We start from the raw sequence: 61,477 nt of genomic DNA, 5'->3' as shown, positions 1-61,477 counted from the left end.
AAAAAAAATTTTAAAAAAAAAAAAAAAAAAAAAAAAAAAACTAGAAAAAAAAAAATCAAGCTCAGAACTTCTTAGAGGATTTGTGTAGCCGTCAAAGGCACGGACAGCCTCAGGAACACAGAAAAGGTATTCATCATAGCGTTATTTGTTGAATTGAAAATTCGAAAAAGAGTAATGAAATCGAAAATCCAAAGGAAAACAACAACGATAAAACAGAGAGATAAAATTGGGGTTAGAAAAAATGAGGCTAAGTTGAATCTAGGGTTTTTCAGAGAGGATTGATGCAGCCTGAGAGACTCGAAGAGAAAGGGGATATTTATAGTAGAATGTTTCTGTACAAAACCCTAAAAATCCTCGTGCTGAAGAAAAATTTCTCCCAAATAATGATTTAAAAAAAAATAAAAAAAAGGATAGATAATGGGTTGGGCTTATATTCGTGAGAAAAACTAACCCTAAAGTGCATTTTTACCTAAATAAGGTTATAAATACCAACTTAAATTTTAATTTTTGTGTATTAATTAATATGACATGTGAGTTATCATTTTTTATATTAATAAGTGTTTAAAATATTGTTATAAATTAATAATAAAGAGATTATATCTATTAATGAAAAGATAACAATTCAAATGTCACATCAATTGATACACAAAAAGTTAAGATTTGAGTAGATGTCTCTATCATTACTATTTATCTCTTGTTCTTGATTAATGCTCTTTCAGTGATATAGTATTTGATTAAGAAATTATTAATCAAAAGTAAAAGGTAAAAATTAAGACTCGTACAATTTAAAAATATACATGTCTTTTTTTTTCCTATATTCGTTCGACCTACCAACTCATAACATAAAATTTTAAGAAACAATTACAGAAAATGATCAATTTTAAAATCCTTGTTTAAAGTATGTTTTTACTTTAATAATATTTTCAATGTTCATTTTATGGTTATTTATATAATATTATTTTAGATGTTTTTTTTTTGTGGGTGGCTATACATTTATATAATTAAAAAAAATTGTGATTAACATATAGTAAAAATGCTATTATGGGTTATTATGGGTTATTTTACGAACTTATGTGTAAAATGCAAATGTCACAATTTATGGATATTATTATTTTTTTATCCCCTACGTAATGGAATGAAAAAATTGTTGAACTTACTCTTAAAGTGCATGGATCTAAATTTTTATCCCTTACTCTTAATTAATACCATTTTGACTAATATATTTATTTGATTAAAAAAATATTGATTAAATGTAAAGAGTAAAAATCTAAACTCATACATTTGAATGAGTATTTGTCTCCTTATTGATGTCCCTTCATTAAGATAAAGTTTACAAATATTTAAAATTGAAAACATTATAATAATTACAACGTAAATTCCACAAGTCGATTAAATTATTATAATAATTTGTATAATTTGTTATTTCTAAAATTATTTCAAAACATAGTAATTTTTAGTAGTTGTTTTAAAATGGGCTTTCATACGTTTCCCACATTTCAATGGCTGGATTGATTTCTTGGGAGATATGTCTACTTCACAGCAAATAGAGTATGTAGTAAGATTTTTTCATCGTAAATTCATATTCGATGAGGATCTCTTTTTTTACTGCAATTCTTATGCACTAGTATAATTATATAACCAAGCAGAGCAACGGAGCGTGTAATATATAACATGTTAGCGCATCTCTAATAAAGTGTTATAATTAGTGTGCCAATAAAAAATTTAATTTTGAATGGAAAAAAATTCTCTAATACAGTGTCATTTACTATAATAGAGTGTTATAATTAGTGTGTCAATAAAAAATTTAATTTTAAATGGGAAAACATTCTCTAATACAGTATCTTTTACTGTGGTAAATTTATCATATACTGTATTTAGTGGGTATATCACCTTTTACTGTTCAACTTTCAAAGTTTAATTAAAGGTCTGTTTAATTCCCTGATTTAAATTTTTAATTCAAGTTAAGACATGACTTTATGTAATGACTTTTTACTGTAACAAAAAAAATTAAATATAATTATTTTTAAAAAAATTTTATTGTAACAAAACTCAAATTCTAAGAGGGCGTTTGGTAGAGGGATTCGTTCCCTGATTCGAATCATGATTCGTGGTTCGCTACAGTATTTTCTCTCACAAAAAATACACATAAATAAAAAATAATTCGAATCACATGATTTGAATCCTCCAACTAAACGAACTCTAAATTTTACTATTAAACTCTGTAAAGTTCTCGATTTGTCAAAAGCAATTATTGCTGTTCGCAGACTACTATTCATACTCTACTTATTTTACTCTCCTCTGTTAACGAAAAGGAAGAAAAAAATTTAGATGCCTTTTGAGTTTAAAATTTGAGTTTTATTACAATAAAAAATTATTAAAAATAATCACATTTAATTTTTTAATTACAGTAAAAAATTTTCATATAAAATCACATCTTAATTTGAATTAACAGTCACATCTTTTCTGACCATAAATGGCCCGTTTAGTTCGTCGATTTGAGTTTTTAATTCGAGTTGATATGTGACTTTATGTAAGAGCTTTTTACTGTAGTAAAAAAAATTAGATGTGATTATTTATGAAAACTTTTTACTGTAACAAAATTCGAATTATAAATTCAAATTGATGAAATGAACGGGACCTAAAATATATTTATTAATTTTTGTACAAAAAGAATAATAAAATTGTGTTATAGCATTTAAAACGGCAGTAGTGCATTGTCGCATAAAATGCCAATGCCAAATATACCATTTTGACCATTTTTTGTGGCAAATTTATCATTAGCATTGGTAAATGTATTAGAGATGGTCTTATTATGTTATTATTCAGTTGCACGTTTCAATTTTTTTTTTTTTTTTTTTTTGTGTGCGAATTTCAATTGATGCCAAAAATCTTGTTACCACCACTCTTATACAAAACTGGAAGTGTTCAGTTTAGTTTTTTTTTTTTTTTTTTTTTTTTTTTTTTTTTTTTTTTTTTTGAGTCCCGGGTTTCAATTGATGCCAAAAATCTTATTACCACCACTCTTATACAAATCCTAAATCTAGAGGTGAAGAATTCGAACTTTACACCTTATGTGAGAATTAACTATAAAATTACCGTTAGGTTACGTCTCCAACCACTTATATAAATCCTCATTACTTTTAATCAATATCAGTTTTTTCTTTTTCTTTTTGAGAAAAATTAATTTCAATTTTTTTTTTAATATTTCAAGGAAAATAATCAAGTCAATTTTGGATTTTACAGCTACAATTAGCCTTGTGCACCAACACTTCACAAGCTGGAACTTTCCAGTGACCAGAGAATAGAGGAGTATGGTGAACCTTATATCAGCTTCATTTGACAAATAGATAGAGAAAGAAATGCCAAGTGTTGCTAGCATTTCTCATAGATAAAATTACGGAGGAGTATGGTGAACCTTATATCAGCTTCATTTGACAAATAGATAGAGAGAAATGCCAAGTGTTGCCAGCATTTCTCATAGATAAAATTACATAGTACGTACAACACATTCATTCATTTAAAGTTTTGGATCCGCTATACTTCTATCCAGATGACGTAGACACTGCCAAGCTGGCTAAAGATGAAGCAAATTTTCTACTACGAAACTGATTAAAGATGGAAGCAAAATTTGTCAACCTATTGCGGCTAAAATATTTTTTTTTTTTGAAAAAAAAAAGGGAAAAAAAAAAAGAAAGAAAAATACGAGCTAAAGAAAATGGGGTTAGGAAAGAAGAAAACAAGGGAACAAAGCAAAAGAAAACTGGGGGATACATTAAAAAGGAGACGTTGACAATATTGTCCATCTTTTCCTTGTGTCACTGAAAAATGCTACTCACAGAACAATCATCATGAACACGCCAAATCGTTTCACCCAACAAGTTAGCTACTGTAAGAACCGTTAACTGAGGAAAGTAGTTCTTCTCCATAACGGGAATGGTGTTGGTTACAATCACTTCCTGAAACAGGCCACTCGAAAGCCTCTCAATCGCCGGAGGGCTGCCACAAAGAAGTTTAAGGAACCATCAAGGAAAACAATAAACTCACTCGGGATGAGTTGTAAATCCAGATATTCTGAGTTAGAATCCCACTAGAAAGATCGCGGGATTTTCGGCAAACATGGCATGTGACTGTCTCATAAAAAAAATTTAAAAAAAAAATCTGGAGAACACGCTACAAAAACATAGCGAATACCTCAACACTGGATGGGTACAGCATGCATACACTTCCCTTGCCCCTTCTTGGTGTAGAAGTTCTGCACCCTTTGCAATTGTCCCTACAATCATAAGCAAGCAACATTCAGGAAATTAATTATATCAAATGTGTTCTCATTATAAGCATGAAAATGAAAAACCACTCAATATTTCACCGAATGAAATATTTTTCCAAATTGGAGTTAAATAAGCAAAACCACACCAAGGAGTGGTCCAAAAAAGAGACCACAATAGATTTTTAGCAGGTACTGGATCTTAACAGCATAGCATATATATTATAGGTTGTGTCACTGAAATCTCACCAAAGAAGATGTGAAAGAACATAATTGGAAGCGCATAATGGGGAAACAATGATAATATTTACAAACCACCGACCAAAAACCTTGAGCTATTAAACAACATATACTAAACAGTAAACAGAAGTTCAGTTTTGGTTACTTTTTGTTATTTCATGTCAATTTTCCCTGTGTGGAAAGAATGCTTTCAATATGTATCATGAATAAAAATGTACGTCTGGAGTCAAGAAAAGCTTCACTTACCAGCAGTATCAATCATGTCATCCACCATAACTGCAACTTTGCCTTTCACATCGCCAATCAGGTTCATCACCTGAAGAGATGAAGTGACATGGATTCTAGGTTGTGAAAAACTGTAGTTTTTTTTATAGACTACCAGAAACTAAGGATTCATGTTTTTTTCCATGAAATTGAAGATTTTCTACCAACTACTTTTTTTAAAACTTTTTTAAGTTCTGGTAGCTGCCATCAAGCAAGAATATGTGTTACTCAATGTAAGTAGGCTTGGAAGGCCCCCTTTAAAAAAAAAAAAAGACGAGGTTAATAGTAAAGTTTCGGTACAGAAATTACCTCAGCAACATTGTGTCCATGACGCCTTTTGTCTACAATGGCTAAAGGTGCATCAGATAATTTTTTTGCAAAAGCACGTGCTCTTGCGACTCCACCAACATCAGGGGAGACAACTACCAAATCTTCATAGCAAAGTTTCTTGCTGGCAAGATAATCAAGGATCACTTGCTAGAACAGACAGAACAACGTAAACATCAGTGGACATAAATGACACCAATGAAAATCAAGAACAGAAAACCACAAACATGTTATTACCTCACAATACACATGATCCACTGGGATATCAAAATAACCTAATGACTGCCCAGAATGAATGTCACAAGCAAGAACACGATTTGCACCTGCTTCTGTAATGAGGTTCGAAACCAGTTTGGCTGCAATTGATTCGCGCCCTTGGGTCTGGGAAAGAGTAAAAAAAAAGAATTCAAGTTTCGTAGAGAATTCTTATTCTCAGAACATACTTTGAATGCTCAAAATGCAAAGACAGATCAAACATTCGGTGAGCCAATTTGTGAATAACTTCAATGAATGAAAGGAAAATGATATCTGTCAAAAAAAAAAAAAGTCAAGACATTTACCCTGAGTAAATTTTAACTTGTAAGATGTAAAAAGTAGATAATAGTTTAAGTTAAACTGGGAATTTTACTTTCATGAAACTTACACAACTCCGATGCCTCAGCAATAACATTGCCCTAAATTAAAGCCAATTAACAATGCAATATACCATGAGAACATATATGACTATCTGACTGGTCCGGAAATTCATGAGTTTTTTTTTTTCAGACAACAAAATCAAATGATCGAAACAACGCTCCTTAATTCGATTTGATATCTTAATTTTACAAAGTATTTTATCCTGAACATGTTCACAAGAATAGAACACATAAAATTTACCTTTCTATCGGCTCGGGCATATCCAAAATATGGAATCACAGCAGTAATATTTTTCGCTGATGCCCTCCGACAAGCATCAATCATTATTTCTAGTTCCATGAGATTCTCATTCACAGGAGGAGAGGTTGGCTGTACTAGGAAGACATCGCATCCTCTCACACTCTCTTGCAACTGAACATAAATCTCACCATCAGCAAATCGCTTTATGTTGATCTTTCCAAGTTCCAAGCCCATGTACCAAGCAATTTCCTAGGGTAAAATAGCTGAATGTTAGTACATACCTGCACAAGGATTTAAGAGTTTGAAGAGATTATCTGTTCTTAAGAACATATACTTAAGACTTTAGATGAATAATACGTGTTCGGGAGTAAAAGACAATCGCCAAAAGAAAAAAAGGGTCTAAACTAACAAGCTTTATTACTATTACTCTTATCAAAACCAAAGGAGCAAAATTCAGTTGCTCAAAACTTGAAAAGAAGGATGCACTTTCGATGTTAAATTACTAGTGCAAAAATGGTTCTCACTTCTCAGATTTAATTTTCACTTGAACTTTTACTATAGATAACTCATCAAACTAAGAAAACTCATTCAGAAACATTTAATATAAGGATCAGTCTTTGCCACCAGATAAAGATCTAAAATCACATAAAAAAATCTAATCATTTTCAAAAAGAAGCATAACGAAACATCATGAACAAGAAACTATTCTTCAACAAAAGAACTGAAGTTACTGAACCATCACCATGGAAAGTTTAAAAACTTGAAAGAGAAAAAGTAATTCTTAATAATCAACATAATTATCTCAGCTGGAAGCTTGTATAATCAATAATCGTTAACATAATTATCTCAGTCCTAGCAAGAGTCACGTAGCCAATAAATATAGTTAATCCTTTTAATTACCTGCGTGAGAGCAGGATTAGCTGTGCCTGAAAATAATTTAATCTTGGCGTTGTTGTTTCTGTTCGTTGCTTTTTCCACCCGAGCTGATTCCAAGAACTTGGGAAGTGTCCTTTCGTTAAGGATAGGAATTGTCGGCTTCCCATTCCCATATTTGGTTGATTCTGATATATCACACCTCTAACATAATTTCCCACAAACAAAACAATCTCAATACAGCACATATATATATATATATGTACACATATATACATACGGATACATATATATGCATATGTATATGCTTTAACCTTGTTTGATGGATAAAAAAACAAAATGCCGGGAAAAAAACCCTAAAGTAATTATTTTTAGCTCGTTTTCGGTGCTAAATCCCAAGGGAAAAATATTAAAAAGAAAATTTGAAAAGCAAAGAGAAGAACAAGGACGAAGCGCAGAAATGCGTGAGGGTTCGAGGGTTCTTACGACGCCGTTTTTCGCATAAGTGCGAGGGCGAGAGTCGGTGGTGTGGAACAGAGTTCTGCGGCAGAGAGAGAAACGCGATGGAGATGGAAGAGACAACGACGAAGACGGCGATGATGCCGCCGCCACCGCCGCCGCCGATGATGACGCCGGAGGAGAGGGCATAACCAGCGACGCAGCCATGCCTAGGGTTTTGGGCCCAAGTTTTGCAGAGAGAAAGAGAGTAGAGAGAGAATGCGAAGCAGCTCTCTTTTATTTATCAATGGCGGGGGAGTCTCTCAGTTTTTCCACGACGTTCGAAATTTCCGGTTTTTTGTATCCCTACTTTTTTGACCCGGGAACTCTATTTATATATTCTCAACAAAAAAAAAAAAAAATATATATATATATATATAAATATATATTTTTAGTGTTTTTTTTTTTATATATATATATATATATATATATATATGGTCTTCTTAGTTTTGTTAGTTTAGGTTGATAGAGGTGAATTTATGCGAAAAAAATAATGAAAAAAGAATTAAAGTTTTTATAAGAGAATATATTGTAAAAAAAATTTAAATTGTGATTTTAATTAATAAAATAAAGGAGACTATAATCAGAAGTTTTAAAAGGAAAATTATTTTGATGAATTTTGTTACAGTTATTGTGGAATATTTTCTAGATAATTTATGTTTTTAATAATATAAAATAATAACTTCAGGTTTTATAAAAAAAAAAAAAAATTTAATATCTTGAACTCAATTTTTAAGACATTTTATTCTTGGACGTGCTTCATTGAAAACTAAAAAATATTTTAAAACTTTACAAAAAAAACATTTTAAACAAGTAAAAGACTCAAAATTGCAGTCAATAAAAAAAAAGATTTGCAGATCTTCAACCCATTTCAAAAAAAATACATATATTTAATGCATTTTTAAATGTTTCGTTATTTTTTTCCTTAAGTATGTAGTTTTTAATTAAATAAGTAGAATGGTAAAATAGACATTTTATATCTTAAAAATAAGTCTTAACTACTAAAAAAATACTTTTTCTAAAAGATGAAAGTATTATTTTAGTATTATTAAAACTATTTTCGAGGTATTTTGTTATAACAAATGTATCAAAATGTTTTTATCACTAAAAATTTTAAATACCAAGAAAAAATGAATACGGTGCCGTCCAATTGTTGAAGTGGGATGGGCGTCTTCGCCTTTATCTTGGGAGATGTGGGACCCACGCGAATCTTACTAGTAAGTGAGGCGTGGAACACGAATGTGGACATTGATTTGAGTTGGAATTCCTAGTACCTTTTTCACACCCTTTATTCACACGTGGCAAGTCCTAATCCTTCCTTTTCCCATGTTTTGTAATTATTAAAATTATAATTATAATATATGTGAAAGATGGAGAAAAGGATTGGAGGAATTTATTGGAAGGAAGAAATTGTGGTCTCTTTTTGGATAAGTTGGCTTGGATTTTGTTCTTAAAAAATGACTTTATTCCTATGTCACTAATTTGGAATCTAATATTTTCACTTCCATATATGGAATATTTGTGTATGGTTGGAAACAATATGATATGAGAGATTCCTAATCCAAAATGTGTGAATTGGGTTGCCTTTCATGTCTTGACGAGTCACTTTAGTCATTTACTCAAAAAGAAAAAACTCATTTTAGTAGTGAAATTCGTTATTTTCTAGTTAAGAATTCATAGAATTGGAAATATATTTTATGATTAAAGGAATTAAATTCCAAAACCAAGAAAGTATTTACTTCCTGAAAAATTTAAATTTATTGAGATAGATTTCATGCTTATTAGAAGACGCAAAATTTCAAGGATTTCTATTTTAAACGGAAGTCTATCTTTATCATAATCTCTTATTATAGTAGAGATTAGAGATAAACACTACAATCAATACATTGAATACAACCACTATATGTCATTACAAATATCTTACAAAAGTATGATCTTCCGTAATATTTTACTCTCTATTTAATATGAATACCAATACATTGAATACAACCACTATATGTCATTACAAATATCTTACAAAAGGGTCCTTATTGTCTATTCTACATAGTATGATCTTCCGTAATATTTTACTCTCTATTTAATATGAATAGTTATTTATTTCAATTCATATCTTTTATAAATTTGTTTCAATGTATGTACTAAATAATTCGTAATAAAGCTTGTATCTTTTGAGCAAAGATTTTCAAATATATTTTTATTTGCTACAGATATAAATAAAATAATTAGATTAAGAATTATGGTTTATTATTGAGGTTATTTTAATCAATTTAAACAATAACAGTAAAAGTAATTGTATAAAAGCAACCCATGTCATATTTTATAAATTCATTGTTTAATAGTAGCTTTTAAAACTTTAGTCGGCAAGAACATGGTTTACTAAATACTCTGACATGTTATAGATTTCTTAAAGATCTAAAAATAACCTCAAAAAATCGTATCAAATCAAAAGAATCATAATGAAAACTCTTTTTCTCTTTTCTAACATGAAATTCTGGAGTAGTAAACACTCCCCAAAAACAACATTAAAAACATAAAAATGCTAATCAAGAGGAAAATGCCAACGACTTGGAATGCTAATTAGATGGAGTTTAGTGCGTATCCCTTACTAATTGAACTTTGAACATGTATGGACATGTTAATTACGTTTAACGCTTATATCCCTTACAAAGCGAACATGTGTAATTATTTATCTATAAGTCCGTTTTCTAAATTCTAACGCCAAGAAAAACAAAAACAAAACAAAACAGAAAACAAAAAACGAGAATCCGATAATCAAGGGTGGAAGTATTTAACCTGAGTTAGTTGAGTTCTACACGTGAATAAGGGCTAACGATTCGCACAACGACAAAGCAAAACAATGTGATAGATATGATACACGTTATGCATTACTTTTCAATTAAGATTGGAACTCTTATGACATCGACAAGATAATGATTCCTAATCCTAAAAACATAACTTTAAAATATTTGAACACTTTTTGGGCTAGTTTATTAAGAAGAAGAAAAAAAAAAAAAACTAAAGAAAAATAGGATTGCCATTAGGCTATATTCTTGGGACTTTTTTCTTTTCTCTTTTAGAATCTCTAATATATATCAAGTGACTTGAAAAAACAAGATATTTTTCTATTAGACACTGAAAAAATAAATTATTGAAAAAGCTTTATTTTTAACCGTCAATTTGTATCAGAAACTGTATATTCTGCATATATTTCTAATTAATATTATGTGATTTTGATCAATTCTAACGATCGGAAACTAACTAATAGAAATAGAAAGGTCATAACAAAGAAAGACCCAAATTAAAAAAAATAATAACTATAACTTTGCATCATTTAGTTCCCCACCTAGACTGTACACATTTCATTGCTTCCTATTTCCTTCCCTTGTTACTACGCACAAAAATAAATTTTAGCATTGGCTTAACAATTTGACATTTTATTAAGAGATATTATTTGCAGATCATGATCCCTGATTATACTAGATTGGTATATTGAAAACCTTGACCGTGATTATACTGGATTGCATGATTGGCATTAACATACGTGGAGTTGCTATATTTAACTAATGGTTGACTATAGATTGATGTACAACAAAATACGAGCTGCAAACGATGGTTACTAATTTCCTTTATTTGTATTGTTTTCCTAGTTTTCGTCATGTATTCTGTATATATGTTATTGTAACGATCATAAAGATGTGTAATTACTAATTATTATTCTTCTAGTTCATAGAAAATTTTCATGGTATCGGAGCAGGAAAATGAGCGGTGAACCGGAGGAAAGCACAACCACGATCAAGAAGACGACCACCACTGCGAATGCACTTCACTACCACCTTGGGAATTCAGATAGACCAGGAGATCAGTTGGTGACACACCTACTTAAAGGGACGAATTACTCAACATGGAGGAGAGCGGTGACCAATGCCTTGGTGTCGAAACACAAGATGGTTTTCGTGGATGGAAGACTCCCAAAGCAGGAGATCCTAATGAAGAAAACTGGATAACATGCAACTCAATGGTAATGTCTTGGATCTTTAACTCCTTAATGAAGAATTGCATGATAGCGTTATCTACCGTGATACTGCACAAGAAATGTGGAGAGAATTGGAGGAACGCTTCTCGTAAGGGAGCGGACCGATGATTCAAAAGATCAAGGTGGAGATTACCAACACCCGTCAAGGTGACATGACAATCTCGACGTACTATGCAAAGATGAAGAGCTTGTGGGAACAACTCGGCACATTCTCCAAGCCTCACAAATCTGGATGTAGCGGTTGCACTTGCGACATCGCGGCGAAAGAAAAGGAAGAAGAAAAGCTACACCAATTCGTGATGGGCTTGAATGAAGCATATGGTGTTGTTCGGTCAAACTTGCTGTGCAAGGGCCCCTTGCCGAATCTACCAAACGCTTATTCTCTACTTGCTTCCGAAGAAGTCACTATAGGAAAGCCTTCCATCAGCGAGCTAGCTGCTTTCAAGGCTAGCGTGGATACACCGAGAGGAAAAGAGCCAAATAGGAGGCCACACTGTGTGATCATTGCAAGAAGGTGGGACACACCAAAGAGAATTGTTTCGAGATCGTTGGTTACCCGGCGAATTGGCAAAGCAGAAGGAAAGATAAGCCTTCCGCACATGCAGCCACTGCTAAAGGGAAAGAAACAACTCAAGTGCAGACTAGTCAACAGGGCACTCATACAACTAGTCTCACGCAAGAGCAAATTGATCAACTTCTATCTCTTGTTTCAAAGGAAAAGCAGCCTGCCGTGAACTTCATTGGTAACACTACTCGAAACACTTGGATAATTGATAGTGGGGCATCTGACCGCATTGTGTCATATGCAATATTGATGAAAAATTGTGAAAAACCAACTATACCAATAAAGGTTTCACTCCCAGATGGAAAAGACGCAAAAGTTGAATTCATTGGTACAGTAGAGTTAAATAATAATATAAACCTACAGAAGGTTTTATTCTTGCCTGGATTTCATTGCAATTTAATCTCTGTTAGTAGATTGACAAGGGGTTATAATTGCTCAGTTACCTTCACTTTAACTAATTGTGTTGTGCAGGACCTTACCTCCAAGAAGATGACTGAGATAGGTAGATTAAGAGGGGCGCCCTACTATTTCAATTCCAATGATGAAGCACGAGCTAATGCGGTGAAGTCCAGTCAAAAAGTCGAGATACTACATCAGAGATTAGGGCATGCGTCGTTTTCTAGCTTGGGAAATGTTTTCCATTCTAGTTTCAAATTCAATAAGGATATAAATCCATGTGGTGTATGTCATAGAGCAAAACATATTCAAGGCTCTTTTTCCATCGGTAATAATAAATCAAGAATCATTTTTGAATTAGCACATGTTGATACATGGGGACCCTACAACATCAAGACACATACTGGGCATTCTTATTTTCTTATCCTTGTTGACGATTATTCAAGAGCAACTTGGTTGTATTTGATGAAGAGCAAAAATGAGGCACCAAAAATGTTTGAGCACTTGCTTGAAGTAGCACGGGCTCTAATGAAGCACGAGCTAATGACTGCATGCCCCCACACACCGCAACAAAACGGTGTAGTTGAAAGGAAACATAGACATTTGCTTGAAGTAGCACGGGCTCTAAGGTTCCAATCCAACATTCCCCTACGTTATTGGGGGGAGTGTGTAATGACCGCAGCCTACCTTATCAAAATCCTACCGACAGCAAGCTTAGAAGGGAAATCCCCTTATGAAGTACTTTTCGGCAGGAAGCCATCTTATGATCATCTCCGCGTCTTTGGATGTCTATGTTATGTCTACAACAAGCCGAAGCCACTTGATAAATTTGAATCAAGGTCGATACGTTGTGCTTTTCTTAGGTATATTCCCGGGAAGAAAGGATACAAAATTCTAGATCTTGAAACAAATAAGATCGGTGAGTCTCGTGATGTTATTTTTTACGAGGAACATTTCCCATTTCGGAATGATGCAACTGTCAGAGATAAGGATATTGTGCCAGACTCTTCAAGTTTGTCATTTCAAAATTCACAAAGTCACCCCCTTGATGATGATCCAAACGAAGGAGATGACGTGATTGAAAATGTGCCTACTGATGCTCACGTTGATTATGAGCAAGTGCAAGCGGAACCCGAAGTCGTACAACAAGACCACATTGGAGAACATGCTGAAGAATGAGCCATTGAGACACGAGACCTCCCATCAAGAGAACGCAAGTTGCCAAAGTATTTACAGGATTATGTATTGAACTTATCACGTGAAGATGGTAGCCCCCCCTTTACGTCAGTCACCTATCTCAGGCCATACTTCTACTACACGAGGTAATTTCTTGATACTCACGTTTATCCAACACAACAAATTCCTCATGACACAGATATATCTCTTGTGGAACCCATGAGCTTTGAAGAAGCTTCACAAGATGCAAGGTGGCGGGAGGCAATGAATACAGAGCTGCATGCACTTCAAAATAATAGGACTTGGAGTTTAGTCCATCTTCCACAAGGAAAAAGGGCTATCGGATCAAAATGGGTTTACAAGATTAAATACAATCCAGATGGAACTATTGAACGATGCAAGGCCTGTCTCGTCGCTAAAGGATATAGTCAAGTGGAAGGGCACGACTACAATGAAACATTTGCGCCAGTAGCAAAATTTGCCACAGTTAAGTGCCTTCTCGCAGTTGCTGCTGCAAGAAAATGGGAACTGCACCAATTAGATGTTAATAATGCATTTCTAAATGGAGATTTAGATGAAGAAGTGTTTATGAAGGTGCGAGAAGGCTACCCAAAGCAAGAAAAGGGAATCGTTTGCAGACTCCACAAATCCCTGTATGGACTAAAGCAATCCTCAAGGCAATGGTTTGGCAAACTCTCTGAAGCTTTGTTAGCCTATGGTTTCAAAGTATCTCTGACAGTTCGCTTTTCACTTTATCCAAAGGTGACACTAAAATGGTTGTTCTGGTATATGTTGATGACCTCATTGTTGCAGGGAATAACAGTAGAAGAAGCAACCAATTCAAGAAATATCTTCATAGTTGTTTTCAAATCAAAGACCTTGGAACACTTCACTACTTCCTTGGTCTAGAAGTAATGAGAACAACTGAGGGTATTCATTCATGTCAAGGGAAATACACTCGAGACATTATTACTGAAACTGGGTTGAAAGACTCCAAGCACGTTGAAACACCTATTCCCCAGCACCATGGCTTGTCGAATGAAGATGGTGAACCTTTAGAGGATGCTCCGGCCTACTGTCGGTTAGTAGGGAGGCTATTGTACCTCACTCTTACTAGGCCCGACCTCACATATGATGTCCATCTCCTAAGTCAATTTATGCAAAAGCCGAGAAAGCCGCATATGGAAATGGCCAAGAGAGTAGTTCGCTATTTAGCCAAGGCACCAGATCAAGGGATTTTATATCCCACCAACAATAGCTTAGTCTTGAAGGCATATGGGGACGCTGACTGGGGAACATGTCCAACCTCCCGAAGATCAGTCACCGGTTTTGTAACATTTCTCGGGGTGGCGCCTCTAACGTGGCGCTCCAAAAAGCAGCCGACAGTCTCGTTATCCTCTGCAGAAGCGGAATATAGAGCCATGGCGAAGACTACCAAGGAAATCATCTGGCTTATTCACTTGCTCAAAGACATTTTTGTTGAGGTACCTAAGCCAGTCAACTTGTTATGTGATAATAAGTCTGCAATACATATTGCCACCAACCCAGTATTCCACGAGAGAACCAAGCATATAGAGTTAGATTGTCATTTCATCAGAGAAAAGGTTCAGCTCAAAGTAATCAATCTAGCCCATGTTACTTCTACCCAACAGTTAGCATATATTTTCACTAAACCCCTCGGAAGTGCTCAATTCCAAAAGCTCCTTCGTGACATAGGAGTAGAAAGCAGTACAACAAGAGCTTAAGGGAAGCCCTCGTATCTTCTCTGCATGTGCAAGCTATGTTGTGTCATGCACACCAGCTTGAGGGAGGCTATTGCAGATCATGATCCCTGATTATACTGGATTGGTATATTGCAAACCTTGACCCGTGATTATACTGGATTGCATGATTGGCATTAACATACGTGGAGTTGCTATATTTAACTAATGGTTGACTATAGATTGATGTACAGCAAAATACGAGCTGTAAACGATAGTTACTAATTTCCTTTATTTGTATTGTTTTCCTAGTTTTAGTCATGTATTATGTATATATGCTATTGTAACGATCATAAAGATGTGTAATTACCAATTATTATTCCTCTAGTTCAAAGAAAATTTTCAGATATCTAACACTAAATTCTATATATCTTTTGAGGTTTTTGATACGGTTATTTTAGGAGAACCAACTTACACATAACACATATAGAAGCGAAAAACATATCATAACATTAATGCAACGTAGCTTTTCGATTGAAGGAATAGGATTGGGTTCTTTGTCTTGTGATGGTTCCTGCGCGGGACGTAGGCTAGACTCTTCAACGTAATAGACGAGAGACAAAACATTTAAAAAACCATAGACGTTGGAAAGATATAAGATCAAGAAATTTAGTTATCACATACTACTATTATACCTCTTCAATATAAGTGTTACATTAAGGCCTTGTTCATTTTGACTCAAGTCACATTGTTACAGTGTTTTCTCTCACAAAAATTTAAATTCAACCTTTTTACTACAGTATTTTTCTCTCACATACATAACTCAAGTCATGACTGAGTTATGCAAATAAACATACTCTAAATGAACGTCATGTTATGCTTTTTGTTTCTATATGTTATGGTGGAAATATGATCATACGGGGAGGATTATAGCAATGCGCTAATTTTTTAGATAAGAATTACATGAGTACTTTTAGGGGAAGGAATTTAAACTCTATATCTTATGGTACACTTGCATATGGAATTACTGTTAGACTATGCATGCAAGCACAGTTACATGAATTTATTATAAGTTGACCGCATACCACAATAAAATATAAAAAACCTCAAATTGTCTTGACATGTGAAAGCACAAATTGAATGACCAAAAACTGCCACACGAAATTCTTTTTGCAACTCTTTCCAAGTATGAAGATGATAAAGCCAATAGAGATAAGGATTTTCCTCAAAAAAATAAAATAAAATAAAATAATAAAATAAAAAACGATAAGGCTGATCTGATTCATCCGACTCACTCTAATAAAGATAATTCAATCCTTTTGTATTGAAGCAGTTACACACGCCAATATTCCTACCCAAAAATCTACTAGGGGAGATAATTTTGCACTAAGTCGAATTTGACATTAAGTATTATATTGTTATGTGATTTTTTTTTGCCTAAATACAATTTTGATTGCACTAAAGATGCTCTAATGCTACTTTCACTCTAGCTCTCATGGAAACCACTGTCGTTCTCTGGTGACCAAGATTAACGACATTCACTTTTTGGTTAAGAATTTTTTTTTTCTTTTTTTTTTTTACTCAAAATATCAATATCAAATTATTAGTTTGAAGCAAGCCTAAAACATTTTGCCATAACTCTGCGTTTCATTTGAATTTGTGGTTCAAAGCACTTAAACCTGTTTACCAAACGGGCACCAAATCATTGGAACCAAGCCTCGAAAATATCTTTCAAACACGGATTCCTTTGAACTTTTTTATTCTAGTTCAAGTGGCTCAAAATGTTGCACTGCCACACCCATAGATCTTACCAAATTAACATTGGCAATGACAGTATTGACACTATTATAGCTTGATCTTGGCACAAATAGCTGCGAGCCAATACATGTTTTGTCAATATTTTGTATTTTATACACTCTTCTTTCCATGATCTAATCCTAAGCTTCAGGTGACCGAAAAATCAAAAGTAAGGACATAGAATGCAATGGATTCACAAATGTTTCTTCATCTCTTTGGCCCATAAAAATAAAAAATAAAAATAAAAATAAAGGTGAGATGAGATACCATTTTGGATTGCGCTCGACAGTTTATGTACGGCGGGATAGCTAAATCCAACCATATGAAACTGCAATCTTTCTCTATGGATGGAGAATACATTTTCACGACAGCGGTCACAGAATCATCAAACTCAGATCTTCAGAGACTTAACGGCTTATTCCAGCTTAGAAGTTTCATTCGTCGGTACATTTTCCTGAGGAAAAATATGGTGTCAGAATAAGAAGACATCTCGAGAGAAAATTGATGGAATAGTGCTCAAGTCACTAATTTGTTTACCATATTTTAGATACCAAATAATCTGGAAATTGACTTGTGAGGATTCTTTTTTAACCAATTATGTGTCGACAAGATTGATAAACAAGTCGATACCCGTACAATAAATTTTTCCTCACTGCCACATCAAAGTGAGGAAAAAATCCATCATTTTGATGTGAACAAGTATAAACTCTTCAAAGAAAACGGAATTGCACAATTTCACAACAAAAGCTTACAGAAAGAGACTGAATATAACCTCTGCGGGCAGATGAGATTGAGCGAGGGAACTAAGCTGGCTGCTTTCCATGTTGACGAGTAATTGGATTACAGTTTGCAGATGAGGAACACTGCAAATGTTTGTGTAGTTCAAGTAAGACAACAGAGCCAGAAGGAAAGAATTCCATAGCAGAGATAATAGCAAAATGCACATGAGATATCCTCAAGAAGATGCTCACTCATCAATATAAGATCATCTCTGATGTGAATGCCAAACCAGTGCTATTATTGGCACTAAAAAGTGCGAAAATGGAAATATTTGATATGTTATTCAATTTGAGGTCCAATGCACAATGTTATATCCACATTTTGTCATAAGTATTAAGCTTTTGAACTTGTAAAAGTAAACTGTTAGTTTTAAAACAATTTGAAACTGATAACGTTGTAATAATCAAATATAAAATTGAATAAATCAACCAATCAAATACCAAAATTTGGCATATGCTATACTTGGTACTAAATTTGGCACTAGGTATAGCACATGACAAATTTAGCACGAAAAATAGCAGATAGATTTTCCTAGCATTGGCACAATAATTTGACATTGCACTGGAGATACTATAATCATGATAACATGTAATGTTCCTCTTTCAAATTAGAATGGTTTGAGTAATACATTGATGTATGAAGCTGCAGGCTAGATAAGAGAAAGTAAATCACAACCTTTGCAGACCACTTTCCATGTGTGCATCCAGGGATGAAATCACGCGAGGCATCTGCTCTAACAACTTCACAAACAGAGGAAAAGTGGGATTACAAATCAAATTTAGCTGAACATCAGGTTTCAAATATTTGTGAATGTGCAACACATACCTGCCCAGTATTCTTAATTGTAGGTGATTTTGCCAAGAGGATCTTTGGAAGCTTCATCAATTGGGCCTGCATAAAATATACAAATCTAAAAGAGTTAGTTATGCAAAAACTGTGGTCTGATGGTCTTTCAAAACTACATCATGAAATTTGTTAACTTATTTAAGCAACATCCACGTTACCTCACATACAAAGATTAGAAGTAAGACAGGGACAAGAAATAATAAGGTTTCAGCTATCAACATCATAAGAGCGTAATGACTCAAGGCCTCACATAAAGAAATTTGATAATTTAAGCATCTAGCCAAAGATGAAAGAAAAAGCACACATAACAATCTGTTAGAATGACTACCCGACATAGTAAAATTGGAAAAATTCCTTTTTCATTTTTGCTGACCATTCTTTGTAAAAAGTGGTTGTTCTTGGTCATTCTTTAGTCGTTTTGCAAATAAAAATTTTTGAAAAGTTATTCTACTAACAAAGTTTTCTTATTAAGTCATTTTTACAAATAGCTCCATAAAATACTTAACTGGGAAGTTAGTTACACTATGCAGCCTTGCGAGAAGTTATGAAAAAGCCTACTAGTTCTAAATCCACGGACTGAACTGAGTAATTTACCTTTCAGTTTCTCTTCCGACACTCCATGAGAACTTCAATGGAGTTAAACTATAACCAAAAAAAAAAAAAAAAAACCCCGCAAAACTTCCTAACATGAATTCAGTTTTCCATCCCATCGTAAGAAACACTAGTATATACACATTCTGTATCAGTTTCCTACATCAGATAACAGTTATCAAGTACTTTTCCATAGACAACAGAAACTGTGAAAATTGCATCTTTTTCACACATAACATTAAAACTCCATGATTACTTTGTTTCTTTGTAACATTATTGTCAATTTCACATTTCCATCTTTGAATTACTGTCAAAAGTCAAACCCATGTATTGTTTCCATCAAAAAAATCTCCCGCAATCAGCACAATCAAAAACCCAACTGAAAAAACGGCATTTCCACCACATACAAACTAAACCCATTTAAGAACAGTTCCTAAAGAATAATTATCGGCTACTAACGAATTAAATTCTAGAGAGAGAGAGAGAGAGAGAGAGAGAACCTGGGAAGGAGATGATTGTTGCATGAGATGGAGGAGATTGGAGGTGGATTGGATGGCTTGGGAGATCTGATCGGTCACCATGGTTTTGGCCGTGTTCTCTCTGCTGCTCCCACCCGTGCCTGTGCTCGCCATTCTTCTTCAGGATCAGGTTTTTCTTCTCTCTTCTCCGATGTTGTTTTTTTTTTTTTTTTTTTTTTTTTTTTTTAAGCAAGCTGGTAGATGTGTTTAACGACATTCATTCATTTTCATTTGGTTTTTCAGGAGTTGTTGTCGTTTTTCCTAATAACATCATCATGGTCTTTGCTGTCGTTTTTCTAATGGAAAATTGGAAATTCCTGTTGTTGTTGTTGCTCCTTTTATCACGGGTCATTAGGATTAGTGACAATTTATACCGTTTCACTTATTCAAATTTTTAGTTTTAAGTTTTTATAATAAAAAGTTTTTAAAAAATATCACATTTTAATTTGAATTGAAAACTCAAATCTGTAAAATAAACGAGGCCAATTCTGAATTCTAAATTTTAACAGAACTAAACACATTCCTATCATATAATAATTAAAAGGGTAATTAGTACACATAGCCTCAAAACTTTTCAATTAGTGAAAGATTGGTTCTTGGTTTTTTTTTATATAGTAATTATAAGTTCCTGACTAAGTGACAAATTTAATTTAATAGATAATTAGGTCTCGTTTATTTCACCGATTTAAGTTTTCAATTTTAGATTTTTACAGTAAAAATTTTTTAAAAAATATCACATATAATCACATCTCAACTCAAATTAAAAATTTAAATTCACAAAATAAACAAGACTTTAATTTATCACTTCTCCAGCCATAGTAGTAAGGTTGTGATAAAAAAATTCGGGGGTGTTAGGTGATCCTTTTTAAAAGTTTTAAATGTAAAAACGGTGACCGTCTCGATTAACAGCAAAAAGTCTTCCCCGTGTACAGTGGGGCTTTGACACTCAGGTACTTCCAATAATTTTCATCTTATGACTTATCCCTCGATTGGTTTGCTTCTCTCTGTTTTTTTTTTAGTGATTTATCTAACAAAAAATTTTCTATAGAATTGCCATGTGACTAACTCTTACACTTATTTTTTTTATCTTTATTTTTTTGAATTTTTTACATTTTAATTTTATGTTTTTTTAAAATATTTGTTTCTCACTTTACTTTTATAAGAGGCTTTTAACATGTGTTCTTAATTTATTTTATAATTAGTTAAATTACCTTTTTAAATGTGTTTTTACTTCATTTGGTCAAATGATATATTTACACATATTTTTTAGAAAAAATATAAAAAATTTTAAATAATTATATAAATAAATTTTTTATTATTTAATAAACAATAAATTTTTTAGATATTTTCCAATATGAGAATACGTGTCCGCACGTTACAAAACCAGTGTCCTAAAAAAGTGAGGCACATGTGCGAGCAGTCTCACAAAATATTTCATGAGCTGGTAATAGTGATTCCAATTGCCGGGGGCATTGGGTTACTTCAGTCATTTCAATTGTAAACTATGAATGAAGGAAATAAAGAGTTTGTAATCAGAAATTGTTCCTGTTACTATTATTCTTAGACTTTAGACGGAACATTTTTTATTTTATCGATTAAAGTTTTTAATTTTAATTTTATTATAATTAAAAAATTATATAAAAATCATATTTAATTTTTTTATTACAATTAAAAATTTTCATATAAAATCATATCTCAACTCAAATTGAAAATTCGAATCGGCGAACTGAACGATACCTTATTCTTAAGGATTTAAATAAAACTTGTTAGAAATTGATCCTTATATTAATTTAATAATGGAGAAGGGAGAGAAATTTGTTGAACTCTAAATTTTTATCTCTTATTTTTTATTTATATATTTTTAACTAATATATATTTAACTAAAAAAATATTAATAAGAATAAAAAATAAAAATCTAAAACTTATTTATTTTTAAAGGATATTTATCTCATTTTTTATGGCCGGCACAAATAGTTTGCCTTTCTTTTCCCCGTTCCTTTTCTAACAAAGAAAACCCAAATGTGTTATTTTTTATTTTATTAGAGAAAACCCAAATGTTATTCTATACACACGGATATTTTAGATTTGAGAACATCAAATCTTACAAAGACAATTATCTATTCTTAAAACACCTTTTAAGGATGAGGGAGAAGAGACATTAGACATAGGATTTCTTTTTAGAAAAGAAAACTAATTAATATGTTCAATATTTGGAGGTGTAGAAGTAATTAGTTAAGGATTTCTAAGAAAAGAATCTCCAAGTTTAAAGCTAATTAATTAATGATCCTAATAATAAGGGGCCGATTTAAGGGGGACCTTGATATCTTGCCCTTGAGCCGGCATTGTGGGTGTCTTATCATATGATTTGTCATCAGCACACATAACAACACACTGAAATAACGTTAACAGAAAACTGAAATAACATAACAGAAATATAACCGAAATCATAAAACACAAACAAGAGAAGACCTGGTCGTTGCCCGTCTGTCATTTACCAACCACATGCAAAATTTAGGCAAACCCCACCAAAATCCAAGCATTTCCATTCCCAAATATCGCCCTAAACTTGGATCTTTCATTTCAAAAACCCCCCAAAACAACAAAAATATCTTTACCAGTTTGGAAAAGTTAGAAGAACCAACCAAAAGTTTGTGGCTTAAGGAACAAAAAATAACCATTCCTCGTAATAGATTAGAAGTGTAGAGAAAATGTTGCATAACCTCTAAGAGTTCCCAACTTATTTGGTTCTCTCTCTCCTCAATATAACACCTTCATCATTCACATTCTCCTCCTTAGACTCCCCTATAGGCAGCCTTGGGTCCATCCAAGGTGGCAGCTTCACAAAAATGCAGGCCTCAGGCTGCTTCCTCTTCTTCCTAGTATCTTGTTTTTCTCTCTTTTCTTCCTTCTCCACGGCTCTTACCGATGCTGAGGCATCGTCCATTGTCCGTCGCCAGCTGCTGACTCTCCATCAGCATGGAGATTTGCCAGATGACTACGAATATAAAGTTGATTTGGGGAACTTGACATTTTCGAATTCCAGGCTCAAACGGGCATACATTGCGCTTCAAGCGTGGAAGAAAGCTATCTACTCGGACCCACTTAACATAACAGGAGGTTGGGTTGGCACTGATGTTTGTTCCTATAATGGAGTTTTCTGTGCTCCTGCTCTTGACGAACCAACACTAGAAGTTGTTGCCGGTATTGACATCAACCACGGTGACATCGCCGGGTATCTTCCAGTCGAGTTAGGCCTGTTGACAGAAATTGCTTTGTTTCACATCAACTCAAACAGATTCTGTGGGGTCATTCCAGAGAGTTTCTCTAGGCTTACACTTCTCCACGAGCTTGATGTGAGCAACAACCGGTTTGTGGGCCCTTTCCCAAAAGTTGTTCTTTCAATTCCTAACCTCAAGTACCTTGATCTTAGGTACAATGACTTTGAGGGAATACTACCTCCGGAGCTCTTTAACAAGGATTTGGATGCTTTGTTCTTGAACAACAACCGCTTCACATCCACCATTCCTGAAAACCTGGGGAACTCTCCTGTCTCAGTTTTAGTCATTGCTAATAACCATTTCCATGGCTGCCTACCCAAGAGCATTGGCAAAATGGGGAACACTTTGAATGAGATTATCGTTTCCAACAATAATCTTGTTGGGTGTTTGCCAATGGAGATCGGCAACCTTGGAAATTTGACAGTTTTGGATATTAGCTCCAACTCATTCGGTGGGATTTTGCCCAAAACTTTCAAATCCCTTCACAAGGTGGAACAGTTGGTTCTTGCACAAAATACACTAACTGGGTTTGTTCAGGAGAGCATTTGCGAATTGCCTAGCTTGATGAACTTGACATTCTCCTACAACTACTTCAATGGAGAGGCCCAAGAATGTGAGCCGTCAAAGAATAAGAACATTGTATTGGATGACACAAGCAATTGCTTACCAGATAGGCCAAAGCAGAAGGCTGCAAAACAATGTAAAGTTGTTGTCAACAAGCCAGTTGATTGCAGCAAGGCAAAGTGTGGATGGCCGTCAAACCGACTACCCATGCCAACTCCCAAGACTTCGAAGCCGCATCCACTACCATCATACCCACCAAAACAGGCACCTCCAAAGCAAAAGCTATCACCAGAACCAATATCAGCTCCTCCAAAACCTCAAACACCAGAGAAACCAAAACCAGTAGCTCCAGAGCCAGTTTCAACTCCTCCAAAACCTCAAACACCAGAGAAACCAAAACCAGTAGCTCCAGAGCCAGTTTCAACTCCTCCAAAACCTCAGCCAAAACCGAAAACACCTGAGAAGCCAAAACCATTAACACCAGAACCAGTTTCAACTCCTCCTAAACCAATACCACATCCACCAAAACCTACTCCAGTTTCAACACCTCCAAAACCATCTCCAAAGCCAGTTCCTAGTGCTCCACAAACACCTGATTCACCACCAGATCCCACTGATGGATCTCCGGTGCCCGGACCAATGCGCCCACCCCCACCAACTGTTCATTCACCACCACCACTAGTGCACTCCCCACCACCACCTACACCCGATCCTTCCAACAGATCTCCTGTCGGCGGCCCAACTCGTCCACCACCACTAGTCCACTCTCCTACACCCCCTGTTCGGTCTTCACCACCACCTTTGGTTCATTATCCTCCACCCCCAATTCAGTCCTCACCACCACCTCTGGTTCATTCTCCTCCACCAAATGCTCATTACTCCTTCCCGCCACCCCCTGACCCCACTAACAGATCTCCAGTTCAAGGACCCATTCGACCACCACCACCTTCAACAATTCACTCTCCTCCGACCCCTATTCGCTCCCCACCTCCACCGCCACCAGTCCTTACCCCTCCACCACCACCAGTTCACTCTCCTCCTCCATCTCCGGTTTACTCACCACCACCACCACCACCTCCAGTTAACTCTCCCCCACCACCAGTTAACTCTCCACCTCCACCGGTCCAATCTCCACCACCACCTGTCTTCTCACCTCCACCACCTGTTTTCTCACCTCCACCACCAATCAACTCTCCCCCCCCGCCTGTCTACTCACCTCCACCACCACCAATTAGCTCTCCTCCGCCACCTGTCCACTCACCTCCACCACCTGTCTTCTCACCTCCCCCACCTGTTTTCTCCCCTCCCCCACCAATCAACTCTCCCCCCCCGCCTGTCTACTCACCTCCACCCCCACCAATTAGCTCTCCTCCGCCACCTGTCCACTCACCTCCACCGCCTGTTTTTTCACCTCCACCACCTATCCACTCACCACCACCTCCTATTTTTTCACCTCCACCACCTGTCTTCTCACCTCCACCGCCAGTTAACTCTCCACCTCCACCAGTCCAATCTCCACCACCACCTTCACCATCTCCCTCACCTCCTCCTGCATTCTCGCCGCCACCACCTCCTGTGGATGACCTAATCCTCCCACCAACCTTCGGATTCCAATACTCATCACCACCTCCACCAATGTTCCAGGGGTACTAGACGGAGTAGCATGATCACTAAACACTTTGTCTGGTTTGTTATTTAACCTTGTAAACAAGTTCAATCCTGCAACATACACCCACTTTTGTTAGTTCATAGTTTGTTGTTTACATAACATGGAAGTGTAAATCTCCTCCAATTCCTTTGATGCCACAAAGAACGCCACCGGCCAATATATTATACTTGCGAGTGTTTGACTTTGCGCTGACATTTCTTTTTATCATTTTTTTTTTTCTATCCACCTTTCACATAACAAGGATTACCATCCACATGTAATTCTAGATTAAAAAGTTACTTTTTCATATTAAAACTCTTTGTTATTGTGCGAACCTGCATTTTCTCTCAACTGGAATAAGACCAATTTGTTTACTATACAAACTGAATAAAACAACTTATTCATTGACCAGAAAGTTGAGCAAACTAACCCGAAGTATTCAATACGCTAGACAAATTTGTTTATGATTGATGCAGCTAAATTCTGGTTTTTTTTTTTTTCCCTAGGAAAATGCCTAAATTGATCGATGAAGTTGGAAAAGATCCAAAAACCTATTACTGATTCAAGCTACCAAGAAATGCTGAACAAGGCTAAATGCACATTTCACCTGTTCAATATAATATTATCAAAAACGTACCTTTACTTGGACACTTGCAAAATTGAGGAAATTTCTTACTGGCATCCAGATATACCGGGAATCAAAGTAATTCTGAGGATTTTACATAAAGTACACAAGGCTTACTTCTTGTAAACATTACCCTTAAAGATTTCCACCATGCGATAACAAGCTTACAATAAACAAGAACAAGGACTCAAATAATCACTCGCATAATTCAATCAAAGTGGCCAACACAAGTATTCTGGGATTGCCAATAAAAGGCTCAAAACTCAATCGTTTGTACATAGTAACATTCAGAAAAATAGAAAACGTGGAACCAATTGCTACAACATTTGCAAAGATGACCTCTTTTCATAACAAAGTCCACTCTACTCTACTCTGGAATTATAATCAAGTAGCCTAGTCTCTACATCGAACCAAAGGTCGATTTTTTTAAAAAAAAAATTTACATTTGCGCATAAAGCAACAAAATAATCAGCATTACTAGCAATTGCTCCAAACCTTACTAAGTGGAAGCAGCACCAGCAGCAGCCTTGATCGCTCTCTCCAATTCGGATTCAAGATCACTCGCCGCCTGATTTGCCGGCTTCTTCGGCTCTCTCTTTCCATTCTCTTCTTTAACATTCTTCCTGTTTCTCCACCTCTCAAACTCGCTAGAACTCTCGCCCAAAGGCATTTTAGACGCCGAATCCAACCGGAAATGTTTGCCACCAGCGGCGGAAACTCCAACCTTCATCTGCTCCAAGCTCTCCTTCATCTCCTTCATCTCCCTATTCTCTCTCTCTAAAACCTCCAAATCCCTACTCATCCAAAAACACATTCCCTTCAACAACTCCAATTCACTACTAGTCTCATCACTCTTTTTTTTCTTCTTCTCTTCCTTATCCTCCTCAACTCTCTCTATCCCAATCTTGTTCAACTTCAAGTAAGGCATTTTGTACCCCAAATCCGACGGCAAATTCACACCCCACCTCACATTCATCTTCACCCTTTTAGTCACTGGAAACACAGTCCTCGCCATCACAGCAATCCCAGACAAAATCCCCCCATCTTTCTCAGACCCATTTGAGCAAACCCCAAACCCCTCCTTAAAGCCGCCATTTTTACCACCGCAGGGCTCCAACTTGAGCTCCTGCCAAACGGACGACCCTTCCGGGACAAACCCATTTCCCGTCTCGAAATTCGACGTCGACCCAGAACCCGAATTGGCCCCAATTCCGGGTCCGGACCCGGAATCGGAAACCCTAGGGTTGGAGAAAGTGGTCTTCTTGAAGGAAAAGTTGCCGAATTGGGGGGTGAAGAGGAGAGAGAAAGTGGGGTTTGGAGAGGAAAATGAGAAGTGGGCAGTGAATATTAGAGGGGAGTGGTTTGGGGAGCCGAAGAGGCCGAGGCCGGATTTTAGAGAGAGAGAGAGAGGATTAGAGAGAGTTGGGGTGGCGGTGGGGGAATAGGAGAGTTTGAGAGAAGGGCCGGAAGCGAAGTTGGAGGAGAGAGAAAGAGAGAGGTGAGAGGAGTCGGAGATGGTGGAGGAGATGGAGGTGAGGAATGGGTGGTTGAATATGGAGATGGGGATTTTTGCTGTTACAACTGGTGAGGAGCTGATATGGTGGCGGTGGTGGTGATCGTGATTTTGAGAAATATTATTGTCGTCTTGGAGCTTCAAAGAGAGCTTCATCTTTCTGTTGTTTCAGTTCCGCCCCCTGTTCTTCTGTTCTGTGTGAAGGGAGTTATCCAACGGAAAGAGGAGAAACAAACAACGGCCTTTTTCTCAGCAAAAAAACAACGGCTTTTCTTAAATTTTTATTTATTATTATTTTGTTAATTTGCCTCGTGTGAAAAAATGCCAAATAACAAATTGTATGAAAAAATGCCAACAAAAAAGTTTTCTCTAACCAGCATTCCAAGGCCAGTTAAAGTTGGAATTGATCAAATTTCTGTAAGACTAATAAATCTTCTTTGAACCAAATGAAAAAAGATGTTTTGCTGGAGAGTACTTGGCCTAGTGGCGTCGAAGATTTGGGTGGGATGGTGTTATGGGGAGTTACGGATTTAATTCCGTGTTATATATATATATATATATATATATATAACTCTATCTAAAAGGGCATATTTTAAAATGAAGAAAGCTTATTTGTTAGTGTCTAAGAATCATTAGCTGAGAAATTACATGTAAAATCAATACCATAAAAGGAAAAGCACATCTAACAAAAATATCATCTCATCACATTGTCCCTCACAAGGATTGATAGTGTACAAAATTAGATCACGTTGGAAAACAACTTTGCTGATTCTTTTACAATGACTTGGTCTGTAATAAGTTTTGAGGGATCACTTAGGCCCCGTTCATTTCGCTGATTCGAGTTTAGAATTCGAGTTTTGCTACAGTAAAAAGCTCTCAGAAACAGTCACATCTAACTTTTTTGCTACAGTAAAAAGCTCTCACACAAAATCACATCTCAACTCGAATCAGCGAAGTAAACGGGCCCTTAAAAATTTAGAGATACGAGAGATATGCCCGTTCACTTCGCTGATTCGAGTTTGTAATTTGAGTTGAGATGTGATTTTATGTGAGAGCTTTTTACTGTAGTAAAAAAGTTAGATGTGATTATTTCTGAGAGCTTTTTACTGTAGCAAAAGTCGAATTCTAAACTCGAATCGGCGAAATGAACGGAAACACATGTATACTTTAGGATAAGTAGTGGATTGTTAAGCAATGTAACTTAAAATCATATTCGTATCTATCTCATAATTATTTTAAAATAAAATTTTGAGAACCTTTTATGGTGGAGCATGTGCTTTTGCTTCAGTATTGGAGAGTGTTCGTGAATTTTTTCTTATTTCAATGGGACTCAAATTCTTCTTTAAATAAGAAGCAATTACAACTACTACTCCAAATCTAAAGTTCTAAACTACCAACAACTGGATTACTTCAAAACTACTATTTGACCAATTCAAATGAAAATAAAACGGTCCTAGCAAAAATGAAAATAAAAATGGCATAAATAACTATAAAAAGACACGTTATAATTCATGTAATTCATTTCTTAGGTTTTGAAAGGTCCTTCAAAAGACGCGAGTATATGGAAGTATTGTTATGGGCAGTTAGAAAGCAGAAAAGTTTAATGAGAATTAGACAATTGATGTTTGGGAAAAAAAACAAAAAAAAAAAACAAAAACAAAAAAAACAAAAAACCTGAAAAGTACAGAGGGAAACGAGTTGTTAATGGGGCCAAATCCCGTGCGTATATGTACATTTATCAATAATAAACCTTCATTTTTTACTACTAATTATCAAGTCAAAAGGTATTTTACTTACTCCTCTGATTAGTACATGATGGACCATAAATATTCTCCTAAAGTTTTATACGGTTATTTTTTTATGGAATTTTATGCAGTAAACTTTATATTAATAATTCATATAATAAATTTCACATTGTTACATATTGAGCATTTTATTTGGCAAAAATGCAGTGTTGTCTATTTCCATTTGGAATGAAATGATTTTATTCCTATTTTTGTAGCGTGTGACTATAAAATAAAAAAAAACACTTACGCATTTGAAATACATTGAATTGGAGTCGAATTGATTTTCTTTTTTTGTAATTCTGTTAAAAGAATTTAGTTCTATTAATTGATGACCATATACAAGGTTCCAAGTGATTTATGAACTCACAGACATAGATTTTGCAACTTTGATCTTACAGTGAAATAAATTAAGCCTAATAATTATATGTAATTTAATTATGAGTTAATTAAATGAAATATTAATTATAGGAACCCTCTTACTGGCTCTAATATTTTTCAAATTGAGTTATGGATTATTTTTAAAAAATTTAATTTACCTTACTACGCTTAATCAATATTATATTTATTCTATTTCAAATTGGATTAATATTGGAATTTCAAAAAATTCAATTAATGGGACTACTATAAAGTTGTCCAATTGACATTTCAAGTAAGTGGCAAGACCCACCTCCAAACAGGGAGTAAGCAAATTTCGCTCTGTAGGTATTAGGAAAGGAAAAATGCTTAAAACACACTACTGTTATTAAGCATTATCACTAATAAAAAGTAAGTCATATTTATAGGTCTCTCACTATTAGTATCTTATAACATTACTTCGAAAGAAAAGTTTCCTAAGACTAGTTAAACCATACATGTATAAATAGATCCTTATGCCCCAATACTAAGTTAGATTTTAATTTTGTTTTTAGTAAATTTATCGCGCCCATAATTTAGCTAAATAGGCTCCTTATTCTAATTCAAAGGGAATTCTTGACGTGGATTGTGCTTTATCCCCTCGGCTTTTACTGACTTTTAGACTTGGACACTCCTGGGCAGGTGGTCTTCCCGGCTCCCTTTTGCTCTATGCTTGTTTCGACTTTTCAATGTCGAGTATCTTTTATTAAAAAAAAAAAAAGTTTTATCATGCAATGAAAATTAATTAGTGTTGGAATTTTAGACAGGTTGTCTATGACCGCCTGAAAAAATTGAACTTGTGCCCGTTACTTAAGCTCGCCCGCCTGAGAAATTCAGGCTACCCACCCGAACCCAACGGACCTCTTGAACGGGCTTCGAATAAGTCTTAGCTGCCCGAAGCCCGATCTGGAAGCCTGAGCTGCCTGAATTTTTTTAATATTTTATAATATTATATATAATATTGTTTATTAATTGTATTTCTATATAAATAATTATTAAGTTATTTATTGTAAAAATTATATAAAAACTATAATTAAGATTAAAATCAACACACACTTTTATCACAATCAATTCAAAAAATTGTGAGAGAGATTTGAGACAAAAGTGAGATAGATTAAGAGAGATTGAGAGAGAATGTGAGAAATTATGTGAAAGAAATGTTTGGAGGAGGAGGGTATTTATAGGGAAATTTTATGGGTAAAAAAATCAATTTTTTGTGTGAATTTTTGAATCCAACGGCTATTTTTACCTCGGTGGGTCAGGCAATTTGGGCGGGCAGGTCGGACAATTCGGGCAACGGTAAAAAAAAGAACCGTTGGGTGGGCTTTCGGGTGGGCTTTAAGGCGGCCTTCGGGCATGGAGGTTGAACGGACAGCGGGCGGGCATGGAGGTTGAACGGATAGCGGGCTTTCCTAACTGGATGGGCGGATAACGGGGATTGCCCGCCGAGCCTGAAAAAATTCAGACTCTGGCACTCTTGCCGCCCAAAGTTTTTTCAATTTCAACATTTCTTTTATATAAACACAAAAACGAATAACACACATAATTCACATGCAAATCGGCAACAAAAACCTTCAGAACCAGGTAATATTATGATCCTTAAATGAATCCGTGTGAAAAGAGGAAAAAAATTATGAGAAATACATTATGGTCTCATTAATTTCATCGATTTGAGTTTAAAATTCGAGTTTTATTACAGTAAAAAGCTCTCAGAAACAGTCACATCTAACTTTTTTATTACAGAAAAAAACTTTTACATAAAATTATATCTTAATTCAAATTAAAAACTCAAATCAACGAACTAAACATACTCCACATATTTTATGCCAAGTCACATGCTACATGCCAAGAGCCTCCGTCAAAAAAAAAAAAAAAAAAAAGCCAAAGAGCATGTTCTAAAGTGAGTGCCGAAGAAAATGTCCGTTAACCAGGATTTTAGGGCGATACATTCGAGGTTCAGAAACGACATGTCGTCACCTTGGACTGAATAAGCTAAACGTGAGATCTCAAACAGTGCTACTTATGACAAATTAAGTACCAGTACGGCAGTACCTGAGTACAGTGCTCTTTCCCCTGGGGCCCACTTCTGGCAGTATTTGTCTACACGTGGACGCACCGTCACTACATGGGATCTTATTTTAACTTTGGCCGTTTTGCTTCGTGGCAGAAATTTGAAGGCCATGGCCCCAGTAAAAGATATTTTGAGCGTTGTGCAAGATTTTTCCCTAAAAAAAATATTCAGATATAAAATCTAAATCTAAAAATCTAAAAAATAATATAAAAGACACAAATTCTAAAATATCTTTTAGTTCAAAATCTATCAACTATGAATTGCGTTGATAAAGTATAATGAATTTATCATGAAAAAACCACTAGCCAATCAAATTCATGAAAAAGGAGAGAGATTTCTATCAATCAAAATTCATGATAAATAAAGAACAAATAAATGATCCGTGCACAAAATTAAATAATTTAAGTAGAAGTCACACATTTAATCTATGTTATTTTGGACTGTATATTGACTCACAAACGTCTTAAATGGCTATAAATTAATTTTTATTTTGGAAGAAAAACAAATGATATGATCGTGAAAAAAAAAGAAGCTAAGTGATGGTGCAAAGTACAAACAAATGTTGTTTTCTATTTAGAATTTAGAATTTTGATTTTTAAATGGTAAAAATTTTAGTTGTTTAATATCAAAATAAGATTTTTGATTAATATTATATTGGTGAATAAGACGTCTCTTTTGAGAAATATCTTTCACGATAAATATTAACTTAATCTTACTACTATTGTTAGCGATCAATATTGACCTTTTTTTTCCCTGTGGATAAAAGAAAGGCCAACTCTCTCTCTCTCTCTCTCTCTTGAATGATAAAAAATCATCTTTTGAGACAATCATGAAGTTAATAATCACTTATATATATGAATAATATTTTAAGCACTAATTTAAATTTTAATTTTGTGTACTAATGTGATATATGAGTTGTTATTTTTATATTAATATATATTTAAAATATTATTATATTAATTAATGATAAGAAATTAAATTTATCAATAAAAAATAATAACTCACATATCACATTAATTAATATATTAAAATTAAGATTTAAATTAGTATCTTTAACATTACTTTATATACATAACCTTAGAAAACCCTACACTAATATCAAACGGAGACACGTGGTCAAACTTTAACAGCTATTTTATATTCATTTTCAAAAGAAAAACTCAAAAGAAAGAAGCAAAATTTTTTAGTAAGATATTATAAAAGACTTTATTCTATAAAAAGTTTTAAATAATCAAATTTACACCATATTTTTTTATTAAATTACTTTTTTGAATTCAATTTTTTTTTACATCTTCTAACTCTTTTAACTTTTTTTACTTTAAATTTGATTAAAATCAAATCAAATTAAAATAAAATATAGAACTAATAAAATTTAATACAAAATACAACGGTAGACTTTTTTTATATTTTATTACAGTAAAATCCTCTAAAGGGCAAAAAAGAAAAAAAAAGGGGTTACAAAAAGAAGAAACTTATGACATTTGAGGTTTTTTGCAACAAATTTTGCAGTCTTTTATTAATCACAGAGAGAGAGAGAGAGAGAGAGAGAGAGAGAGGAAGAGAGAGAAACAAACAACTGTCCAGAGCCATCAGCATTCAGCAGAGCGTCCATCAACTCTCTCTCTCTCTCTAACTTACTTGGCTTTCTCTCTGTGAGTGCCCCAAACTCTGTTTCTCCCTGTTTCATTATTTCCTCTTTCTGCTTTCTTCAACTTTTTATTTATATATTTATTATTTTTGTTGGTGTTTCTTCTTAGAGAGCCTTTTCTTCTTCTCCCATGGCGGCGGCTATAAGCGTTCCGGCTAGAATGTCGCTCCCCAAAGCCGAGAGGACCTCCGATTCTCTGGCCTCCTCCAAGAGCATCACTGATTTTCTCGCCTTCCAAACAAGATCCGCCGGGAATAAATTTTCTAGGAAAAACGGTTTCAGTATCAGATCGATGGCGATCGCCGAGGAGAGACACAAAGGCCAGCTCAACTCCTCCAATGGCCTTGTTGGTACCACTGTAAGTTTTCATTTTCATTTATTTTTGGTCTTTGTGTGATTTTGGTGGTGCTGATTTCGGACTGCAATTCTGGCACCTTGAAGTTATCGAAACTCTTTGGAATGTCGGGAAATCCTAAACCAATCATTGATTCATATGTCAAATTGTTGATTCTAGGACTTTTGGATTGTACCATAATGATTGTTTTATGTTAAAAAATTTGACTTGTTGGAAAACTCGGTGGTGATTTAGCATCTGTATTCAATGGTTAATGTTGATTAGAACTTTGCTGTTCCCAGTTTATAAAGGTTTAATCTTTTGTTTGCTTCTTACGGTTTTGAGCATTCTGTTCCATGTTTGGAGTTGTTTTATGCAGTCCAAATTTTTCAGGTTTTCTATGCGTTAATTTTCTTGGTTTGTCCGTTTTTGAAACATATTTCCTCTGTATTGTCATTGAAAAATTCCAGGGTAGAGTAGTGATGAGGATATGCATTATATTGTATTACTTTTTTTTTTTAAGGGAAGTTTTATGTGTTACTTCATAGAGGGAAGTTTTTGGAAGATACTAATTGTTTGAGGTAGGACTTCGAATGTAATATTGAATAAGTGTTGTTTCTTTGAAGTAAAATTGCAAATTGTATCTGATAATGAACTCGATATTAAAATGCCTCTTTGCCATAGAGATTATAGTGGTCAGATTTTTCGGTGGAAGAACTACGCTTGTGAGTGAGTGAGTGAGGCTATGATTGTGTCGATCCATGTTTTTGTTTTTAAAGGATCTTTATTTTTCTTTGCCAGGAGAAGCTGAACTCTTCGTTTGAGCAGCAGTCTAGCGATTACCCTCTGGGCCAGGCAAGAGTGACTGCGAACAGTCGGAGAAAAACTAAGATAGTATGCACTATCGGTCCCTCCACGAACACACGCGAGATGATTTGGAAGTTGGCAGAAGCTGGAATGAATGTGGCGCGTTTGAATATGTCACATGGGGACCACGCATCGCACCAGAAAACCATTGATCTTGTTAAAGAATACAACTCGCAGTTTGACGACAAGGTCGTGGCCATAATGTTGGACACCAAGGTTTGCTGTTGTCTTTCTCTTTCATTTTTGTCAGCCTCTATCGCCATGAGTCTAGTTGAGAAGCATAGGAACATAGTCCATTGACAATGCTGCATTGCATTAGAGTTTACAGTTTGTCCACATGATGTAGATCAAAATTGTGAAAACAATCATAAATGTGGTAACTGTTCTACAATTGCTCCTGTGGTTTCCTGAATTGCATTCAGATGAATCGAATAATTGCTTACAGTCTGAAGTTTATCTTATGATACTATTTCTCGATACTCCTTTTTACTTCACACACCTGTTAGAATTATCTTTCTTTATTCGCCATTTGTTTTTTAGATTAGATATTTAGTTACTGAATACTGCACTATTTGGATCATATAATGAATGCTCTAGCCACATCAATATCTCATCCTCTTTTCTTTCAATCAATGTTTTTTCTACATTCTTGTGTAGTTATAACCAATAGATGAGCTCTTCAAACTCTTCATGCAGGGTCCTGAGGTTAGAAGTGGAGATGTACCTCAACCATTACTGCTTAAGGAGGGACAAGAATTCAATTTCACAATCAAAAGAGGAGTCAGCACAGAAGACACCGTTAGTGTAAATTATGATGACTTTGTGAATGATGTGGAGGTTGGAGACATCCTGCTGGTTGATGGTAAACAATTGGTCCATGAATTATGCAATAATCCAATTCAGTGATTGTGCAATAATCCGATTGTTCCACTTCTCAAGCAAAGACAAAAGAAAAATTGTTTGACTGCATCTACTATATAGCCCTTAGAATACTGTAGTTGACTCTGTCAAAATTTAGTGATTTGTAAATGGCTTCATACTGCAACCTGAAGAATACCTAGTATTTTTACCTCTAATCTCTGAACTTTTATTTAACTAGATAAAAATACACTAATGTTCTTAACGGTTTTACTGAATTTATGACTCTTTTATCCTTTTATATGCTAGGTGGAATGATGTCTTTGGAAGTTCAGTCAAAGACAAATTATTTAGTTAAATGTGTAGTAGTTGATGGCGGAGAACTAAAATCAAGGCGCCATTTAAATGTCCGTGGCAAGAGTGCAAATCTACCTTCAATAACAGGTAACATGAAATGCTGATGGTGCTGATACAGAGTTTTAGCTTTCCATCCACTTTATCTTTTGCATATCGAAATGGATGTATAAACTCAGTATATGATCTTCTATGTCTGTCTTTTCTACAGATAAAGACTGGGAGGATATCAAGTTTGGAGTAGACAACCAAGTTGATTTCTACGCTGTCTCTTTTGTGAAAGATGCTAGAGTGGTTCATGAGCTGAAAGATTATCTTAAAAGTGAGTTTTTGGTTTATGTATTTGTTTATTTCAAAATGATGGCAAATTTATTCAATAATAGTCATTTTACTGTTTGTTTAGAACTGAATTTTTGCAAACCTCTTTTGCAGGTTGCAATGCGGACATTCATGTGACTGTAAAAATTGAAAGCGCAGACTCTATACCGAATATTCAGTCTATAATTTCAGCATCTGATGGGGTTAGTTTTTAGTGTTTCTTTATGAGGCACTTAATTATTACTCTTTACTAGTCAATGTTTCTACCCTCTCTCTCTCTCTCTCTCTCTCCCCCCTCATTTCAATTAAATAATAATAATAATAATAAATAAAAGTATTAAGAGGGGAAAAGAATTAACTAGAGGTTTAGTTCTCCAATGAATAAAAGAGTTCATACCTTTTATTTGTTACATTAACTGTAACCTCAGTATCCTATATTGTCTGTCTCTCTCTCTCTCTCATTTGCAAAAATGAATTAGTTTCTTTTCTTTGTAGGCTATGGTGGCTCGTGGGGACCTTGGAGCTGAACTTCCAATTGAGGATGTTCCTCTATTGCAGGTAATCAGGCAGTTTAGTTTTTTTTTATTATTTTATTATTATTATTTTTTATAATTTTTAATCTTGGCCACTTAATGCACTACTGAGGATGCAGCTGTTGACAAACTTCCTGACATGTATAATAATAAAATCTAAATATTTTAGATAACAAGACCAATTATGGTTTTGTAAAAATGCTTATCTGTGATCTCTATATCATAGCAATGATAGTTGGATTTTGAATTGATCTTATCCTATGTCATGAACAACATATAGATGACGAGTTAATATTTTCACATGATCACCTTAAATCTCCTTAAGACACTGACGTTAGAATTTTAAATTTGTCTCATATTTTTTTGAGGGTAATTTGGCTCATATTATGTCATAAGAAAAATCTGTTATAATATATGTAGGAGGAAATCATTAGAAGATGTCATAGGATGCAGAAACCAGTCATTGTAGCAACAAACATGCTGGAGAGCATGATCAGCCATCCTATGCCAACAAGGGCAGAAGTATCCGACATCGCGATCGCAGTACGAGAAGGCGCCGATGCAGTCATGCTTTCGGGAGAAACTGCTCATGGAAAGTAAGTTCACACTTGACCTGTGATACCTCCTTCTTCATTTCCACTTTATACTTCACTAGCAATTCTATGTATATTTTCATTTTTCAAGAGATGGGGTTATCTTTCAATTTGAGTTATTTTTTGATTGTCATTAGTTATTTATTTTCTATCTTTTTAATTGTACAAAAAGGTTTCCTTTGAAAGCTGTGAAAGTAATGCATACTGTAGCATTGAGGACTGAGTCAAGCCTACCAATTACCACTGCTCCTCCTGATCAGTTGAGTGCATACAAGGTATGCACATATTAATATGCACGTCAATTCCAAATAATCTTAATCAGAAAAAAAATTTGAAAATTATCACTACTGGTGTCTGGAATTGCTGCACGACATGCCTTTGGGCCGGTTACATCATGCTGGGCAAATATGCTCACCGAGCATTCTGATTCTGGTCTCTGTTTAAGCATTCTGATTCTTTTTTTTTTTTAACGCACGTCCACAGAGCCATATGGGAGAAATGTTTGCATTCCATTCCACAACAATGGCAAACACTCTTAATACTCCAATTATTGTTTTCACAAGAACAGGATCCATGGCTGTACTTTTAAGTCATTATCGACCTTCCTCAACAATCTTTGCCTTCACAAACGAGTAAGTATATGTTAGGAACAACTATATACGTATATAAATAAAAAGTCGAAAGAACTTTTTTTTTTTTTTTCTTGGGACAGTTGACAGTATAATTCAGTTCAGTCTTTAGAATTTTTAAACTCATCTAGAGGTTGTTTGCTTCCCCATGCTGATTGGACATAGAGGATCAACACTCACAATTCTCATTGTTGGTTTTTTCATGTGAGGATGAAATTGTTGTGCAAGTGCAAGGTCATTTTATCTGACAAGATGGTTTCATGGTTTTCAGAGAGAGGATTAAGCAAAGGCTGGTGCTTTATCACGGCGTCCTTCCAATATACATGGAGTTCTCAAATGATGCAGAAGAGACATTCTCAAGGGCACTCAAGCTATTGCTGGTTAGTGATTTCTCAAAGCTAGATCTACTCTTCTTTTTCTTTTTTTTTTTTCTTTTTTTTTTTTTATAATTATTTGCTTACATCACCATCTTATTTTGTTAAATGTTTACGAATTTCAGGATAGGGGTCACCTAAAAGAGGGAGAGCACGTTACCCTTGTCCAAAGTGGTGCACAACCGATTTGGCGTCAAGAATCTACTCATCACATTCAAGTGCGCAAGGTCCAGAGTTGATTTTGCACTCGACGAGTTTTTCTTTTTCCTATAAAGAAATTAGTTCGTTTTAGTCAAGTCTGTTTCATATTTTTTGGATTGTTTGAATAATTGTTTGCCAAGTTTGACCTATAAGATTACTCTGATAACGTTGAAAACCTCTTGATGTCTTTAGTGGAAGCTTTCTAATTTATAGAGATTATTTTTTTGTTGACATAGACGTCTCAACTTTGTGCCATAAAATTCTCAACATTTTCTTTTTTACGTTTTTTTAATCTGCTTTTTTTCTTCTTTTTTTGATAGCTAATGTGTATGATCCCCCACAATTTTCCCAGGTATTCTCCAAACCGTTTCTGAATACTGAGATAATTTCTAGTCAACATGACATGGTGTTTGAATATGCTTGTTATGGCATTGAACATATACTTGCAAGCTATGCTATCACATGACATGCATACTGGTAGCAACATATGTCATGCTATGACATACACTTAAATGGCATGTCATGTCGTGCGACCTTGGATGTTGCATGTGTGCTATTATTCAGATGCAAGGAGAAATATTGGCTAAAGTTAGTTTTCATCTTCACTATTCAATGTTAGCTACGCACTAGTTTCGTAGCTGTTCAAAATCTGGGTCAACCGGCACTGGTGGTGTTGGACACGAAACACCAATAGAAAGTGGCTTTGTAATATGGGGCTCACAGATGGAGCTGACTTTCTATTAGTTATGGTGTTAAGCAGTCAACATTGGTGGTGTCCCAAAGCATTTTACCAGAATTTAGCGTGTTAATGGCATGCAGATAGTGAAATTACATGGGCCTTTTAGGAACATAATTGTTTCCCAGTTAGTTTTCCTCTGTTTAAAGCCAAGAATCAAGCCATAGTTGAACATTGTTAGTTTATTGTGATTCTAGCTAGGATGGTATCTTTCCAAAACACTAGACATAAAACACACACACACGGAGATGTACATAACAAGCTGTTATACAAGCTTCAGGGAAAGGGTTACTTCTATTAACGTTGGAGAAAGTAATCTCTTACACAAATATGTGCAATGGAAGCACATGTTAATCCTATGGCAAGCAGAAGCAACAAATGAGAATGGGGTAGCAAGATGAAGACCTAAAGCAAAAGCTATCCATCTCTTCGAACACACTAACAAACACAACCCAGTTCACTGTGAACAAAAAATATGATTTTGTGTCAGGTGATATGTAGAAACAGAGAAATGGGTGCAAAGCGAAGTTGAGTGCAAATTGGGGGTGTTTCTCTTGTATCTTTTTCCCACTCTTCCCCCAACTATTTTCTTCGAACACCAAACTCTCCCCCATGTGTTTGTGCCTACCCCGTTTCTCTTATTTAAGTAGTAGGTTATTTTTTTGCTAGCATAGGCCTTAACATGTCTGGTCTTGTCTGGTTTTCCTCTTCATCAGGGTTTGCTGTTCTCGGGCTCACTCTCGTCGTCTTCGTCTCCGTTGTCGTTCTCTCCACATTTTCCTTCCAACTTGATACACTTGTACCACTTGGCACAGGCGATGTAGACAACCAAATCTATTGATGTCAAGGCTGCTAGGAGGAAGTAGAACCTGTCTAGGTGACCTTTGTTGAGATTTCCAGGGATCCATCCCGGCATGTGATCCTCAGTCGAGATCTTCATAACCATGCTCACTAGCAAACTGCTGACGTAGTTTCCAAGAGAAATAGATGTCATGCACAGGGCGCTTCCGAAGCTCTTCAATCCATCCGGTGCCTGAGCGTTGAAGAACTCAAGCTGGCCAACATACATGAACACTTCGGAAGCTCCTATGAATGCATACTGTGGGACTTGCCAAAAGATGCTCAAGGAGCTAGACCCTTCACAATGAGTGCAGTCCTTTCTGGCATACTCGAGCCTGTAGCATTCAACGATCCCGGCCGAAACCATCGCCATTACTGCTATGACAAGGCCGACTCCCATTCTTTGCAGCTCTGAAAGACCTCTAGGACTTGTTTTCCTTAGCCTTCCCACAAGTGGGTCGAGAATTCTCCGGTTGATGAAGATGAAGAGTGCCACACTAAGGATGTCAAAGCTGGACATGCTGGCTGGCGGGATTCGGAAGTTGGAAACAGTAGTTTTCATGGCGGAACCTTGCTCCACAAAAAGAGAAGCCATTTGGGTGAAGACCACAGAGTAGATAATGGTGCAGAGCCAAATTGGGAGTAGTCTCAGAATGCATTTAACCTCTTCAACTTGAGTGACGGAGCAGAGACGCCATGGATTACGGTGGCCCTGCTGCTGGACTTCCATTTCCCTGGATGAGATATAGGCTGCCCTGTCCAAGAACCTAGCAGACACATATAAATTAGGAATGGATTTAGTGGTTTGCTAGCCAAGTTAGTCCAAAATTTTAAAAGTTTCTATCCCATTTTTGCAGCTTAGTGGGATGAAAAATTTAGCATCTAATGCAAATATCAAACAAAATCCACAAAATTTAGACCGTGGAAGAATTGAGTTTGGATGAGTTCTATGCTTACTTGAAACCATGAGTGTGTAGAATCTTTCTGCTTCCATTGATGGATGACTCCTTCCCATCTTCCTCATACAAGTCATCCCCACTCGGTGGCATCTCAACTCTCCACTTCTTCGTTGCTGCAGCGATGACTTGGCAAAACCTCGAGAGGGGGTTGCCGCTCGGCTTGAAGTGACGGTACCTAAGAGTTCCAACAAGGAACAGGACTAATGCTGCAAATGCACTGGCTGCGGACACCCAGAACCCAAGTGCCCACATCCCCTCATCCTCAAAGTAGACCAAAATGGTGTTGGAGAAGAGGGAACCGAGGTTCAAAGCGAGGTAGAAGTAGCTGAAAAACGCCACCTTGGACCGCCCTTCCTTGAGGTCCACTTCGTCAAACTGATCAGCCCCAAATGTACAGATGCTAGGCTGATACCCTCCATATCCCAGGGCAACCAGATAGATTGCAAGGTAAAATAGTGCCATATTTAAGTTTGAATGTTTCCCACATTTGGTCTCTTGGTCTCCACATCCTTTAGGTTTAAGCAAGAAGAGATTTGTTGATAGTGAAAGTGATACAAGGCCCTGCAAAAGAAATGCAAATTAAGTATTACTATTACAAGAACGCATAATTAGAATACTAGTGAAATATATTCAAAATATATACACTTACTACAACAAAGATGGCCTGAAAGACTGCACAAGTTTTGAATCTTCCCCAGTAGGAGTCACTGAGGAAAGCGCCGAACAGAGAGAAAATGTAGACGGTTCCAGTCCACTTGCTTACGTTGTTAGCAGCGCTCGCGTTGTTTTGCTGCAGCACCCTTGTCAGGAACAGCACCAGATTCACGCCGACACCGAAGAATGCCAGCGTAACTAGGCCTTGGTTCACTGTTTGGTTCATGAAACGGGAAAGTTAGAATGTTTGCTTTATAAGTGGGCAGATTTAGAGCAAGTGAATGTTGAAAAGAATAATATATGTAACATATACTTCAAATGAATGATTACTAGAAATAACAGACTACAAACAATGCTTATTTTCTCAAAATTTCAAGCCAAAGTAGATCAAGTTTGACAGATTAATTAATGAATTCTGTTAAACTAAATTGGTTAAACCACTTAAGAGGATAATTTGTATTAGTTCAATTCTATTTTCTATTCTTGGAGAAAAATTGGAAAGAAAAACAAAAAAGTCCTAGCAGGTGAAATAATTAGCTAATAGCCAACATGGGATCTCTAGGATCTTAAAAACCGTTTTCAAATTTGCTTTCAAGGAAAAACTCCAAAAGCATTTAAAGGTACCAAGATCTTGAACAAAAGATCATGGCTATATTTTTACCCTATCAAGGAAAAACAAAATTGTCATGCTAATATTATTGATACTGTGATCTTGGCATGTGTTTTTTCTCTCGTTATAATTCAAATATGGCTTCAAGAGTTTCATTGTAACCAATCTTTACCAAACAAGTACCGTTTCAAACTTCGTAGCCAAAATTACAAAAAAAAAAAGTACCGTTTTAAACTTCAAAGGTATCTATCTACCTCTCCTAGTAGTGGAAAAAGAGCACCAAAAAAACTATGTTGCTTTTGTAGTAATAGAATTTTTAAAAATGTATTAGTCTGGACCCTTATCATTTATTCTTGATAAATATTCTTTTGTTAGTGTAATTATTTGACTAAAAAGATTATGAATTAAAAATAAAAAGTAAAAATCCTAATTTATTTATTTTCAAATGATATTTGTCAAGAGGGTACCTCTGTAATAGTATCGCTACATGCAACATTATAATATTGTTGTGACCTATAGACCAATTTGGGCCACAAAAGTACCTTTAACTAATTCTTTCACTATCAAAGTGAAAAGGTTGTATTTAGTTTTTATATCTAATTTTTATATGTCACGTTTAATGGGTGTGACTCCTAAGAGAGAAAAAGTTATAGGCTTTTTGTGTTTTATTTATTTATTCCTTTTTTTTTAATTTAGAAAAGGTAGACATTTTTGGCTTGGCCTTCTAGAGAGAGACAAGGACCAATGTTCGTGCCTATAACCATGGCTAGTTTGTCTTTTCTTCCCCTTTAGACAAATTGAAAAACGTTCGGGTATGACAAAGTTATTTGCATTTTAGGTCAAGCTTTATATATTATAATATATGATTCATTGGCCAATTTAATTACAAGATGATGGTAAAATTCTGGACACCATGATCTCTACCCTAAAACAAATTAATTAATATATTCGTAAAGCAAACCTCGCACGTAGCAAAGAAGCAGTTTTTTATTCATGAAAAAGAAGAAGCAACTTTTGCGTTCTATTTATTTGTTTTTTCTAATGAAATTTCTGGTGTTTTTTTTTTTTTTTTTTTTTTTTTTTTTTTTTTTTTTTTTTTTTTTTTTTTTTTTTTTTAATTTTCATATCACGTTAAGATTTTCAGGCTTCTAGGCTTTCCATGAAAAAGTTTCTAGTTATTTATTTGGACAAGGTCCAATGATATCATTAATCACGGGACATTATAGACCACATATTTCTGGTTCCATAATCCATATCTCCATAATTATTCTGATGAAGATACAAAAAAAAAAAAAAAAAAAGAACCATATTATGTAGTTTTCAACACAAAATTTTCCATTCAGCTATCTCCAATCCATTTCATTATTCACCGCTATTGTCACTAGGCATTATATCTAGTTATCAATCTAATAACATATTTGCGCATTGAAAAAATATAGTAACATATTTATAAAAGAATTTTAAAAGAATCTAATATCATGCTCCTCATAATGTCCTTAAAATTTTAGAGAGAATTTTAAGATAGGGTTAGTAGAATAGTTTTTTTTTTTAAATTATTATTATTATTTTTAATCTAATCTGATTATAATAGAATTTGACAGTTAAAAATTATATTATGTGGATAAGTATTTTATCATCCACTAGCGAAATTTTTTTTCAAAAAATAAATGATTGGAGAAAAACCTTGAAAAACAGTAGACGCCACTTATTATGAGCATTCATTCTTCTAGCTGTCTTCTTATGCATGCCACGTGGCAAACGCCCACGTCATGCAAAATCAAGGAGTGGTATTACGTGTATGGTACGTACAACATTCAATGCATGCTTTTCTTACTCTCCCTCTCTCTCTCTCTCTCTCTCTCTCTCTCTCTCTCTCTCTCTCTCTCTCTCTCTCTCTCTCTCTCTACCCTAGTTCTCTTCTCATGTCGTTTATCTAGCTAAGAGTAAGCTGTGATAACCAAAAGCAGGCTTATATAAGATGCCTGTTACCTACCAAACAAGCCTCTCTTCTTTCTCTCTCTCTCTAGAAAGTCATAATCTTGGCTTGCGGTGAATGTTGTACTCTTCTGACAGAAACTGCTAAAACCCTGAGTTATATATACAACACTAACTGCAAACAAGATTACACACACACACACACACATAAACAAATACATATACACTTGGTTTGTTTTTCATTGCCAGGTGTTGGGAATTATCAGTTATCTTGTCGTTTTTCCCCATTTGTAGGCTTGAAAACCAGAAGCTCTTTACACAGCCCACCTTCTAACCACTTATCTATTTTTTTTTTAAAGCCTATTTGGATAAACTCTCTCTCTCTCTCTCAGTGTAAAGTTCACGAACGTTCCAAGGAGGAGGAGGAGAAGAAGAGAGCCCAAAATCTGAATTTTGTCTTAATAGGATAAATTATGTTACCCTGCATTCTCTCTATCTCTCTCTCTGACTGAGCAGAAACAGAGGAGTTTTCTGCTTTTGAAAGTGACTTTTGTTTGCCCATAATATTATAAATGGAAACAGGAGTTGAAACTGAAAACCCTTTTAAAGTGTTTATCAGTTTCAACGATATTATTTCAGATAAGTTTAGACTTGATCATGATCATAAACAAACAATACAAAGGAGTAATAACAAACAAAGAAATTAATCCTAAATTTGGATATTTAATTAGTGATAAAAAAATTAGGTGTTTTTGTGGAGCTTACAGAGAATGATAGTCCCAGCAACCCATCCACCAGATTTTGTTTTGATTGCAGGGCGACCATGCCAATCAACTGTTCCATCAAGAGTGCATATTTCTCCTTGTTCATCTTTGAAGTTCCCCTGAATAATTTTTTTTTATTTAATTTTGGCACAATGATGATAAATGATCAATATACAAGAAAGTAACAAATTTTGTTTACATTAATGCATATGTAAATATTCTTGTTTCTTGACCCCCAGGAGGAAAAGAATGGTACTAAAATGAAAAAAAAAAGTACTATTGCTTTGGCTTTGGAGACTTTAAAACATGGTATATCATGAAAATCGTATGCTTTGGGTGAGAGATAGAATTATATAAATATATATAGTGCCAAGTATATGTATAGAGAGAGAGAGAGAGAGAGAGAGAGAGAGAGAGAAGCAAATTAGGAGATGAGAGGTTGGCTCACCTCTTTGGACATATTTAAGCAAGCCATTGATAAGTGTTGAAGATGGATCAGAGGAAATATTGGAAGGAAGAGAGAAACTTGGGAAAGAAAGGGAAGGGGAGTGGTGTATATATACAGAAAGGGAGGGTAGCTTGGATGGCTGGGATTTGATGGGGGGAAAAGTGGGGACACCCACATGGCTAAATCATGACCCAAGTTTGTGCAATGTGCAAATTGTTTAGACTGAGAAAGAGATGGGATTTAGAGTGGGGAGTTTTCTTATTATTTATTTATTTATTTATTTGGGGGGGATTTTGTTTTGTTTTGTTTTTTTCTTTTTTTTTTGCTTGAATTTTGGATTTTGTTAGTGAATCAGCATTGCTGAAAACTTATACAAGTGGGGCCCTCCTCTGATATCTGAATTGTCACTCATTGGGTAATCTTTTGATACGGAGAGATTTGACAAATGGAATTTCCTAGAGTATTGAGTCTTTTTGGAACAAAAATTGACTCCTAGCTAATTCTTGTTGTTGGTAACAATTTGCCTAGCTAATTTGCTGATAAATTAATAACGTCTAATTTCATTAATAATAAGTATAGATAGCCTGGAAATAATTATGATAACAAAAGGCAACTAATATAAGTAGCTAGCTAGTAGTAGCAGTATCATAGCAACTTTTGTTCATTTCTCAAAAGATTTGTACAAAGGGAAAAAAAGACTAATGTTGAAATTGTCTTGGATATGGGCAAAAAGATAGACAACTTTCCAATGATATTATCAATTGTATTATCTGAGTAATCATATATATTACTAACTATGTGTGGCTCATATTATTATGCAATAAAAAAAAAAAACTACACTTGCATACTAATTTTCTATTCAATTATATTGATATTAATCCAAGTACCATACACACACACACACGTATATATATACACACACGCGCTGAGCGCAAACTGAGAGTTGCAATTTGTATAATAACTGTTTTGATATTAAGGTTATTCTGTAGTAGAAATGAAAGTTTATCTTATGGAATAAATGAAATTACACTTGTGATATGCGTTTTTTTATTTAATATATATATATATATATATGTATATGTATACACGTCTCCAACTTTGCAGCTCAATTATTACAGAAGAGATAGGATTCCTTATTTGTATTATTGTATATGCTCCATTATTTAGTTTTGATGCAAAAGACCTAAGCATGCAATCTTCTACTATGAATTTGGCCGAGGCATATATGAAGATCTTCTTCTTAAGTGACTGTTAAATTCTACACACAAATAATTAAGTCTTTAAACACTTTATGCCTCAAGTGGTAAAGACATTCTGCAAATACATTCTCATATATATTCTCTTACTTTTTTTTTATTCACATAATAAACCGCATGCATACTTTGTCTGGGATTATTCTATATATGCATTAAGGGGCTACTTCCTAGCCAAGAAAAACAAATAAACAAAAATTTTGAAACAAAGAAAAAATGGGTGCAGAAATCATCATAAAATTTATTTGAAGCTTTTGATTTTTTCCCCTTTTAAAAGTGGTAGTTGTGATTCACTTTTCTTCATAAAAAAGTCAGAAAACTTTGTTCTATATGTATCCTCGCACTGCACATCCACAACCAATTCTCATTTTCCTCCTGCAAATGCCAAGAATTGTTATGGTGCTGCGAGAAAATTTCCCTGTACCGTGGTAGGAGAAGTATTCTTGGTACCATGTACCATATTGGGAATATTATACTTTGTGTATTTTATGCTAGAACTTGCGAAGTTTGGAGTTATATAAGTTTCGATAAACTTGTAAAATTTAAAAGGAGTGTGATAATTTACGCATTTAAATGATATGTTTGTGAACTTTGAACATTGAAATTTATAAAAATTACGATAGACTTGTAAACCAATACGAGTGTTTCACCGTGAAAGATCCTTATATAAACCCATATGAGCTGAGAAATTACAATTGATACAAGTATCCAAAGAATTTTATTCCAATTTTTTTTCTCAAATTTTCCTGGCTATTAAAAGGTAGCAAGTCATAATACATGTCAAGAATTTAAGGAGAGAATCAGTGGAAGAGACGAAAAATTGCTGTCAATTGCCACACCATAATCTTACTTTGAGGGGACAACATGCCTTGTACAGAATATAAGGATCTCTCAACAGTAATTGTCAAGGTGGGCCTCAATATTAAATACTGCCTTTTTCTATTGCCTATGAAACATCAACTACAGTGCAAAGCACCATGAGATCAGGATCAGTACTGTAGCATTTTCTAGAAATTAATTTCATTATCCTTGATTTTTTTTTCTTTTCTCTATCGTTTTTTATGAAGACAAATGTGTAATTATTGGCCAATCTCCATCTGCTTTTCACGAATTAAGTCTCATATATGTTGTATAGACTATATATATATATTACACACACACATAGCTACTTACCTTCTTACATACATACATGTTCCATTATATTTCTTATTTTTGCTGGTAACAAAATACCCTATTTTTCCATATTTATTTCATCATGATCTAATATTGGTTCTTTTCCAAGTCTTCACGTTTCGGCAATTTCCCATAAATACTTGAGCAACGAAGAAATAAAACCAGGGAAATGTGCCGCACACTTAACACGCTGTATTTTAGATATGACTGTGATTGTGTATATGCATGCATGTACTTTTATATTTCTGTACGTGTTATATTTTGCACACCATACATTTTAAATTGAGTTGTGACAGAAGTTGAAATTTGAAAAAAAAAAAAAAAAAACGCTGATAATAATCTTATCATTACGTTTGCATTTTTCAAAATTTATTTTTTTTGAAAAGATTTTGTTTACTAAATTACCTTCTCTCGGCTCTCTTAAAAAAAAAAAAAAGAAAAAAATCGTATCGAGAAATGCTATTTTGGCAATGATGTGTATATTGTGTAATAAGATGTGTTTTACAACTTAGATTAGGCATCTCTACATGAAACCCTAAGTCTATAATATCATTATTATTGTATTTTGGATAAAATTTAGGTCTACGTCTCGTGTGTTTGAAGAGATGCTAATGCGACTTTTTTTTTTAGGATAAATTAATGCCATTTATATATGTAGCTTAGCGACATTGATGATAAGCAATATTAATGGTTTTAAATTTTCGAGCAGGCGTAGAATTTTCTTTTTTTTTCTTTGATAGAAATATTAATGTAATGTAATGATCACCTTAGAATTAATAGATCATGCTCCAAATATGATACGTTGATGTCCATATTAAGTTGCTCAAATAGTTTGACTGTACCGCTAGTGCTCATGATTGTTCATGCTTTCCAATTTACATTTGATGCTACTACTTTCTTTTTTCTTTCTTTCTTTCTTTCTTTTCTTTTCTTTTTTTTTTTTGTTGATAGATATTACTTCTTTCTTTTCTTAAAAGTGATCATTATTATATACATACCGTATAATACCTACTTTTGTACGTACAGATCGATTGATATATTAAGTACTTATATATATATGTTAATTAATAGTACATCATGTGATTGTCATGAACATATTAATAAGATTTGATATTTATCCATGTTTATATATTAAATATATGTGATGTTCATCGGCAAACAATGTGGTCGAGTACTCGTGTGTGTGTATATATATATATATATATATATAAAAGTTTGATGATCTTCTTTTCCATTTTGGTTATTTTTCATTGTAGATAGATGGATAGACTATACATATATTAATATATATCCCCCTTTTCTTCTACATACACATAGAACACATGTTAAAATGAATTAAGACTATTATCATTAGCTTCCAACTAGGAATAATTACTCTCCTAAAAACATTGAACATTGTATTATCAGTGCACTTATTCGAAGGTATATATCATATATGTATATTAATTTTCGACCTAGATCACGTGTAGCACGAAACATATAACCTTATTTTGTTTTCGCTTTAATACAAATATTGATCTTGGTCCGTATGTGGAGGTAATTATATTAAAAATCAAAAGGTCACAACCGTACGTTAATAACTTAATTTGCTAAAGCACGTATATATGGCTAGCCAACCTAAAATTAAATAAATATAAAGTGGGGAAAAGGGACAAAGACAAAGGAGGTTCATGATCGTACTGGCTCGCACTAATCAGGTCTTTAGAATCCTCTATGTATTTGAACTATTTTAATTATTATATTTCAGCATATTTTCATTATTGATGCAAGAAATAAAAAAATGAAGAAGAATTTAAACAGCCCCATAAAAAAGAACCAGCCACTTTGTATTTTTGTTAATATTTTGCGGCTCCTACTAATTTAAATTAAACTTAAACAACTAAGCGTCCGCGTGGAAGGGACTTTTTATTAATATTGTAATAAGAATTTAGGATAATATTTATTTTTGAATAATGTTTTATGCGTCGTCTACTTATTTATATCATTTGTTTCCACCAAGAAGTTTTTCATTTTGTATTTAGCCCGTTTAGTTCATGCATTTAAGTCAGTAATTCTGATTCTGAATTTAAATTTTGTGAGAGAACTCATTGACGAGAACTATTTTTCTTACGAGAAAAGTATTATAACTGAATCAGAATTATAAATTCAAACGCGTGAAACAAGCATACCTGTCAATGCTTTCTTCTTGTTTTTTCCCCACCCCGCTTTTCTCTTCCTTTTTTCTGGGACGATAATGCACGCGTGTATATATCTACACTATATATGCACACGATACATACTAATATACATACACACATACAGACATATACTTACGTGTATGTATATACATATAAATCCCAATTTCATTAATTACTTTGTAATAATGGTAATTAACTTATCTTTATAGTCATATGCTGTTATGTCATGTAATTATATATATATATATATATATATTTCCACATAGGTAATTAAATAGCGAAACTAGCTATATATTTTCGCATGGTTTGAAAAGAAACTAAGCATGTGTTCTTTTTAAACTTTTTGGTTACAATATTTTCTCTTACAAAAATTTAAATTTTTTTGAATTTAACCAATAATTTTAATTCAAATGTATGGAACAAACACATAATAAATATCTACATATTATCTTGATAATACAACAAAAAAGATTTTTTGTTTTAAAATTAAATTTAAATGTGTAGTTATACATATAGCCTAACGGTAATTACACAACATCTGACGTTACATTGATCAAGCGTAGAGTTCAAATCTCATGATTAATCCAAGTTAAAAAGAATCATTCCTAAGTCCTAGCTAGTTAAAATAAATGTTTCAATTCAAACTTTACAAAATATAAATACATAAAGAGCGATATAGAATAAAGACATATGATATATATAACTTTTTCAAACTCATTTCCAATTAGTTTTCTTTGTTCAGAAAAGGAAACTACAGTCAAACATACTAATTATAAGACCTTATCAAATACAATACATTTATCAAACTATAGCAAATAATATAAGGGTTTCTTAAATCACTCAAATACAAAACTTTATCCAAAGCCACAAAGGTTTTTGTCATGGATTTTTGGACCCTCAGCAACATATTTGAATGAGAATTCTCTAGTCTACATTTAGCTTATAATGACAGACAAGAAAAACCGTTTTCCATACATGCATGCATATTGCATGTTTATTCCATAATTTGATGTTTTCTCCAACTCATTAAACATATCATTAAGTCTTCATCAGATACCATTTAAATGCAAAAAGATCACCAAAAGGAATAATATACAACTGTTAGGCATGACCTAACACATGTCTTTCTTCAGGAAAGCATAAATTAAAACGGAAAAAGGTAGAACAAAAGACAACCTTGCTCACTTTCATTTGTGGGATATTACTGGCATATTGATATGTATGGGGGGGGGGGCGATGTAGCACTGGTGTTCGGGGGTGGCGGTGGGGGGGGGGGGTTATAAAAATAATAACGACCCCAAATGTCAATTCTAATCTGACTATGGAAAGTCTATTTTGTTTTTAAATTAACCGTCTTTATACGGGTTAGATTTTATACGGATAGTTAATCGTGAAAATAAAAAAGTATGTAAAATTATATAATTTTTTATACAATTTTAACAGCTAAAACACAAAGATCTATTGATGGCGCTTGAAGACTGGGGGAGCCTTAAGCCCCTCGCCTCCTCAACTTTTATTATTTTTTTAATCTATATATGTTTTGTTTCAAATTACATTAGAATTCCCATAAAAAATTTGAAAACTTGATTTAGCCCCCCACAATTTTTTTTCCCAACAAATCCTATATATCTATTGCATCAAATTACATACTAATCCCCATAAAAACTTGATTTCATTCTTTAAAAATTCATTAAAAAACATCATTATATACGAAAGTCCAAGTAAAACTCATTACATTCTTTAAAAAAAATCCCTAAAACTCAATACTCTCCAAAACCAAAATAGCTCAACTATTTAAAAAAATTTACGTAATTATTAGCCCTTTGACAAAAATTCCTAACTTTATCATTGCATAGTTTATATTTTCAAGTTCTACCATAAAAATCTCCTTTAAATTATACCCTCGGTACTGCCAAATGTTTTCTTTAACCATATTTGGCGCTTTCAAATATTATAAATCAAATCAATTGATTGTGACATATATATAGAGAGTAATAAGAGGAGAATTTGTTGGTAGGTGAAACTTACAATGCGCTTTGAGAAATCATTTTTTTTTTCTTTTTTTTCACAACATTATAATGGAACGGTTCATTACCAAATACCTAACTTTTGAGCGTGAAATGCAATTGCTCGTATTCTCTCAATGCACTGACTTATCAATTACAGCAACTTAACATTGAATCTCATTGATCTATTGGTTTCTTACGTAAGCATACTCCACAAATGTTTGCATTTTTCATGGTTGAAAAGTTGCCTTCGTTTTCTTTTAACATTTTATGCCAAGAAGAAAACAAGAAATCAAATTAAAGAGAAAATAATGGCTTATCATCTTCAGCCATGTCCATATGTAGCTTGAGATTCAAAAGTTGTTTATAATATATTGAACCTAAAGTCTGCTTCTACGAGTCAGATCCCACTAGTTCTTCTGAAAAAACGTCAGCATCTCGTTCGCAAATTTGATTTTATTTGGAATATCATCTCTCTCTGTTTGTTTGTTTTTTTTTGTTTTGTAATAAGATTTTTACGGCAGGATATAAGAGAATACCCTAGACGTGATAGAGTTATGTTTTGAAAGGTCATATTTGCAGTAGGTTTTATCAATTTAGCCTTACAATTAACCTTGTCGTTGGTATACTATCAACACCAAGAAATATAAATCGGAATCAATTTTGTTGTATAGTCCATAGTTTTCGTGAGTAAGCCAAAAAAACCGAAACTTAAATCTATCATATGAGTTTAAAAATTTGTCTGTATTAATTAATTTTACACAATTATATCCAAATCAATAAGACTAAATAATATGCCCGTACAAAAAAATCTAATTAAAATCTACAATTTATGAATTATCAACAACATACTGTGTATGGTTAGTATCACTAACATACAATGTATGGTGATCTTTTTTTTTACCCAACTACATAATTTTCATACATATGTAACATATGTATATGTATGTGTGTGTATATATATATATATATATATATATATGTATGTATGTATGTATTGAGGCAGAAAATGACCCGTTCAAGCCTCTCCTTTAGACACCACAATTGTAGAAACTCATTGGTTGGGCCTATGGTGCCTCCAACTAAGGGGAGCAATTTTTCTTCCAAAGCTACTTTATTTTCAATCTTCCAATATATATAGAAAAAGTAAAGAATTTAACTTTAAGAGTGAATCAGTCTGAACCTTTATTCCTTACTCTCGATAAATATTCTTTTATTAATGTAATTATTTGACTAAAAAAGTTATGAATCAAGAATAAAGGATAAAAATAATGACTTATGCACTTTCAAAAAAGTATTTGTCAAGATTATTTATATATGTATCTACTGTTTTTACCATCACCAACAGTTATTTTTATCCATAAAGAAAACTTTTGATGCTTTTCTTTTCTATCTTTGAATTCACTTATCAATGAAAATCTGTATTACATAATTTATCCTTCCATTAATTCTCAAAATTAATAGGCTTGTTATGAGATCCTCAAAATCTAATCCGGATCCTTTGATCAGTTACTGACTATATTTCTCCATATATCAGTAATAAAAAGTTTTTATTAACTAATCAGGGGGTTATAAAGGAGATAATAATTAAGGTATGACCTTTCTCTCATTCATATAAATTACTTAACGTTAATTTGATACGCTTACGTCATCATTGGCCACTAAGGAAGCATGACCTAATAAACCTATCTCTTTTTCCTCAATGTGGATCCACAAGCATTTTCTGAGGGCTACCTTAATTGATCTTTTCCTAATTATTTCTCATAATTGTTTGTCTTTTATAGGAATATTTGTGTTTCGCCATCAAAAAGAGAGTTAAGCATATGTAATGATCATGTAATTATTCCACGTATATATATACACACACACATGAAATCATGTCAAAGCTAGCTCAGAAAAATTGGTACTGATCAATATCATTAGATAATGCATTAATTATTTGATTAGTGGGCTGAAATTGCGCATGCAATTCATCAGCATATCCTGTTTTGGATACAGAATGAACCTTAAATGGCAACTTTGGGTATCAAGAACTTTTGTTCTTCTCATTGTTGATATATATTTTATGATTACTATGATGGAGATAATAATATGGCTCCACAGGAATAGTACTAGATTTGTAACTTTCTTAGCCATTAATAGATCTAGAATGGAATTATTGTAATATATAAATAAATGTTTGAGCACTTCAGCTACTTGGTCAATTATGAACTAACTTCTATCACTTCGTAGGCAAATTGTCACCACCACAACGTATTAATTACTATGATTTATTAACTCCTAGTGGTTGACACCTGTCTCTCCAACGAACTAGTTGTGTGGATATAAAGAATCGGCTTAATGTATCTAATATCTATATAAATAGAGTATTACTACGGTCTATTCAGATAAACAGTCTATTATATATCAGAGTCATTAAAAATGTTATTGACGTTTGGATGTGACATAACAATCATTGAACGTAATATAAATTAACTATGTTACAACTTCTCAATGTCAATAATACATTTAATGACTGTTATATGTTATGTTTTTCACTTCTAGATGTTATGTTGAATGAACCATCGGCATGGTTCATAACAATATATATATATATATATATATATATATATAGATAGATGTGTATATGTATATGTACATGTATCTCTGTCGTTTCAATTAGGTGATCCATGGAGTTACGTTTAATACTTAGCTTTTCTCATGATCTCACGCATATGTGTATTGAGAGGTTTATCTTTGTTGTAATCTTTAATTAGTTGAGTATTGAGCATTAGATTTGGCGAGATCTATTGGTGAAATTATGTTAATGATTCTCTAGCTATAACAGCCAGTGGCTAACGCCGAATTGCCAATTGAGAGAAATCACTATTATGCATAAAGGCACATATATATATACAAGAATACGACGCCTCAAAATATTCATGAAAATGATTGATTGAAGTATAGATCGATATGAAATATTTGATTTTATTGGAGAGTCGGAGACTTGTGTTCTAGGGAAATAATAAATAAGGTATGTATGTTTTTTATGATCAGAACATAATGAAGAGTCGTATATATATAATATTCCAATAAAATGAAATTTCATGGAAATCTTATGGTTGAGAAAATGCTTATAATTATTTTTTTTTTGTATTTTAGTACAAAATGGCCCTTGTATAATTATACGTTTAGGTGATTTAGGTTTTGACTTTTCTTTGGGTGGTTCTGACTTCTGATGGGCATGTGAGATGAAACAAAAATCTACCACGGCCAATACTCTTATCTTTCATACTGATAGACATTTATTCATACATAACCAATTAAGGGTCAAACTGTTAGGGTTTTGTTTACTCTCTATTACTATATCTGTGTAACTAATAACTGAATCACGCGCTACGCACAAAAGCACGTATAAAAAGCCCGTTTACTTCGTTAATTTGAGTTTTTAATTTGAGTTGAGATGTGACTTTATATGAGAATTTTTTACTGTAGTAAAAAGTTAGATGTGATTGTTTCTGAAAATTTTTTACTGTAACAAAATTCGAATCGGTGAAATGAATAAGATCAAAATAAAGTGACATTTATTTTAATAATTTTATCTGATTTATGATTATGATTCGTGATTTTGTTACATTTTTTTTAATAAAAAATTTAAAGTTTAAAAATTAAAATCATAAGCTATACGTCACCTTAACTTCCTCTGTGATCTAAGGCTGCAGTTTATAGTACTAAAGATTTCACGTCCTTTGCTGATCCCCAGAAGTACACACAATATAATATATATATGGTGGTATGAGTCATAATTAGAAAAGTGTCCAAACAGGACGTGTACACAATAATCAATAAGGATCCTATTTTTTAAAAAAATGATAGAAGATAAAACGATTATCAGAAAATCTACATTAGCAGTACGGCTGCATAAGAGAATCTTCTGTAGAGACATACAGGATCTGCATGGAATTCCTTATTTATAACAATTAGCTAATTTTCATATATATATATATATGTATATATATTGCCTTGAAATTTGAAAGCATGATTTTTGCCGGTACTTTATATTATGATAGTTTTTCCTACTAGTGCAGGCGCATTTTCATGATTGATGCTGCGCTGAATTAAGACAGATTATGGAATGTGTCAACAAGCACAAAATTAGTATCATGATATGAACTTATATATAAATTATGTGGTACTCTAGTCCTTTTATAAGTTTAAAGACTTGTCCCTAGTAACAGACAAAATTATAAAAATTAACCATCCCAGTTTGATCATGAGAAATTGGACTAAAAGTACAATTGGCCTTTTCTGATAACAACTACACCTAGGGCACTATAATTGTCGCTAGCATTATTACACCTCCCTCTTCCAAGGTGCAAAAGAAAAGGGCTTCTATAATGACTTTGTTTTTAAATAGCTTGATAATTGAATACATACATATATACACACATACACATACATATTTATATATATATAGTTGCGTGTTCATTTAATTTTGTGGTGCTAAATAATCGAGAAACTATCAATTTATAATATATATATATATATAGAATATTGAGAATGTACACGCAATTAAATGAATAATTGAATTTGTTTATCATTAATTCCTTCTTCCAAATTAAGACAGAAGGCAGTGCCCCAAAAGTTAACAAGCACAAAATTAATTTGGAATGTGTCAACAAGCACAAAATTAATTTTTTTTTGGGTGAGAATTTTAAACTTTTGGGGCACTGTCTCTGTCGTAATTTGGGAGAAGGATTCAATGATAAATAAATTCAATTATTCATTTAACTGCATGCACATTTTTGATATTCTATATTTATTATAAATTGATAGTTTCTCGATTATTTAGCACCACAAAATTGAATGAACACGCAACTATATATATAAATATATATATGTGCATGTGTATATATATGTATTTAATTATCAAGCTATTCAAAAACAAAGTCATTATTGAAGAAACTATTGAAGCCCTTTTTCTTTTGCACCTTGGAAGAGGGAGGTGTATTAATGTAGTCAAATTTCTCATGGTCAAACTTATAATTTTGTCTGTTACTCTTTAAACTTAATTTTTTTTTTAAAAAAAAATTAAGACAGAAGGGAGTGCTCCAAAAATTTGAAATTCTCAAAAAAAAAAAAAAAATCGATAAACATGCATGCTTGGCTAATAGAGACTGAGACTGAGATTTTATTCAACCGTCACGCACGCACAAATAATATTTGAATGAATAATTTTTTAAGCATATTTATGAAGCATTAATTGAAAAAAAGTTATATATTTTTTTATAAGGAAAAAAAATAGAACCCGCACAAACCATGCATGCATATCGTTATATTTCGTTGAAAATATATTACAAGAAAGAGGTCAGAATTTGAGCCTCTAATATTATTCAGGGCTTCACTCACAGGACATGCAGTATTGTACATACTATATATTCTGTGGGTGAAGCCCTAAACGATGCCGGATGCTCAGCTTTTAAACCTCTTATATCAGAAAGTATAAGAGTTCATATCACTTTCTTGTAATTTAATTTCAACAAAAATTTGGGGTTGTTTAGAATTTTTTTTTATAATTTACTTTTGATTTTGATTATTGTGTTTCTCAATGTTTAATTACTTTTATAATCATATTTAATTTTTAAACGAGCCTCCACATCACTAATCCCTGTGTAATCCTGGAAGAAGAGGCAAATATATAGATTGATAGGGCATTATATACAATGTCACTGCGCTAATATATATGTTTATTACATAACTTTGTACTATATATCTACATACGTACATTTAAATTGAAAGATATTCGTTCGCATAAAGGGAATCATATATGGATTGTACATAATATTAGAATTTCGTTATGTTAATGGATATGGTTGCGTGATCATAATGAATGAAATGGTTATAGTGGCTATATATATAGTTATATATATATATATATATATTCTTTTGAGACGACAGTGGCTACATATTCAGTACACTATAAGTATTTTTTTTTCTTGGAACACCCTAAGAAGTACTTGAAAGTTAAAAGTACGTACCTAAAGTTTGGCAAATTCATGGCATATTCACAAATCTTATTATGTTTAAATATATCATCCCCAAAAAGAGAGAGAGAAAGGAGAAGGGGAAAAAACAAAAACAAAAACAAAAGAAGTCCATAAAGATTTTTCATTTCCGGTGCTAAGTTAATTTTGCTTGGTTATATACATGTCAAGCCAACCAAATAAAACCAGTGGGATATTGATGACTCCGACTAACTGTGGTCAACCTCAATCAATCGATTATAATAATCTCAAATACAAATATTAATATTATAATCATCTCAAATATAAATTTTAATGTCAATATTATATTTGATAAAAATAATGTGAAAACGTAAATTGATATATTCTTTTGATTGGTGTTCCAATCCATGTATAGTACTACTTCAAATGCTATATTTATTTTTGTCATAATTATTAAGTTTTAAAAGTTATAAAAATATATATTTTTTTAAATGTGAAAAATAAACTTTTAAGTTTAAATAATTTGAAACTGTCAATATATATTATAATAATTAAATGAAAAGGTAAATACATCAACCAATAGCAGTTAAATGTTAAAACTTAACCCTTAGTGTTAAACTTGACATCAATTATAAGATGTACCAAATTAAGCATCAAAAATATTATTTCATTAAATAGCAATTTTCTTTATTTAAATACTAAAATTTGATATTGACATACTAATTTAGCACTACAAGAGATGCTCTATAGTACAATTAGTGAACTCCAATCGGTTTAGTCAGAAGATCTCTGAATGGGAGTAGTCCAAAAGGCCAACTTAAGGTACAAGTAACAACCACAACCAAAAAAGTCAACTCCCCTATGAATATTTATTTTATTTTTGCTTGAACTCCCTATGAATCTTCCAACAGGAGACTCACTCCTCCTATAGTAAACTTCTTGATGACTACTAGGGATCAGTCAAACCCCAAGAGATCAAGTCTACTTAATTATGATAAACTCTAAGGAGTTTATTCACAATCGCCTACATAAGTTGATAGGCCGTATAAATCTATAAAAAGATTATATTGACCGTAAGTTTTACTATCTACCGTCATCTGTAACCATTTAATATCTCTGATTTACCACTATAGATTATATTTATTTTAACTTTCTATAAATATGCAAACATTCAATTTAATTTCTTATGTTCATATATAATTATGACACATGTTAGTTTACACACATACACACATGTGTGTGATAATATAGCGGATTTATTAAACAGATCTCTATGATGCTATGTCTCAATTAGGTAACTTAATAGAATTCCACACTAAAGTTCACTTTTGTTAAAATTTTATATATATTTCAAACAATTTTTTTAGCATGTACATATTCTCTCATGATTAATGGTTAATATTAATGCAAAAGAAAAAAAAATACACAGCCATTCTACACATTATTAATTAGGCTTGGAATTCATATCAGCATATCGTTTATTGGGTTTGCATCGACAAAAATTTGAAACGACATAATTAATTAGATAACAACACAAATAGATTTATCACGTGTTGTTTTTGACTCATACATGTGTAGAAAATTTAGGATATGTTCTTTTCTCAAATTTGAGTCATGAACTTGAGTTTAGTATGTGAGAGAAAACACTGTAACAAAAAAATTAAATTTAAATTTTTATAAGAAAAAATACTGTAATAAAAAATTTAAATTGTAATTTGAGTTAGGTAAAAGAACATACTCTTATTTTTACTGTACTAAATTATTACTAATTAACCTCGACGAAAATATCTTGCTTTTTTGCTTATAAAATTTGGTTCGTTAAATGACTTACTTGTTAATTACTTCTCGATCCAATAACGGATTGGATTTATATACGTCCTTTTTCCTGCTTCCTTTGTGTTCCTTCCTCCAATAATAATATGCAATGACTTTTTAATTGACATGACCTGATAAAAATCTTTAATTAACGAAATATTATAATTAACGTGTCACAATATTACTGGAGGGATATGAAAAGAAATATCTCCTATTAATTACATTTCATTTATGAGCATAAAAGCCATTTTCATTTTAGTGTTCGATTGATTATGTATTAATCAACATTTAATTGATTGTATGACCAAATTTTTGTTTTAGCTGTAATTAATTTTTCCCATTTTATTTGCTTTCTATTAATTAATGGATCTCAAAGGACTAAGAAAGTATCTAATTAGAGTCCCCACAAATATAGAGTTCTCAGTCGCTTCCTTTTCTTCTCCCGACAAACTATAAATAAGCTGAGAAAATTTCACATTTCAGGATAAGCATGACAATGGGATTGTTAAACATTAATCTAAACATACATGAAAAGAGTTAAAGTGGTTGTTTCTCCTTTAGCCATGTGTCAACCTCTTATTTACCTTCATGTTTTTTTTTTTTTTTCTTTTTTTTTTTTTTTCGCTTTTTTTTTTTTTTTCGCTTTTTTTTTTTTTTTCGCTTTTTTTTTTTTTTTCGCTTTTTTTTTTTTTTTCGCTTTTTTTTTTTTTTTCGCTTTTTTTTTTTTTTTTTTTCCCTTCAAACTCATATACACTTTATTTTTAGCTTTCACTCTTTTTCTTTTTAAAATTTTTTCTTCTTTTATTTTACCTATTGTCCTTTTGTTTTTGTTTTTCCCCTTATATTCTTTCACAGTTCTTTTTTTTTTTTACAATATCTTTCTTTAAAATACTTTCTTTTTCTCAATTTCTTTTAATTAAAATAAATCTTTTTTTTTTCAAAACTCCCATATAACATTATTTTTTTATGTGATTTCTAGGCCACCTATTTTAATGAGAGATCAAACTCCGTTATTCTTCACCTACATATCAAGTAGTCTAATTGAAATTTCTAAATCACTAAATAGTTGTGTCATTTTTGCAGGCTTTGCTTGGTCTCTTATGGAGAGACTGTTAGCGTTTATGCCCTTAGGAATAAATGTAACAATATTCTTTGAGATATTTTGACTATTAATAAAGATTTGTTTATTTTATATATTTATGTATTGTCCTTTTTATGTTCATATAATAGTTGAATGTATGATAAGCAAACTGAAAGTCTGAGACTGTCATTTTAAATCTTTAGGTCATGCATGTAATGTGAAGAACATGCGGAAGACAAAAATCTAAAGATGATAGTCTAAATCTTATGATCCACAATCGAGGGAATAAAGTTTGGGCGCTTTATTCATGTTAAGATTGTTATGTTGTCTACTTCCTAACGGAGATGGCTTGTCTTGGTCGTCGGAGGTGGGACTCCATGGGTGGAGACATTGATATAGTTTCTAATGGTGAAATCTATATTGGATCGGACCAAAGTTGAATTGTTTTAATTAATAATTCTGTTTGAATAAAACAATTCACTTTTGATGAATTATATGTTGTCATCTTAATCCTGAGATGGATGATGAACTTGTATACTTGACTTGTATCCTTTGATGTACTAAAGGGAGACATCCTGACATTATGTAAAGGTACGCTTGCCGGTACATTGGGGGTATGACTCGTGTATGCGTAGATTCGTTATTCATAGATAGTGGAATCCATAGCTCCTATAAAGAGTCAATGATATCCTCTTATGCATTATCAGTGG

The 61,477-nt window shown here is 33.5% G+C and overlaps 6 protein-coding genes and 1 non-coding gene across 7 annotated transcripts; 2 read left to right on the top strand and 5 right to left on the bottom strand.

Moving 5' to 3' along the window:
* Positions 1-57: 57 nt before the first annotated feature.
* LOC112093070 lies at positions 58-142 on the bottom strand. The gene has a single exon (XR_002902902.1). It is a non-coding gene; the product is annotated as a small nucleolar RNA U61 (small nucleolar RNA).
* Positions 143-3,747: 3,605 nt separating this feature from the next.
* On the bottom strand, positions 3,748-7,636 carry LOC21406085 (ribose-phosphate pyrophosphokinase 1). The gene is made up of 8 exons (XM_010106063.2): positions 7,331-7,636; positions 6,872-7,048; positions 5,972-6,220; positions 5,333-5,476; positions 5,078-5,245; positions 4,751-4,820; positions 4,192-4,273; positions 3,748-3,996 (listed from the first exon to the last, which is right to left on the bottom strand). The coding sequence occupies exons 1-8, from the start codon at positions 7,508-7,510 to the stop codon at positions 3,816-3,818; spliced, it is 1,251 nt and encodes a 416-aa protein (XP_010104365.1). The 5' UTR covers positions 7,511-7,636; the 3' UTR covers positions 3,748-3,815.
* A 9,044-nt stretch (positions 7,637-16,680) lies between these two features.
* On the bottom strand, positions 16,681-19,916 carry LOC112093065 (tobamovirus multiplication protein 2B). Its single transcript, XM_024170757.1, has 5 exons — positions 19,727-19,916; positions 18,615-18,680; positions 18,465-18,529; positions 17,782-17,872; positions 16,681-17,463 (listed from the first exon to the last, which is right to left on the bottom strand). Exons 1-5 carry the CDS (start codon positions 19,856-19,858, stop codon positions 17,425-17,427), a joined length of 393 nt encoding a protein of 130 aa, XP_024026525.1. The 5' UTR covers positions 19,859-19,916; the 3' UTR covers positions 16,681-17,424.
* A 2,132-nt stretch (positions 19,917-22,048) lies between these two features.
* Positions 22,049-25,550, top strand: LOC21406084 (pollen-specific leucine-rich repeat extensin-like protein 3). The gene has a single exon (XM_024170716.1). It carries the CDS (start codon positions 22,591-22,593, stop codon positions 25,237-25,239), a length of 2,649 nt encoding a protein of 882 aa, XP_024026484.1. The 5' UTR covers positions 22,049-22,590; the 3' UTR covers positions 25,240-25,550.
* An 808-nt stretch (positions 25,551-26,358) lies between these two features.
* On the bottom strand, positions 26,359-27,528 carry LOC21406083. The gene has a single exon (XM_010106061.1). It carries the CDS (start codon positions 27,526-27,528, stop codon positions 26,359-26,361), a length of 1,170 nt encoding a protein of 389 aa, XP_010104363.1.
* Positions 27,529-33,148: 5,620 nt separating this feature from the next.
* On the top strand, positions 33,149-38,563 carry LOC21406082 (pyruvate kinase isozyme G, chloroplastic). The gene is made up of 13 exons (XM_024170708.1): positions 33,149-33,275; positions 33,381-33,629; positions 34,407-34,688; positions 35,169-35,334; positions 35,640-35,774; positions 35,896-36,006; positions 36,117-36,205; positions 36,498-36,560; positions 36,956-37,131; positions 37,301-37,403; positions 37,612-37,760; positions 38,029-38,137; positions 38,257-38,563. The coding sequence occupies exons 2-13, from the start codon at positions 33,402-33,404 to the stop codon at positions 38,368-38,370; spliced, it is 1,725 nt and encodes a 574-aa protein (XP_024026476.1). The 5' UTR covers positions 33,149-33,275; positions 33,381-33,401; the 3' UTR covers positions 38,371-38,563.
* Positions 38,564-39,350: 787 nt separating this feature from the next.
* LOC21406081 (protein NRT1/ PTR FAMILY 7.3) lies at positions 39,351-45,349 on the bottom strand. Its single transcript, XM_010106059.2, has 5 exons — positions 45,279-45,349; positions 44,832-44,949; positions 41,517-41,734; positions 40,866-41,428; positions 39,351-40,675 (listed from the first exon to the last, which is right to left on the bottom strand). The coding sequence occupies exons 1-5, from the start codon at positions 45,303-45,305 to the stop codon at positions 39,781-39,783; spliced, it is 1,821 nt and encodes a 606-aa protein (XP_010104361.2). The 5' UTR covers positions 45,306-45,349; the 3' UTR covers positions 39,351-39,780.
* Between the last annotated feature and the right edge of the window lie 16,128 nt (positions 45,350-61,477).

The sequence above is a fragment of the Morus notabilis genome, unplaced genomic scaffold, assembly GCF_000414095.1.
Source record: "Morus notabilis unplaced genomic scaffold, ASM41409v2 Scaffold69, whole genome shotgun sequence".
Lineage (NCBI taxonomy): Eukaryota > Viridiplantae > Streptophyta > Magnoliopsida > Rosales > Moraceae > Morus > Morus notabilis.
Note: the sequence above shows the minus strand (reverse complement) of the source record. Positions and strands in the feature narration are given on the sequence as shown.

Coding starts and splice junctions, on each gene's coding strand:
- LOC21406085 (XM_010106063.2), bottom strand. CDS start 7,510: ATGGCTGCGTCGCTGGTTATGCCCTCTCCTCCGGCGTCATCATCGGCG. Junction 5,246..5,332: donor TGGATCATGTGTATTGTGAG/GTAATAACATGT, acceptor TGTCTGTTCTAG/CAAGTGATCCTTGATTATCT. Junction 4,274..4,750: donor TGACATGATTGATACTGCTG/GTAAGTGAAGCT, acceptor TTATGATTGTAG/GGACAATTGCAAAGGGTGCA.
- LOC112093065 (XM_024170757.1), bottom strand. CDS start 19,858: ATGGCGAGCACAGGCACGGGTGGGAGCAGCAGAGAGAACACGGCCAAA. Junction 18,681..19,726: donor AACAATCATCTCCTTCCCAG/GTTCTCTCTCTC, acceptor TATTTTATGCAG/GCCCAATTGATGAAGCTTCC. Junction 18,530..18,614: donor CAATTAAGAATACTGGGCAG/GTATGTGTTGCA, acceptor CTGTTTGTGAAG/TTGTTAGAGCAGATGCCTCG.
- LOC21406084 (XM_024170716.1), top strand. CDS start 22,591: ATGCAGGCCTCAGGCTGCTTCCTCTTCTTCCTAGTATCTTGTTTTTCT.
- LOC21406083 (XM_010106061.1), bottom strand. CDS start 27,528: ATGAAGCTCTCTTTGAAGCTCCAAGACGACAATAATATTTCTCAAAAT.
- LOC21406082 (XM_024170708.1), top strand. CDS start 33,402: ATGGCGGCGGCTATAAGCGTTCCGGCTAGAATGTCGCTCCCCAAAGCC. Junction 35,335..35,639: donor AGACATCCTGCTGGTTGATG/GTAAACAATTGG, acceptor TTTATATGCTAG/GTGGAATGATGTCTTTGGAA. Junction 35,775..35,895: donor AAATCTACCTTCAATAACAG/GTAACATGAAAT, acceptor TCTTTTCTACAG/ATAAAGACTGGGAGGATATC.
- LOC21406081 (XM_010106059.2), bottom strand. CDS start 45,305: ATGGCTTGCTTAAATATGTCCAAAGAG. Junction 44,950..45,278: donor GCTTAAATATGTCCAAAGAG/GTGAGCCAACCT, acceptor AAAATTATTCAG/GGGAACTTCAAAGATGAACA. Junction 41,735..44,831: donor TGCTGGGACTATCATTCTCT/GTAAGCTCCACA, acceptor TGAACCAAACAG/TGAACCAAGGCCTAGTTACG.